At 43.2% G+C, this 72,089-nt stretch overlaps 4 protein-coding genes across 4 annotated transcripts; 3 read left to right on the top strand and 1 right to left on the bottom strand.

Annotated features, from left to right (window-relative positions):
* The first annotated feature begins 7,652 nt into the window (after positions 1-7,652).
* LOC311140186 (lumican-like) lies at positions 7,653-11,836 on the top strand. Its single transcript, XM_084175132.1, has 3 exons — positions 7,653-8,047; positions 9,036-9,916; positions 10,160-11,836. The coding sequence occupies exons 2-3, from the start codon at positions 9,043-9,045 to the stop codon at positions 10,312-10,314; spliced, it is 1,029 nt and encodes a 342-aa protein (XP_084031258.1). The 5' UTR covers positions 7,653-8,047; positions 9,036-9,042; the 3' UTR covers positions 10,315-11,836.
* Positions 11,837-22,320: 10,484 nt separating this feature from the next.
* LOC311140104 (keratocan-like) lies at positions 22,321-23,525 on the top strand (the record flags this gene model as incomplete). The annotated part of the gene is made up of 2 exons (XM_084175041.1): positions 22,321-23,188; positions 23,356-23,525. The coding sequence occupies 2 exons, from the start codon at positions 22,321-22,323 to the stop codon at positions 23,523-23,525; spliced, it is 1,038 nt and encodes a 345-aa protein (XP_084031167.1).
* A 7,142-nt stretch (positions 23,526-30,667) lies between these two features.
* LOC311139676 (epiphycan-like) lies at positions 30,668-46,651 on the top strand (the record flags this gene model as incomplete). Its single annotated transcript, XM_084174597.1, has 6 exons — positions 30,668-30,859; positions 41,027-41,189; positions 45,356-45,514; positions 45,629-45,831; positions 46,045-46,140; positions 46,481-46,651. The coding sequence occupies 6 exons, from the start codon at positions 30,668-30,670 to the stop codon at positions 46,649-46,651; spliced, it is 984 nt and encodes a 327-aa protein (XP_084030723.1).
* A 288-nt stretch (positions 46,652-46,939) lies between these two features.
* Positions 46,940-54,276, bottom strand: LOC311139625 (uncharacterized protein). Its single transcript, XM_084174536.1, has 4 exons — positions 54,133-54,276; positions 53,764-53,857; positions 53,539-53,626; positions 46,940-48,407 (listed from the first exon to the last, which is right to left on the bottom strand). The coding sequence occupies exons 1-4, from the start codon at positions 54,233-54,235 to the stop codon at positions 47,793-47,795; spliced, it is 900 nt and encodes a 299-aa protein (XP_084030662.1). The 5' UTR covers positions 54,236-54,276; the 3' UTR covers positions 46,940-47,792.
* Between the last annotated feature and the right edge of the window lie 17,813 nt (positions 54,277-72,089).

Raw genomic sequence — 72,089 nt, 5'->3', positions numbered from 1 at the left:
TGTGTGTGTGTGTGTGTGTGTGTGTGTGTGTGTGTGTGTGTGTGTGTGTGTGTGTGTGTGTGTGTGTGTGTGTGTGTGTGTGTGTGTGTGTGTGTGTGTGTGTGTGTGTGTGTGTGTGTGTGTGTGCGTGCGTGCGTATCTATACATACATGCACACACAGGTTGGCGGGTACATGCATGTGTGTATGTTATGGCTTGCGTCATGTGCATATGTGAGTGTGTGAGGGAGAGACAGACAGGAGAAGGTGCATGCATGCCAGTGTGAATGTCTCTATCCATGTGCCCATGTGCCAGAGTGAAACCGTGTGTATGTGAGACTACAGTATGTGAGTGAGACTACAGTATGTGTGTCAGTGAGACTACAGTATGTGTGTCAGTGAGACTACAGTAAGTGTGTCAGTGAGACTACAATATGTGTATCAATGAGACTACAGTATGTGAGTGAGACTACAGTATGTGTGTGAGTGAGACTACAGTATGTGAGTGAGACTACAGTATGTGTGTCAGTGAGACTACAGTAAGTGTGTGTATGTGAGACTACAGTAAGTGTGTGTATGTGAGACTACAGTAAGTGTGTGTATGTGAGACTACAGTAAGTGTGTGTATGTGAGACTACAGTATGTGTGTCAGTGAGACTACAGTAAGATTTTTGCAATGTAACGAAGATGGAAAAAAGCTGTCCTTGAAATATTCTTGATATGTCCGTTAATGCCCTCATTGTTTCTTTATTGTGGGCGGCAGGTAGCCTAGCGGTTAAGAGCGTTGGGTCAGTAACTGAAAGGTCACTGGTTCGAATCCTCGAGTCTGCAAAGTGGAAAATTTTGCCATTTTGCCCTTGAGCAAGGCAGTTAACCTATTGGTTAACATATTGGTTGAATGCATTGTTGTACATCTGACTAGGAATCCTCTTTCCTTATTGACAATATGAGCAACATTAACCTGATACCAGCACTCAATATTCATTAGCCTTGTATAAACATTATAGGTTTAAAATTGCATTTGTGCATGTACTGTAGCTCTTTTTAGAGTAGGGTTTAATCCAACCCTATCTTTGAGTCTATGGTATTATATATATATATATATATATATATATATATATATATATATATATATATATATATACTGTATATATATAGCATAGCTGTGTAAAAGATATACAGTATATTCATGCTTAATGCCCACCTGTACTGGGCCAATCCCCCCCCCAAAAAAATAAAACATCACTGCACATAGAGGGTGACATTTTTGTCAAGCAAAAGAGCACAGATCTGTGCAAAAAAATACAATAAAACAATCTCTGCATCATGATTATTTTAAGTTAAGTCAACTGCATGTGATGCAATTGCGAGTGGCAGTATTTGGAACACACACTGAATAATGTGTATTCCTGTCTATTTTAAATGTTACGGTATTTTTGCACAGAACTGTGCTCTTTTGCATGACAAACATGTTGCCTGGAATGAGCACAACATATATAGCCATCAAACAGGCAGTGTCAATACAGGGCTAAGATCGAATCATACTACGTCAGCTCGGACGCTCGACAGATGTGGCAGGGCTTGCAAACTATCACCGATTACAAAGGGAAACTCAGCCGTGAGATGCCCAGCTACGCGATCCTACCAGAAGAGCTAAATGTCTTCAATGCTCGCAAGTAACACTGAACCATGCATGAAAGCACCAGCTGTTCCGGAAGACTGTGTGATCTCGCTCTCCATAGCCGATGTGAGTAAGACCTTTAAACAGGTTAACATTCGCAAGACCGCGGGGCCAGATGGAATGCCAGGATGTGTACTCAGAGCATGTTCTGACAAGCTGGCAAGTGTCTTCACTGACATTTTCAAGTTTCAAGTTTTAATGTCAAGTGCACAAGTACAGTGAAATGCCTTTCTTGCAAGCTCTAAACCGAACAAAAATAACATAAGGTAGAACAAAAAATTAGAAATAACCTATCCTTAACCCGGTCTGTAATACCAACTTTTTTCAAGCAGACCACCATAGTCCCCGTGCTCAAGAACGCCAAGGTAACCTGCCTAAATTACTATCACCCGTAGTACTCACATCTATAGCCATGAAATGCTTTGAAAGGCTGGTCATGGCTCACATCAACACCATCATCCCAGACACCCTGGACCCACTCCAATTCGCATACAGCCCCAACAGATCCACAGATGACGCAATTTCTATTGCAATCCACACTGCCCTCACCCACCTGGACAAAAGGAATACCTATGTAAGAATGCTGTTTATTGACTACAGCTCAGCATTCAACACCATAGTCCCCTCCAAACTCATCAACAAGCTCAGGACCCTGGGGCTGAACACCTCCCTCTGCAACTGGATCCTGGACTTCAAATAGGCCTACTGGTAGCCAGTGATGTAGTGTTAAAAAAATCGGTGGGATTTAATTATGTTTTGCTGGGAAAACAGTTCTCATGGGCACACAAATCCATAATAATGAAGGCCTATGGCATTGCAAAATTGAATGCTTTCTAACCGAAAGCGTCAACTAAAGGCCTACTGTCATTAACATATACTTGTTGGATGGATTGGATGCACATTGGTGTCTAGCTGTAGGCTAGTTGTCTAGTGATATTGTCGACCATCATCAGATGATGAAAGAAAACAAATATTGATAGAAAATAATAAATGGTCTACTACTTCTGGCCACGGACAGCATGGAGAACACCAGTACCCGCATGAACCTGAAAAACAAAGCAATGAGCACTCTAAACAGCTGACTGACAAAAGCAAACCATGATAAATCAACAGATAAATCTAATGGATTGAAATAAAGGCAATTTTTTTAATCAAGGAAGCGTGGCAAACAAATGGTGAAAATGAGGAAGTACAAAGGAAAGTCTATGCATAAAGGACACTGCCACATAGAAATCGATGGTTTAAACCATGACAGAGAGGTAGGGGTGTTCATTTCAGTGGAAGATTTTCATATTTACCACTGAATTAATAATAATAATATAATAATATGCCATTTAGCAGACGCTTTTATTTAGAGAACCCCGCCAAAGTTCGACTTTTGTTGCATTTAGGGGAGCTAACATCTCATTCAGGGAAGCTGAGCCCCCCCGGCCCCTATAATTTGCATGTTACTGGTACTCCCTGTTTATAGCCATGTATTTTTACTAGTTGTTGTTATTCATTATTCACTGTATTTATTCCCTGTGTCACTATTTCTATTTTATCTCATTTATCTTTTTCTTTAACTCTGTTGGAAAAGGACCCGTCACTAAGCATTTCACTGTTAGTCTACACCTGTTGTTTACTAAGCTTGTGACAAATACAATTTGATTTTGATTTGAAATCCTAGAAATCAAATGCTCTGTGCGTGTGTCTATGTTAGTGGGTGGTGTATGTACATGTTAACCAGCTTAGCCTATCTTACATTAAGGGGATCTATTGGTTGCCCTTTTAAAGCTCGGTCAGCGCTGGTCAATGGTCCTGCTACACATGTAGTACCACATGCAGTGTGTGAGTGCCAGGATGAGGGGATGGGCTGATCTGGTCAGGGATGAGCCAGTCTGTTATAAGACCATTTAAACACAGGGTGAGAACAAAAGGTGAAGTGTGTGTGTGTGTGTGTGTGTGTGTGTGTGTGTGTGTGTGTGTGTGTGTGTGTGTGTGTGTGTGTGTGTGTGTGTGTGTGTGTGCGTGCGCCTGAATTTTCTCCCTGTAGGCTTAAGGGGTGTGTGTACAGTTTGGGATGGCTCAAGAGGCGTGTGTGTGTGTGTCTGTGTGTGTGTGTGTGTGTGTGTGTGTTTATGTGTGTCATCCATTGATCATTATTATCTTAGATTGGTCATCTTAGCTCAGAGTAAGGTTTAGCATGGGATCATTATTAAGATCATGACCTGGTTAACAAGCTGTTGCTTTCCCAGGAAAGGTACCAGTGTATTTCCGGTAGTGGACGTAACATTCTGTGTGCGTGTCTGTGTGTGTGTGTGAGTGTGTGTGTGTGTGTGTGTGTGTGTCTGTGTGTGTGTGTGTCTGTGTGTGTCTGTGTGTGTCTGTGTGTGTGTATGAGTGTGTGCGTGTGTGTGTGTGTGTGTCTGTGTGTGTCTGTGTGTGTGTGTGTGTGTGTGTGTGTGTGTGTGTGTGTGTGTGTGTGTGTGTGTGTGTGTGTGTGTGTGTGTGTGTGTCTGTGTGTGTGTGTGTCTGTGTGTGTCTGTGTGTGTCTGTGTGTGTGTATGAGTGTGTGCGTGTGTGTGTGTGTGTGTGTGTGTGTGTGTGTGTGTGTGTGTGTGTGTGTGTGTGTGTGTGTGTGTGTGTGTGTGTGTGTGTCTGTGTGTGTGTGTGTCTGTGTGTGTCTGTGTGTGTCTGTGTGTGTGTATGAGTGTGTGCGTGTGTGTGTGTGTGTGTGTGTGTGTGTGTGTGTGTGTGTGTGTGTGTGTGTGTGTGTGTGTGTGTGTGTGTGTCTGTGTGTGTGTGTGTCTGTGTGTGTCTGTGTGTGTCTGTGTGTGTGTATGAGTGTGTGCGTGTGTGCTACATTTACATATGGAACTGTTACGTCTGGAACGTCTGGAAAATTTGAGCATTCCAATAAACAGAACAGAATGGAGTTTGTTATTTCTGGATTGGCTGTATAAAGTTGTGATGCATTGTTTAACTGACCTGACATAATGTACTGTATACATGTTTACATGGTTAATTGAAACCATATGATGTATCTAATGGCTAGACATCAATAACCCTACAGAAATAGAGTGATTTAGCTCATTAGCTATATAAGCTGGCTTAATACCAAACGGTATCAATACCTATTTCATTGTGTTGGAGCAGAGTCTTGCAGTTCATCTAAATGTATAGATGTAATTAAGAAGTTGCTGAGAAAGCAAAAGGATATGCTTACATCAATAACACAGCCATTGTTTGACTTGTTTACATATATTGCAATAGTTCATTGGGAAGAACTGTGGGTTACTGGTTTGGGAAGAAAATGGGACTGGAAACAGAGGTTGTATTCTGTACCGAAACAGCTTTTGCCAATTGATGACATAACGTTCCAGTGCCATCCGTTAGGCACTTAGAACTTGGCCAGTATTAACACCAGAAAAAACGGAAAAACAATGTTACTGAAATATAAATGGGGAAAATAGTCCTTAGAGCCAATACCCATCATTTTCAAACCATTGGCTCAGTTCTGAGACGTGGAGAGGATGTGAGAGCATCAGGGTTGACGTCATCAAAGCGAACAGAGGAAGCAAGGTGACTGGGCAGAATATCTGTTTTCCGAGCTTTTGAGGGTTTAAATAGGGGTGGGAGTCTTTCCAAAGGAAAGCGTAGCAATAACAGAACTGAAACGTTAACACATCATCTTCAAGACATAAACACTCTGTACAGGGTGATGATGAGGTGGTAAACCAACCCAGAAGGACAGGACTGGACAACGGAAAGCACTAAGAATCATCCCACTGGGCACAAACGTCAATTCAACATTTCATTGAAATGACGTGGAAACAATGTTGATTCAACCAGTGGGATTGCACTGTTTTCTGGCAGATTCATAACAGTATATTTTCCAACTTTTGTCAATGTTTTGCCCTTCGAGGGATTATTGAAACAATAAATTGGCCTGTACAATGCCAGAATGCCCCCTTTGATTGTTGTCAGCCACATTTAACCACACATTTAACCACTGAGCAAAGTTGATCAGTATATCTAATGACTGTGTTTACTGACCGTTAACAGGTAATACATTCTTGACCCCAAAATAAACATGATGCATTACTTAGACCTGCAACAGGCATGCATGCAATGAATAATTAGCTCTTTCCATTTGTTTAATCCTAACCGTCCAGCTAACCGTGTAACTTTCCCTTGCGTCTAAGGTCAGCACACCCCAAGTCCAGTACAGTATCATGGCATCTAAAACCATGACCTAGGCCTTCAACTAGATGGATAGTGAGATGGAGGAGATATCGAGGGACAGTTGCTGTAGTTTGGGATGACCATGGGGGATATGAGGAATAAGATGATCTAAAGGAGGTTGGAGGTGAACACAGAAGCAAGCAAGGACATGGCTTTTTAAAACGGTTGGAAAGCAATACATATGGTCAAAGCTTACGAGGACTCTAGTCTTATCAGAAGTGCCTGGAAGCTACTGCAATTTGTCAAGTCAATAATCTAATTCGGTTAGGTGTGAGTTGAACAAATGTTCATTGTCAAAGGAATCATAGGTTTTTGTAGCCATAAGCTTCCCAGTAGGCCACAGTGGTTTTGTTTCCAAAAAAAACAGGGTGTGAGTAAGAAGAATGTTCATTGTCAAATGAATCATGGGTTTTTGTAGGCCACGGTGGTTCTCTTGGAAACACTCGAAAAAGTACACACATGCTCCTCCTCAAATCATCTCTGCAGTCCACTGTTGAAGTCAAAATTGGCTATATCTTAGAAATTAATGAAAACTAAAATGAGCTATTTGGTCTTAATTTAAGGTTAGGGTTAGGCATAAGGTTATCAGTGTGGTTAAGGTTAGGGTTAAGGTTAGGTTTAAAATCATATTGTAAGAAGATACTTTTTAGAAATGGGTGGGGTTTATAACTTTGTGGCTGTGGTAACTAGACAGACTGAAAGGCCAGACACACATGGGACTGTGACCAATTGAATCCAGACGACAGCCCTGCAGTAACGCAAGGATTGAACATAAACAAAGAAAGGTGACATTAGGAAACCGTTACAGTGTCAGTCTTCTTCAGCAACTCCAACAAAATCTTCTAGAAGAGCCATTGTCTAGAAACGTGTAGATGCAGTGCAGTCTGCAGACAGATCGTTGGATATTGAAGGAGATGAAGAGCATTTTGAAGTGTGTGAAGATAAATGGAGGGAGGAGGAAAAGGAGGGGGTCTGATGACACTTGAGTGATTTACAGTGGGGACCAGAAGAGGCTGGTGGGAGGAGCTATAGGAGGACGGGCTCATTGTAATGGCTGGAATGGAATGAATTGAACAGAGTCAAACATGTGGTTTCCATATGTTTGATGTGTTTGATATGGGTTCAATGAGCCCATCCTCCTCCATCTGCCTCACCTTACTTTCCTCCATTACGGTACCATGTGTTTACCATGAAGAGGCAGATTAGGCTAGGGTTTAGGGGCTAGGCACTCTCCACGGGGTCGGAAGAAAGCGGATGTTTGCAGTTTTCGGGGATACAGTATTTTCAACCTAACTTCCGTTTCCCCTGAAAAAACGGATGTGGGGACTCTGCTCAGGAGTCTTCTTACGCCTGCTACGTTAGGTTAGGGGCTAGGGGTCAGTTTGGGATTCAGCATAGGCTGTTTTATAATCCTTTTCTGGCCCACTCCAAGACCTCCTCACTTTTTCCGAGGCCCTATTTACGGTTTCATGCTGCAGTATGATAATCGGCAGCTGGCTCTGGCTGCAGACACATTTCTTTTTAATCATCATTTTTTCCACACACTTTCTTTACCATTCCAGGAACCTTTTGTTTTGACTTGTATCCACTTAACTTTTTACAAGCAAACAGTTTGTACTGGCTACTAATAGTGAGTCTAGTTTGCCATCCTAACCAATAGGTTGTTTATTTGTAGGGGAAAGGAGGAAAGGGAGGTGGTTGTTTGGTGGAGAGGGGGAGGAAAAACAACAGGTATATATGGTGCCATGTGTCCTTTGTGAGGCTTCACATCCTCATTCAGGCACAGGGCGGACTTCATATCCCATGCTGCACTGGTGCACCTGTGACTGGTTAGGCAGAGCCCATAATTCTCGGATTCCATGCCTTAAAAACCCATGTTGATGCTATCGTCGTTTTATACTACAGTGTGACTTCAATTTGGGCAGCTGCCTCCCGTCAATCCGGGACCACAGACATCTGAAGAAGCAGAAGCTTCCCCACGCCTTACTCTCGCTCTCTCTTTCTCTCACTCTCTTTATCACCCCCTCCCTCTCCCTTTCTCCCTCGTTCTCCTCCCTCTCTCCAGAGACATTTGGCTTTTGAGCAACCACAGTCTTCTTACCTGCTGACCTTCCATCCCACACGCAGAGGGAGAGAGAAAGAGAGAGAGAGAGAGAGAAAGGTAAGAGGAATGGAGTGTTTCTGCTCGATTGTCCCTAGGTATTTGGGCTTTCCCTGCTGGGATTATTAGCTATCCCAGTCCCAGCTAAACTCCGGGGGAGGATTGTGTGTGATACAGGGTTAACTAGTTGTCACTTGACCAGGGAAAGGAGCGGAGAGATTTTAGTACTTCAAAGTTATCTGATGCTTTTCATGTTGCGTTGGACAATGTGTTGTTCTTATATTGCACCATGGCATGACTGCATATAAAAGGAATGCACTGTATTGATGCACAGTATTGATGTGCACAGTATTGATGCACTGTATTGATGCACTGTATTGATGCACAGTATTGTTAGTGAAAGTCTTTTTAGTCAAAGGCATTAGTCTGTTTGCATTTGCAGTACGATATTATCATGTGATTACATGTCATACTTTAAATCAACACATTGAGCTAAATCATCTTAAAAGTGTCAATATGTTAGGATGATATTTATTGCCTTTATTTGTTGAAATTATAAAGCGTTTGTTCACTGAAAAACCTGCATTGTTGGTTCATAGACAGTTCTGAGTATTTATAGTAGGGATCTGCCTCTGGTTTAAAAGAGATTTGCAGTTCACTGGTATTACCAGATTGATGCTTTAGGGTAAATCATAAATAGTTTTGGTCAATGAAGCTTTTTCAATTGATTTTTTTTTTGTTCTCTCAAGAGACCCTAGTAGCCTGAGAGGAATGTTTCTAACTTGGAATCTGTAACAAGTCCATTCTTTACCAGTTGATGTCGTCTATCATGCAATCGAAATGTAATGTATTTAACTGTTCAAATAGAGAAAGGCTCCAAGTTTGTTCTCTGTAGATTTTTACATCAAAGTACCACTCAGGATAATAGTAGATAAGACTATTTATGTATGGAATGTTCAAGATGCGGTAGACAAACTTTTCCCGTTTCACTTGTTTTTCTTTCCATCTTTGTCTCCCTTTCTCCCTCTGTCTGTTTTCCTCTCCCCAGTAGAGCTATGTTTCCCCTCCGTATCCCTATCTTTGCCGTGCTGGTCAGCCTGACCGTGGGTCAGTACGATGACTACGACTACCAGCCAGCCTCCCAGTACGGCCCGTCCAGCGCCAACTGTGCCCAGGAGTGCGAGTGCCCCATCAACTTCCCCACCGCCATGTACTGTGACTCCCGCAAGCTTAAGTTCGTGCCCATTGTGCCCTCAGGCATCAAGTACCTGTACCTGCAGAACAACCTGATCGAGGAGATCAAAGCTGGGGTCTTCGACAACGTCACGGCTGACCTCCGTTGGCTGGTTCTGGACCATAACCAGATCACCAATGAGAAGGTGGCCAAGGGAACCATCGACAAGTTGACCGGACTTCATAAGTTCTTTTTCAGTTTCAACAAACTGACTGAAGCAGTGATCCCTCCCTCCAAGTCCTTGGACGAGCTGAAGATGATGAACAACCAGATGTCCAAGTTCCCCGTAGGGAGTCTGGCCGGCATGCAGAACCTGACCTCGGTCCACCTCCAGAACAACGAGCTGACCTCTAAATCTCTTAACGGGGTCTTCAAGGGCCTCAACTCACTGGTGTCCATAGACTTGACCAACAACAAGCTGAAGAAGCTGCCCTCAGGCATGCCCAGTTCGCTGGAGACCTTCTATGGTGATTATAATGAGATCAACAGCATCGCCGCCGGTGACCTCAAAGAGCTGCCCAAGCTGGCGTACCTGAGGTTGGCCTACAATCAGATGACAGATGCAGGGATTCCAGCGGGCGTGTTCAATGTGACGAGCCTGATCGAGCTGGATCTGTCCTACAACAAGCTGCAGTCCATCCCTGAGATCAACGAACAGCTGGAGCATCTCTATCTGCAGGTCAACAGGATCAACAGTGAGTGATTTTCTTTATAGTTCCTCTTTTTTTCCCCTTCCACTTTTCTCCTCTCTCTTTTTCTCCATTCTCTTTCTCTATTTCTTAATTGCAATTACAAATACATCTAAATCAGTCATATCCATCCTCAAGTCTATACTGCCTCCAGCAAGTGTCAGGTAATCGGTGTAGGAAGTGTGCACACAGTAGGAAATGTTGAATCATGTATGACTCAGTTCACCAAACCCCTTCCCCCCCTTCCAGAGTTCGACCTGGGGAATATTTGCAAGTTCTCTAGCCCGCTGAACTACTCCAGACTGAAGCACCTGCGTCTGGATGGGAACAACATCACACACGCCGACCTACCCCCTGACTCCTCCAACTGCCTGCGTCAGGCCTCTGACATCATCTTCGACTAAGGACCATCCCCTTATCCACGAGTCTCCCTCTGTGACCCTCCCCCGGCACTCAGAGTATATGCCCAATATGTTTCTTTATTCTAAGTGGAATGCTAGTGTGGATAATGAAACCGAGTGACAGTGTTTGCAACAACCCTAAATACGTCTCCTTCCCCCTACCGGCGAAATTGAGGTCACCCCTGCCAACTCATCGGTAGTCCTTTCTGTAAACACAGACTTAGATATAACAAACCAACAAAGGTTAGAAAACCCTGGAGAGACCTTTTATTTTGCAATGCATCATGGTCTTCTCATGACAACCATAGGATATTTTGGCCGTAGCAAATGGCTGGCCCTGTACCAATAGTTTTACCCAAATTGGCTGCAAATCAAACAAATCGGCCACAATATAATGTAATGGTGCCCCATAAAAAGCACTTGAACTGTACTTGTCTGTACTTTTTTCAAACAACTGATGCATTTTCTTGTGCAAAAGAGACAATATAGGAACTTAGTGATTCCTAAATGACGTGCTTTTGATGAAAAAGCAGCTCACACACATCCAACATTCCAAAGTAGTGGCACATGTTGTTTTGAGACAAGTACATTGAGGAATATGGGAATACATCTCACTTCCTCTATTTTATGTTTGTCTGTATGTTATGATGTTTTTTAAAGGCTTCTTGTATTTAGTCAGTACACTCCCAGAATCATATTGCTGTGCAAAAGACCTGCAGGTAAGGAATAGGAGTATCTAAGAGACCTGTGTTGTGTACTCTGGTGTAATGTCTACTGGGGAAATATTGAACAGTGGAACACTTTTGGAACCAAATTAAAACTCATATGTCACGTCATAAGCTATGGCATATTACCCATCTTTTTGTATGAATGTTTGGGGGAAAGTAAAACATTTAAATAAAATAATCCTTATCGACAAGATTAATAGGCTTGACACTGAATAGCTCTGTTGAAGTCATTTACTGTTATTATGCAGTTAAATAAGAGTCAATCGCCCATTCATTGCAGATCACTGTTGTTATGCCAACATTTATACAACATTTGCATTGCTTGCATGCATCTCATGGTAACTATGTCTGATAATAAAAGCTAGCATTTTAAGGTTACCTTGTTTGCCATGTTTGATGTGCTTTTGCCCGTATAGCTTTATCAGAATAACAAAAAAAAATTGTGATGCTAACTTTATCTTCCTCTAATGTTGTGGCAACGTTGGCAGAATGTCATGTGCTATTTGGGCAGAGTATATCACAGGAGGTTGGTGGCACCTTAATTGGGGAGGACGGGCTCGTGGTAATGGCTGGAGCGGAATTGGTGGAATGGTATCAAATACATCAATCACATGGTTCCAGGTGTTTGATGCCATTCCATTTGCGCCGTTCTGGCCATTATTATGAGCCATCCTCCCCTCAGCAGCCTCCACTGGAGTATATCCAGATTTATTTTCATCATGGCTTTTGACTCAGTAATCGCTGGTGAATTTACTGTGAGGACATAAAATACATTTGAATAAACTACATTTCCAATACTCACGTGTGGCAAATGCTTGTTTTAAACCTATAATAATACTCAGCAGATGATAAAAATAAATTACTACATTTACCATATACTGTTACAGCCAGTAAATATGTCTGCAGTATGACAACATACACAAACCCCACTTGAGATACATCGAGAGAGAGAGAGAGAGAGAGAGAGAGAGAGAGAGAGAGGAGAAAGAAAGAGGAGGAAGAATGGGATCTCTCTCTCTTTTACCTCCCAGGCCCTACACTGACACATCTATGTTGCGTCTTACTTCAAGCTTTCCTGAGTGGTTTGTGTTTTAGGGGTTTATGTGTTGTGTTTGGGCCTGCACCATGATGGTTGGCAACTCTCTTCCTGCAGGAAATGGGTCTTCTCCCAGTGTCATGCTGTGTCTCTGCACATTAATATCAAGTGGGACATTCTGATCTGTTGCATATTCTCCTTAGATGGGTGGGTGGATGTAGTGGTGCAGTGGTGCCACTAGAGATCCTGGTTCGAATCCAGGCTCTGTCGTAGCCGGCCGCGACCGGGAGACCCATGGGGCGGCGCAAAATTGGCCCAGCGTCATCCAGGGTAGGGGAGGGAATGGCCGGCAGGGATGTAGCTCAGTTGGTAGAGCATGGTGTTTGCAAAGCCAGGGTTGTGGGTTCAATTCCCACGGGGGGCCAGTATGAAAAATAAAAATGTATGCACTCACTAACTGTAAGTCACTCTGGATAAGAGCGTCTGCTAAATGACGTAAATGTAAATGTAGTGCTAGTGCAGGCGTGTAGAGATACATGTAGAGATCCTATGGTCCTGCAGGGGTTGCAGTGTTTGACTGGAAACCAGAGCTGAAATGCTCAATTGAGGAACCTGTAACTATCCACACAGTTAGTTTTGTATGATGTGTGTTAAACTGGTTTTTGGTGTTCCTTACCCAATGCTGAATGGTGATTTGACAGAAGGATGCCTGTAGCCTAATCAACAGTAAGTAATGCCAAACAGGTCAAGAAGCCACCTGGGTGATGCTTGGTGGCCATTTTGTGAAAGAACACTCAGTGCTTTGAGAGTAATTTGTGCAGTGTGCACCACCTCCAACACAGGATCACAACTAAAGTATGGCCCAGTGGTGATTTTCCAACAGAATTACATAAACACGTAAACCAGTGCCAACGTGTTACCAACAGGTGTAAGCACAATGGAGAACCATCATGGAGGAATATACAGATGTTTTTGCAGATGTAGACAACCTCTCTAAAGTGTCCAGGGTGGGTGGGACTGGGGGAGTCCATTTGGGATAGGAGGAGGAGATTTTCAGGGAAGAGCTGAAGGATGAGCAGAACCAGTGGACTAATGCGTTTCTCACATTGTACCAAGCTGCACCAGCTGTAAGCCCACACACTCCTCCTCATCTTTTTCACCAGACATGGCAAATTCCTGACGCAGATAGTCCACAAAAAATATCGTCCAGAGTGAGGAACGTTGGACTAATTTGGTGAAGTAATGCTTCCAGTTCAAATGCCGAGGCTGAGAAATCACGAAAGTGCCGGTGTTGCGGAAGGGAAACTTTAATTTAAAACATTTACTCCCTCACATGTGGAAATATGCATCTGTTGGTTTTCTTGTACAATTATACTTAAGACATTTCTGTTTTAATGTGTAGTTGGAGTGAACTGTTAGCATGCTGCCTATCTAAAGTCGTATTTGGGATGGGATCTGTGCTGGGATCAGTGGTGTCGGACCGACTCGATCATGCCTAATTAGAGCAGACACTTTCTACAGGCTCCAGGTCAGTTAATTAGCTTTAGCGAGTATCACTGAACGGGTTGCCAGACGTTCCGTTTTTCCGGCCTGTTACTCGTAATAAGATCCCGCGGTTAGAGTCAATCACACCTTGTAATTGCTCCTCTTTTACAGATAATATCTTTGAGAGGGCTATATTATATATGACATAGTGGTTTTCCTTCACTCTAGGCTGAGTGCTATTCTGGCGGTGCTTCTATATGTCTAGTCACTCTAGAATATTCCTGGATATTCTTTACCCTAAACAAGAGACCTACCTCAAAATACGCCAATATTTGAACCAATTTAAGCATGGGTGGCAGGATTTATAAAACCCCTATCATTACCTAGATGACATGCATCATATTTGTCTTTACAATATTGCTCACGTCTTACTGTGTTTTTGCACAACCATTCTTACTGATCCCAAATCCAGTACAATTTCCTCCTCGCCATTCCTCCATTGGAGAATAGCTAGGAGCTCGTGCTGCCATGTCTAGACAATAAAGCCCTTCATAAAGCCATGGCCCGCACTTCCTCTCCCCTGCCTTTGGAAATGTTTAATGAAAGTTTAAATCAGCTGCCTGGCCAGGACATTCGGCTCAAAGGCCGAGAGAGAGAGAGAGAACGGAATACAGAAACAGAGGGCCCGAAGGGATGGAGAGGGAGAGTAGCGAGAGGGGTAGAGGGCTGCAGTGTTACCCCTGTCAATGTTTTTTGTGTGTGTGTGCATGTTGCTCTGTGTGTGTCACTAAGTGCCTGTGAGTGTCAGTCCTCAGTGGCGTTACATTCTTGGTTGTCAAGGTACCTGAAGGATTCCCTAAGCTCCACTCAGTCCTGGACTGACACTATGATAAACATGCCCCCAGGCCTGTCTGCCTAAATGACCTATGGAGAGGTCATGTGCATTGCTATGGCGATGATGATGGGGTACAGGCTGACGTTCCAGCTAGGGCTGTGACGATACCAGTATCGCAATATTGTTTCCATGGCAAAAATGAAAACAAAAAGCAGAACAAACTCTTTGGTCCTTTAAAAACCTGCTGTATGTAAAATATTGTGTGATATAGCTTGGAAAATATATAAATGTGACTGGATGACAACATAATGATATTTGTTTCCAACATTAGGGCTGTTTTCCTAAAGTTAAATCCGCTTAATGTGTTGTTTCCTTGCCACCATACTAAGGAGTATCGCGATACTGGTATTATCCTGGCCCTAGTTCCAGCACAGAAGCCACCTATGAGTGAGGGCTCTGCTTTTTTAACCCCCGCACCCCCACAATAGCACAGTGATGACTTCAACTCTTTCACAAAAGAGAAGACGGAGAGGGGAGAAAAAACTGCTGGGCTGGTGAAAAGACAATCTCCTCAAACCTCTACCCCCACCCTTACCCCCACACACACACACCCACCCTCACCCCCACACACACCCCACTCTCTGCTCCACCAGTGGATGTCAAAGGTACAGCCTTGAGGGAATAATATTAAAAACAATACAGAATCTAATAGGGGTTTCTCTCTCTCCTCCTCGGTTGCAGAGAGCCACTGAGACTGTTACAGCACAGTGGACCAGAATCAGAGAAGAGTACTGGAGGACCAGACGACCACTACTACCCCTGAGCCAAGCATCACCTGGCCATACACTACCAACACACACCGTTTGATGAAGCAGGTATTGTTTTTCCTGGGGAGGGGTGAATTGCTAAATGGGGTGGATGGGTCATCCTTTCTTGTTATTTTGGGGGGAATTATTTACATCTGGGAAGATTGATAGAAGTATTCTGGTCTTTACCTTTGATCTTGTGCTGCGTGCCAGTTTCTGTTCCAAAAACAAACAATGTGTTCAAGAGATCTGGCAGTATTTTGTGCAGTTTGCTGCAGTCTTGCAGAGGTGTGTCATTCAATTAGAACTAAACAGGTTTTTGGCACAAGTGTACTCCTAAATTGTTTTGTTGTCTAAATGTCTTCCTTGAAAAGTAGATTTCACCTATGCTTATAAGTTTGTTAGTGGAAAGAAATAATGCAGTGACAGATTGATTATGATAGCAGTGTAAGAGTTTATAGAAAAGTTTGTGGTCATATGCACAACCTTAAAAACGTAGGTGCTGGGCTAAAGAATTAAACTAAAGAACAGAGGACCGCATAATGAATATGCTCCCAATTTACCACCTTTTACTGGCAACGTTTCGATCCAACACGGATCTGTGTCAGGTCATTAGAAGGTGGTAAATTGAGAACATATTCAGTGGCCTCTGTTCTTTTCAAGGGGAAGAGTTTCTTCCATAATCAGTCTCTTGTAAATATCCATAGATACTATTGGAAAATCTGCAGAGATAAAAACTGCATAATGTTTGATATTCCAATGCCAGACATAGTTCTGTTTTCCAGAGCCTTGTATTCTTATGTAAACACATGGCTTGTTTAACACAGCAGTGGCTTAGCTGGATGTCCTCTGCTCAATGCTAGAGGGAAGTCAATTGCATTTCAGCTCAGTCATCAAGTAGAACACAGTCCTTTAACTAATTAACATAGCTGGCTTTGACTGGAAACCCCTTCCAGGAAATTTATATTATCATATTCCTCCACATGTTTCCATTTAGATTGTCAAACAGGGAAGTGGCCAACATTTGTTTTCAATCCTATTTTGTTTCATTCTGTAACATAGTGAGAAGCCCTAAGTCAGAAGAATATGAAAACTTGGTTGTCGCTTTGCCGTTAAATCAGTAGTAGGGCTCCCGAGTGGCACAGCGGTCTAAGGCACTGCATCTCAGTGCTTGAGGCGTCACTACAGACCCCCTGGTTCGATTCCAGGGAGTTCCATAGGGCGGTGCACAATTTGCCCAGTGTCGTCCGGGTTTGGCTGGTGTAGGCCGTCATTGTAAATAAGAATTTGTTCTTAACTGACTTGCCTAGTAAAGTAATGTAATTATACTAATGAAAATCCTAATGGATGGATTCCCTTGTGGTGTATATCTGCAGTCTAATCTTTCATTTGATTAGAGAACTGTGATTTCCATCAAGACAAGGTAAAAACATGACTGAAATATTGCCAAGTAACTGTAGTGGGTCTGCAGTGCAGAACACTTCATTAATTGTTATTGTGTGTCGATTTCATGCACATTTCTCATGACCAGTTTTACTATGTAGTTACTGCTAATGTGTAAGTGTCTCTAAAGAGAAACAGATGGTTTTTTATTTGATTTAATCCTCATTTTACCAGTAAGTTGACTGAGAACACATTCTCATTTACAGCAACAACCTGGGGAATAGTTACAGGGGAGAGGAGGGGGGATGAATGAGCCAATTGGAAGCTGGGGTTGATGTGTGGGTGTGGAGCACTTATCTCTGGCAATGACCGCACCTTTTTCCATCTTTATTGATATACCAGTTCTGCTAGACTGCTACCACTATAGAGTGGTGGGCGTATGTCGAGGCTGTCTATTCACGAGTAAGGTGTTTTGTGATGCAGATGGAGGTGTAGCTCAGTTGGTAGAGCATGGCGCTTGCAACGCCAGGGTTGTGGGTTCGATTCCCACAGGGGACCAGTATGAAAATGTATGCACTCACTAACTGTAAGTCGCACTGGATAAGAGCATCTGCTAAATGACGTAAATGTGAACAAACTGTAGACCGTTATCTGATAGCATGTGAGATGGGATGCCGTATATGACTGATTGGATAGTCTTATTTATTTTGTGCAAATACAGATACTGATATATTTTGGTTATAAATGGACATGATGTCAACAATATGCATCACTGATTTGCAACTTCTAAGTTTTGACAACAGCTAAGTCTTTTTAGGATTTTTCTATTTTTGAGTGAAAGCAACATGTACGGTAGTGTCTGTTCCCATTGAGGTAACAGACCCTGTGAGGAGATGGGCGCCATGATTGACGCACAGTCACTGTTCATTCATTTAGCCAGTACCTTGCCCTTTACCCTTTGACCCTTGATGTGTAGTCAGTTTAAATGTGTTGGGGATTAAAGGTAGCTGAATTGTTTTAAGGGATTAGAGTCTTGTTTATACCTCTCGCAGCTCCAGTGTTTCCATTGTGTTGAGGAGTGACTGTAGTGTGCGTTAGCACCTTGCCAGACACGAGACAATCCCTAATGGTCTCTCGCGGCTCATCTTGGATCAAGGCTAGCTCTGGGACAAGCCAATCAGATGGGATTATCCCAAGGTATTAGGTGGGCCTATGGCAGCGTCAAAGGAAATGAGAATGAGCGAAACAAAATAACCTACCCACCCCAACTTAACTAGCTAGCCCAACCCCAATGCTAACTTGACAACACTTTGCCAACCCACTCTACACCTTTTAAATCCCCTTAATTTTACTCTAACCCCACCCCATTAAGTCTCATGTCTGGACAGACCAATGTGTACTTAATTGTAGTGGGTTTGATGTCTTTTAAGGTCAGAGTCTGATTGTGTCCGATTGTGCTAGAAGATTATTGGTGGGTCCGCATCAGAGAGGATATGAACAAATCAGAATCATTAGAAAAAGCCAATTTGTTCCCACAGTGTATCATTTGCTTGCAGTTCTCTGAATTCCAATTCAGAGAACTGCAAGGACTGAAAGACATTGCCAAAGCCATACGTTGTGAGTAGGGCAATCCAATTGTCGTGAGTTGGCCCAAAAGAGAGCCATCAGCATATCCCTTATCATGACAACTCAAGGAGTCACTGTGATCATATTTCTCCTGGGTTTTTATGGCTAAGTCACTATTATGAGGAACACATGGATTGCTATCACACCATTCTGCACAGAAAGATGGGGAGAAGACGTAGATCTGTTTCTTTCAAACAGAGTGGAGTCGTTCCATTCAGACATCACTGCCTGATTAGCACTAAGAACATTAGAGATCTCAGCAGGACATTTACCTGAAGGACATAAACAGAGAGATGGTGCCTAGTGCCAACCGTGGGAGAAGGGGGAGTGCACAGAAGGGTTAGGGTGGTTTCATAGTGAGCATAGGCCCGTATTAGCCTGATTTTGAAGTGGGCCAAGTTTCGAGGCCTCGGCTACCACACCGCCGCAGGCTTAACATGGAAAATGTCACTGCATGGATTATGACCTCTGATTACAGGCCTCTGATTGGCCGAGAGGAACTACAGTGTAACTGTCAATGAAGGGTTCCCACCAACTGAATGAAGGCACCGATGGTACAAATACAGGGGAGGTGAGCGGTGTTTCTCTGAGTTTGGGACTGCAGTTGCTACCACATTTATTGAGCAAGGCAGAAACAGGACACAAAGACAGACTTTGGAAAATCACTTGAACTCAAAGGTACGTGTGGTTCTAGTGGACGATTGAATTGGGTTTCCAGTTTGGGGGAAAGTAGGTATAGATGGGACTTTGCTTGCAAACTAATGGTATTTTTTAAAGGCAATGTGAGTTCAGTTTTGGGAGGTGACAGTTGGGGAACATTGGCTGGACCTTTATTTGGCAATTTTCTGCGTTCATTTGTACTATACTGTAGGTAATCTTGCACTGAAAAGCCACAGCTTGTGAATGGCTTTGATGCTTTGAAAGAGTGAGGCTCTGGAGACATTCCAGTTATGGTCTTTTAGTGGTTATACAGCACTTTGCTTAACATGTATATATCTATTTAACCAGTTGTCAGTTGGAATTTCACATTTGACAAATGTGATAAGTAGAAGTAACTTATATGCCTACTTTCCTGACCTTGGCCACACTAAATACTAGCAGCTCTAATTATGGTCAGGTGGAACTCAACAGTTGTGTCTCTAAGGTTAAGGGCATGGACACATGATGTTCCATAGTGGGGTGGGTTCAATGATCTTTGGCCCCATACAGTGAGATACGAGGTGCCAGGGGCCCTAGAACCAGGTGAGGTGGCTACGTCTTTGATGTGGGCCTAGCCATGGCAAAGCCAGGCCTGTTGAAAATGAGTTCCAGACCAATGTGTGGAGCACACACCAAGAATTTAAACCAGCACCAGATGACAGAGAGGAATCAAGTATTCTGGGACAGGATGGGTGGATGTGCTAAGGCAGAGTTTAGATGCCTCTGAGTTTTTGTCTGCCTCTGTCAATCTCTTTGTCACTTCGGCTTCCTGTCTCACTATCATCCCCAGTTCCTCTTTTCTCAATGTTTTGCCTCTTCTATGTGGGTTAATTCCACTTTCTCTTTCATGATTGCATGGAGAATTCAACTGCTTTTATACGCATCTGTGTACTGTATGCATAAATATGTGTATGGCATTCCATGGCTAGGTGTGTTGGCGGGAATTTTAATTAATTGCCAATGTCAGGTTTAACAGATTGTGCTTCATTCACAACACAGTCAGGTGGATTTGGTCTGCTCTGTGTTTTATTCCTAAAGGAACACCCAACCCCAGGCCAACCTCAACTGCCTCCTGCATGTGCCGATTTTACAGATTAGCTTCCAGTCAGGAATATTCGTGTAAGGCCATTAGTTGACCTGGCACTGCATCCTGTCCTTAAGAAATCTTATAATCTCCCATGGACCCAGTGGACAACTGGCCTGACCACATGATGTGCCAACGCTCATTAACTTCATGTAAACTCGAATGCTAATGACCTTCGCGTCAATGCAGGGGGATTGAGGTTAGCTATGGCTAGTTTGGGCTAGCCAATGGCTACTCGAAACACAGGGCTACATTGCTAGAGATCTGAAAGGAATGGCAATGTTTTCAATAAGGGACTAAATGAATGAGCCACCTGGAATCGTTGTTGTTTGCATGTGAATGAACTTAAGCCAGCTTGATGAACACTTCAGCACTTAATGTACCATGTCCAATGCAAATGCGGAAACATGACTTGCTTAAAAAAAACAGGATAGGTCACAATGTGGTGCTAATACCTAGTCCTCAATCCAGTCCATGTTGAGTTATCTGATCTCTCTGCGTAGTGTTCTGTTTTCTTGGAATATGCAGAGATCTCAACATCTGTGTACAGTGCCTTGCAAAAGTATTCACCCCCCTTGGCATTTTTCCTATTTTGTTGCATTACAACCTGTAATTTAAATGGATTTTTATTTGGATTTCATGTAATGGACATACACAAAATAGACCAAATTGGTGAAGTGAAATGAAAAAAATAACTTGTTTCAAAAAATTATACAAAATAAATAATGGAAAAGTGGTGTGTGCATATGAATTCGCCCCCTTTGCTATGAAGCCCCTAAATAAGATCTGGTGCAACCAATTACCTTCAGAAGTCACATATATAGTTAAATAAAGTCCACCTGTGTGCAATCTAAGTGTCACATGATCTGTCACATGATCTCAGTATATATACACCTGTTCTGAAAGGCCCCAGAGTCTGCAACACCACTAAGCCAGGGGCACCACCAAGCAAGCGGCACCATGAAGACCAAGGAGCTCTCCAAACAGGTCAGGGACAAAGTTGTGGAGAAGTACAGATCAGGGTTGGGTTATAAAAAAATATCCAAAACTTTAAACATCCCATGGAGCACCATTAAATCCATTATAAAAAAATTGAAAGAATATGGCACCACAACAAATCTGGCAAGAGAGGGCCGCCCACCAAAACTCACGGACCAGGCAAGGAGGGCATTAAATCAGAGAGGCAACAAAGAGACCAAAGATAACCCTGAAGGAGCTGCAAAGCTCCACAGCGGAGATTGGAGTATCTGTCCATTGGACCACTTTAAGCCGTACATTCCACAGAGCTGGGCTTTACGGAAGAGTGGCCAGAAAAAAAGCCATTGCTTAAAGAAGAAAATAAGCAAACACGTTTGTTGTTCGCCAAAAGCCATGTGGGAGACTCCCCAAACATATGGAAGATGCTACTCTGGTCAGATGAGACTAAAATTGAGCTTTTTACCGTCAAGGAAAACGCTATGTCTGGCGCAAACCCAACACCTCTCATCAACCAGAGAACACCATCCCCACAGTGAAGCATTGTGGTGGCAGTATCATGCTGTGGGGATGTTTTTCATCGGCAGGGACTAGGAAACTGGTCAGAATTGAAGGAATGATGGATGGCGCTAAATACAGGGAAATTCATGAGGGAAACCTGTTTCAGTCTTCCAGAGATTGGGACTGGGACGGAGGTTCACCTTCCAGCAGGACAATGACCCTAAGCTTACTGCTAAAGCAACACTCGAGTGGTTTAAGGGGAAACATTTAAATGTCTTGGAATGGCCTAGTCAAAGCCCAGACCTCAATCCAATTGAGAATCTGGGGTATGACTTAAAGATTGCTGTACACCAGCAGAACCCATCCAACTTGAAGGAGCTGGAGCAGTTTTGCCTTGAAGAATGGGCAAAAATCCCAGTGGCTAGATGTGCCAAGCTTATAGAGAAATACCCCAAGAGACTTGCAGCTGTAATTGCTGCAAAAAGTGGCTCTACAAAGTATTGATTTTGGGGGGGGGGTGAATAGTTATGCACGTTCAAGTTTTCAGTTTTTTTATTTATTGTTTGTTTCACAATAACAAATATTGTGGTAGGCATGTTGTGTAAATCAAATGATACAACCCCCCCAAAAATCCATTTTAATTCCAGGTTGTAAGGCAACAAAATAGGAAAAATGCCAAGGGGGGTGAAAACTTTTGCAAGCCACTGTATTTGGGTCGGTGTGTTTGTTCAACCATGTGCTTGATCTTGTCTTCAGTGTTTGTGTCTGTGCCTGTATTTGTGTCTGTGTTTTTGCATAAGAGTCAGTCTCATCTGATGTGTTTTCTCCCTCCTCTACCCCAGAGTGTTAAGATGGCGCTTCTCCTGGCCCTTTCCTCTCTCCTCCTTCTGGTCAGTCCCGCTCTGGCCCAGAGCCCGGACATGTCCTACGAAGACTACATGGCCCAGGTACAGGCCTGTCCCAAAGAGTGCCGCTGCCCGCCCAGCTTCCCCAACGCCGTCTACTGCGACAACAAGGCGCTGAAGCGCATCCCCACCATCCCCCCACACACCTGGTATCTGTACCTGCAGAACAACCTCATCGACGTGCTGTCAACAGACGCATTCCGCAACGCCACGCAGCTCCGCTGGATCAACCTAAACCGTAACCGCATCACCAGCGAGGGAATGGAAGAGGGTGCCCTGGCCTCCATGCCCCGCCTGGTTCACCTCTACATGGATGACAACCTGCTGAGCTCTGTCCCAGCCAACCTGCCCTCCAGCCTGGAGCAGCTGCGCCTCTCCCGCAACCGCATCTCCAAGATCCCCGCCGGGGTGTTCTCAGGTCTGGATCGGCTGACACTGCTGGAACTGCAGGGGAACAAGCTCCAGGATGACGCGGTGACCGAGGTGAGCCTGAAGGGCCTGAGCAACCTGGTCCAGATTAACCTGGCCAAGAACCAGCTGACCACCATGCCCCTGGGCCTCCCCATCACCCTCACCCAGCTCTTCCTGGACAACAACGCCATTGAGAAGATCCCCGCCGACTACTTCAAGGGTCTGCCCAAGGTGGCCTTCCTCAGGCTCAACCGCAACAAGCTGGGAAACGATGGGTTGCCCAAGAACGTGTTCAACATCTCCAGCATCCTGGACCTGCAGTTGTCCCATAACCAGTTAACTCAGGTTCCTATCATCCCCTCAGGCCTGGAACACCTCCACCTGGACCACAACCAGATCAAGAGTACGTTTTTGACACTGTTCTAGTTTCATTGATACATTGACTGACTGCCTGGATGGTTAACTGATGATTGGTTTAAAATCCAGATAATTGTATTATTATAATCAGTGTAAATTGTCTTTGATGAGTTGGAGTACTGTTTTGCTAAGATGGTGTATTTGCAATTGCAGATGTAAATGGATCTGATATCTGCCCTGTGTCAGCTGATGCTCTGGAGGACTATGCCACTGAGACCGCTCCTAAACTTCGCTACCTCCGTCTCGATGGCAATGAGATCAAGCCACCAATCCCCAGAGACCTTATGGTGTGCTTCCGTCTCCTCAGGTCCATTGTCATATAAAGAAGACACTTCCACCAGCCAATCGCATCTAGCTATAGTCTCCTGGATCCAAGGGCAGATGATTACTAACGAATGTAAGTGACTATGCTAATCTATATGGACTTTTGCATAATTATGTTGAAAACCACATATTAGACGCTAGGGTTGGGGTCAAATCAAACTCTGTTAATTTAAGAATTCATGCAATGAATTGGTCAATAGAAAATAATGGACCATTTTCAAATCTTGAATTGAGTCTCCTGAATTGGCAGAATGGGAATGGAATTGACCTCAACCTTGTTGGGTGAAGGTCACCTGACAATCTGTAGATAGTGTGATTGGACTGCATTACTGTCTTCTGACCACTAGTTGTGCCTTATGTTAGTCCTATAGTCACAAGTGCTTAATGAAACGGTGCAGTATGGATGAGTGTGCTGCTTCAATGCAGCACACATTGGTCTGAAAGTGGTAGAAAACCTTGAAATTGTGTTTTTCTGAAACTCTAAAAAATACAATAATTGACTATGACAATGTGATTGGGACAAGATAAGAGGAACATTGTTTAGAAACAGAATGTATTTAAGGCATGTTGCATCTTCTGACGACTCATTGTCCTCATTCTCTTTCTTTGAATGGAAGATAATCATTTGTGAATGCTTAGCCAAAATAATACTTTTGAAACATTTTCTACTGCTCCTTTCTGATAGAAAAACTCGAGTTGATATCAGACTTGAAACCAAATGAAAAGCATATTTATTTTTTTTGTTCTCTGGGAATATGAATATGTTTAGCTAACTTTAGACACATGCAATTCCACAAACATGCAATTGTTTGTTCTTTCACATTAAGGTAATTTATTTAATTGTCAATTTTTTGTTGAAAAATCTAAAATCATTCACTGAATTCTTGATCACTGTCTCAAATGTGAAATTCCATTTTGTACTCAATGGGTCAATCTTTTTATAGTACTGTCATCTAACATATTTTGGAAATGCCAACACAGTTTTGGAATGCTTACATTTTGTTCAGAATATGTTGTTGTGAATTCCTTATACAGTCTCAGATTTAAATAAAACACATTTCTGGAAAAACATGAAAAGAAAAAGAGCGACTTTTTAAAGGAAGAAATATGTTGCATTAATCACCTTTCCTTTTATGGACACATTCACAAACACATACACAGACACACACAGACACACACAGACACACACACAGAGACAGACACACACACACACACACACACACACACACACACAGACAGACAGACAGACAGACAGACAGACAGACAGACAGACAGACAGACAGACAGACAGACAGACAGACAGACAGACAGACAGACAGACAGACAGACAGACAGACAGACAGACAGACAGACAGACAGACAGACACACAGACAGACACACAGACAGACAGACATACACACACACACACACAGAGACACACACATAGACACACACACAGACACACACAGACAGACACACACAGACAGAGAGACTCAATCACACTCACAAAGAGACCTAGAAACCACACATTCTTTGAGTGCATATTTGCGGTAGTCTCTATGACTTACTGCTTAATAGTTGGAGAGCTAAGATCTCCCAGAATGCATTCCCATATGCACCACAGAAGCAGTGCCAGAGGAAGACCAGAGAAAACACTGAGTCAGCCGATAAATCTGTGAGTTTGAATACACTGCCCTGGCAATGATATCATGAAAGTGTCGTCACTTTAAGGTCTCTCTCAGGACACATTTCCACCATTCTACTATATCCAATGTTTGTTCGATGGAATCGACAGTACAGTCAGAATACTGTTCTTGCAGGAATACCACAACAGTGGCGCACACACACACTCAATAATGCAACAACGTGCAAGGATTGACAGGGATTGTTGTTGTGTGCCAGAAGCAAGCATTCCTCACGTCAGTTGTGATCGATCACTCTCGCTTCATATCGCTTTCTTCAGAACTTTCTCTCTTTCTGTATATCTATCTCTTTCCTTTTCATGGTTGGTGTTTTTAATTGATTGGAGCTTTATATTTTAGCTGGTAACAGTCTCAGATTAAAAGATTAATCAATTACCACCATCATAAACCAATCCCTTCTCAGAATCATGCTGGGGTTAGTAAAATCACAACTCCACCTGACCATAGATATACACTGAGTGTACAAAACATTAGGAACACCTGCTCTTTCCTTGACATAGACTGACCAGGTGAATCTAGGTGAAAGCTATGATCCCTTATTGATGAAACCTGTTAAATCAACTTGAATCAATGTAGATGAAGGGGAGGAGACAGGTTAAATAAGGATTTCTAAGCCTTGAGACAATTGAGACAAAGGATTGTGTATGTGTACCATTCAGAGGGTGAATGGGCAAGACAAAAGATTGAAGTGCCTTTGAACGGGGTATGGTAGTAGGTGCCAGGCGCACTGGTTTGAGCGTGTCAAGAACTGCAACGCTGCTGGAAATTTTTACACTCAACAGTTTCCTGTGTGCATCAAGAATGGTCCACCACCCAAAGGACATCCAGCCAACTTGACACAACTGTGGGAAGCATTGGAGTCAACATGGACCAGCATCCCTGTGGAACGCTTTCGACACCTTGTAGAGTCCATGACCCGACAAATTGAGGCTGTTCTGAGGGAAAAAATGGGTGCAACTCAATATTAGGAAGGTGTTCCTAATGCTTTGTACACTCAGTGTATGCCACCATTCCTGGTAGCAGGTGTAGCACAATTCCCAACGATTCCCAGCATTCCAGCATAGTTCAATTTCCCTCACTCAGCAAAAGCTCCAGTTACTAGGGGAGAAAGAAAGAGAGAGGTTGGGGGGTCGAGTGAAAATTCAGGCCAGAAAACCAGAAACGTAGGATAAAGCTGACATATGAAAGCTAGTAAGGTACTTCCTGTCTGTGTCTACTGCTCCAGCCTGGGTGGAAGTAGGAATAGCAGGTCCTAAGTCAGTTTGTATTTCCCTCCTATCGGTTTAACATTAGGAATTAGAATTGAGTGAGTTGATCCTGGATCTGCATTTAGTCCCAACCTCTGCCTGCATTGGGTCTTGACTGTGCTGCACCAAGACCTAACCACAGATAGAGGATTTGATTTTCCAGTCCAAGTCTTGAACAATAGGAATTAAAGATAAAACTGACTATTGATCTGTGGTTAGGAGGAAACGTAGCTGAGCGCTACCAGTGGATGGAGAGCTGAGGCCGTTCTCCAGGCAGGGACTTCCTCTCGGCAGCATGCTAACAGGGGCTCCTCACAGAGGCCCCATTGTGTCCTGGGGCCCCGTAGATCCCTCACCACACATGAAAGCCGCACATGCCAGAGTTTCACCTTAGCAAAAGGAAGACAAATATTTCAGAGTCAGACTGCAGGTCTGATTAAGCCACGCACAAAAATAAAGGCTACTCTTGTTAGGGATAAAGATATTACATCCATTGGGGTGCCTCTCTCTCTCTGTGTGTCTATCTGGTGTCTGTTGTTATAGCAGGTTCTCTATGTGAGTGAGTGTGGGTGTGTGAAAAGTGTTCATGGTGCGGGGTGGGTGCACAGCCTAAATCCGAGTGACCAAAAGCAGTCCGCTCCCCTCCGATCGTTCTCAGTGCCTACCTTCACACACACAAGGTAGGGCACACTGCTCTGGTCTGCCAGAGCACACACACCTACACATACACACCTGTACACACCTACACATACACACCTGTACACACCTACACATACACACCTATACACACCCACCCTCCCTCTTCCCGGCACCCTGAGCGACCTCTCACCATTGGCCAGGTCCCCTAGCCCTCAGCATCTCCATCACGGCTGAAGGGACCATTCGGGAAAACAGGAGACAGAGGTAAGCCTTCTGGGTGCTATCTACACTATGGGCTATGGGTTTTAGTACGCAGGATTTGCAAGGTACACTAGCAAAATTAACCCCTCCAAAAACTGCTGTTCACAGGAGTTTGTGCAGTGCATGTTTGCTAATTGCTACCTGGGTGTATTGCTGATAGAGGTTTTGATATTTGATATTTGAATTGCTTTGGGATTTTTACATCTATTCTTTGTTTGGATGACCAGTGTCTGATCATATAAAGTTATGATATTTATTTATTTATTGAGTGTTTCCCTATTGCTTGCTTAGTGCACAACTGGCTTGGCAATTTGACCTTAACATTTGATCCGATGTCAAATTTCATACTGAACAGAGCAGTGGTTGACTTACCCTTTTTAGGGATGAAGTTAAGCACGCTCTTGATTGGATCCTTTAATTGGATTGTTAGAGCGTTGTATCAAGTGTTTTGATTCCTTCTAATAACCATTGTGGTGACAGGGATATTGGCACCCTGGATTGGAATCAGCAGGTTGAAGAGATTGGAAATATTGTATTTGGCAATTGGTCGATTCATATTTTGCATAGTTCATCCAGTAACACCGTGACAATTTTGCCTCAATTTCAATTTACAATAATTGATTATACTTTTAGCTCTTCAGTTTTGCACAAATTAGTCTCATTGCTAATTTTGTATGGGAAGTCTGTCAAAAATAAATCAGCTTTGCTTCCAGCTATTGGGAAGAAGAAAAAAAACAGTAAAATCAGTGAATATCAGGAATGCCCAACACAGAGCCAAGCAAAACACACAGGCAGTCTGTAGGCTACACACACACTCATACACACACACACAAACACACTGTGTGCTGTGATGGCGTGTCTAAAAGCACGCCTCTGTCTTTAATATAGTCCCTCTTTCACCATTGCGATGCGTTGTCAGGCTTTCTTGACATTATGAAAACGGACAGATCCCAGACCTTTCTCTATGCACCAATAAAGAGTAGAAAGTGTGTTATTGTAAATAGCAGACTGATAAAACCACATTTAGATGACTCTCTACCCCATATCAACAAAGAATGGATTTATGACTAAAATAAGCATCTTTTTTTTTTATCAGCGCTCATCCCAAAAATAGAGACTCAATGTTCTTTCAGAAAAATAGGTATGTGTGTGTCTCTGAGAGGGTGGTGTTTGTGTGAGTCAGTGTTTAAGTGTGTGTGTGTGTGTGTGTGTGCGCATTGAATGAAGGTTTTCCTTGCAGTCGTAACTCACTGCCATCCTGTCCACAAACCTCGGTGGAATTTCGAGCGTGAGTGCTGAGACAGGCCGGGACGTGGACTCATAAAGAACCTCTGTGAAGGCAGAGGGGGCAAGTCAGTTCTCTCTCTCTTTCTCTCTCTCTCTCTCTCTCTCTCTCTCTGTCTGTCTCTCACAGCGCTATTTTCCCTCGCTCTCTCCAGCTAACCCTGAGGGCCAGGGTCTCGTCCACGTCTCTCTCACTCCTCTCGCTGCTCCTCTCTTCTCTTCCCTCGCTCTCCGTTTCCCTGCCGGCCCAGAGGACTCTCTCTCTCTCCTTTGCTCTCTCTCCTCTTGTTTTCCAGGGCCTTTTTTGACTGGCCTGTTTCAGTTCAGCCCAAAGTCAGACCCTGTGTTACTGTAGAGACTGCACTCACAAGTTGCTGTCTGGTACTTCTACAGTACACATGACAGAATGTATCTGTTAATGATCTAGTGAAGATCAGTTAGACTGGCCTTTTCTGTTACTGGGCTCAGTATAAACATCTCAGCCAACAGTCCATCTGGGATTGGCTTTTTTTTCTTTCATAGTGTCCAGAGATAGTCCTTTTTAGCCTACAGCATGAGGAATTAAGTAGGAAGGTTAGCGTCAAAGCTCTCGTCCAAGGAGGTGGTGAGAAAGAGAAAGAGAGAGAGAAAGAAGTCTGACTGAGTTTTCTGCACCACAACCCGGAAAAGCACACATGATACATTTTCGCCAATTCAACTGAGCCAAAACGTCTTATCATTTTCTAGTAGGGAATTTAAAAACTAGAGTGATTAGGCAGTAAGAAACAATGCTCCAAAAATGAACAGGGGGAAACTACCCATATTTCCCAGCACCTTGTAAACCATTTTCTGATAGATTCAGCAAAAAACATGTTCCCACGAGACCAGTGAATATAATCCCAGGTACAGTAGCATTTACCAGATCAACTCTGACCCTTCACCTTTGACACACCACAGGCAGCCAATGATTAAAACCAAGATGAGGTTTCAGGGGAATTTGCTGTCATCACATTTCATTTATTTAGGCTGTCTGCACCTTGGTAATGGACGTTCCCTGACCTCAAAAATGTGTGTTCTACCAACCAAATGTCCAAGCCGGACCCACAGCACACCCATGCAGTGGATAACGGAGTGATGCTGAGAGTCTTTCAAATCTGTCATACAAAAACCAATGACTGCAAAGTTAAACAAACCATATGCACAAGGACTACTTTTAACTATTTCCTCACAAAATAAATACATTTACTTGAAGAACAGTGCAGATGCGAAGTTTGGTAACAATGACTGTTTGTGCTGTTGGTGCCTCCATTCTGTTACCAAACTTTGCATCTGCACTGTTCTTCAAGTAAATGTGTTTTCGTTTTTAAAAATGTGGAAATTGTTAAAAGTCGTCCTTGTGCAATGAGTTGTATGGTTTGTTAAACTTTGCAATTATTGTTTTTTGTTTGGCATACATTTTAAGGTGAAAAATCTGAGTCTCAGCATCACTCTGTTACAATGAAATTGCCCCGCAGGTACTGTAACATGGCCAAACAAATCATTTTCCTTTGGATATGATTGGTACCATGGCTATTAGAGCTGTATCCAACACAGAGATGTGACTGTCCAGTGTGTGCTGGTGCTCTATGAAATTCAAAGGCCTGCATATACAGGATATGCATTGTATGAATGCCATGTGACATTTAGCAAAGACATGGCGAAAACATTTGTAACTTGAACTTCCTGTGTTGTCTCTGAAGATTGAGGATGGATGACACAGCCTTTGTCATAAAAATGCTCGCTTCTTTCTTATGGTTGGATCATAAGATTATGCTAATGATTGAATCTCAGTCTCAGTAAAAAAAATACATTTTCCTTTTTCCTCAGTAAAATAAAATATACTGAAGGTTTAAACAATATGTCTTCTTTGTGTACTATGAACGCTTCATCAAATTGTTTCTTTATCAGTGTTCAGCTTCACTATATGAGGGTTGGTTCTTCATGGTCTCACTCTCTTTGTTCAGTGCTTGGTTGACATGTCTCTCTCCTCCTGTGTTTCCAGGTGGACTATGAGGATGTTAGCGAGGCTCATATTGGGACTCTTCGTCCTCAAAGCGGTGGTGGCCAGCCCCAGATTTGCCCGGCAGGTGGAATTAGACACGTACGACAGTGCCAACTACGATGTGGATCTAGAAAACTTGAATTTGGAAAACCAGGATGTCTATGATTATGAAGATGGACTGACTATTGACGAACCTAAGGTAAGAGACTGGTGGAAAATTGGAGGGATGGGTGACTGAGATACTGAGATTTGACCTCAGACCCTGTTTGAACATTCTAAGAATGTATCCCTCTATCCACATGTCCTTGAACCAATCACTAATCGGTGTGATAGGTGAAAGCAACTAGCACATTACATAGTGTTGAAGTCGGAAGTTTACATACACTTAGGTTGGAGTCATTAAAACTTGTTTTTCAACCACTCCACAAATTTCTTTTTAACAAACTATAGTTTTGGCAAGTCAGTTAGGACATCTACTTTGTGCATGAAACAAGTAATTTTTCCAACAATTGTTTACAGACAGATTATTTCACTTATAATTCACTGTATCACAATTCCAGTGGGTCAGAAGTTTACATACACTAAGTTGACTGTGCCTTTAAACAGCTTGGAAAATTCCAGAAAATGATGTCATGGCTTTAGAAGCTTCTGATAGGCTAATTGATATTATTTGAGTCAATTGGAGGTGTACCTGTGGCTGTATTTCAAGGCCTGCCTTCAAACTCAGTTCCTCTTTGCTTGACATCATGGGAAAATCAAAAGAAATCAGCCAAGACCTCAAAAGAAATTGTAGACCTCCACAAGTCTGGTTCATCCTTGGGAGCTATTTCCAAATGCCTGAAGGTACCACGTTCATCTGTACAAACAATAGTACGCAAGTATGGCAGGTAGCTTAGTGGTTAAGAGCGTTGTGCCAGTAACCGAAAGTTTGCTGGTTCTAATCCCCGAGCCGACTAGGTGAAAAATCTGTCGATGTGCCCTTGAGCAAGGCACTTAACCCTAATTGCTCCTGTAAGTCATTCTGGATAAGAGCGTCTGCTAAATGACTAAAATGTCAAAGTATAAACATCATGGGACCACGCAGCCGTCATACCGCTCAGGGAGGAGATGTGTTCTGTCTCCTAGAGATGAATGTACTTTGGTGCGACCTTGTGAAGATGCTGGAGGAAACACATCCACAATAAAATTAGTCCTATATCGACCTAACCTGAAAGGCCGCTCAGCAAGGAAGAAGCCACTGCTCCAAAACCACCATAAAAAAGCCAGACTACGGTTTGCAACTGCACATGGGGACAAAGATCGTACTTTTTGGAGAAATGTCCTCTGGTCTGATGAAACAAAATAGAACTGTTTGGCCATAATGACCATCGTTATGTTTGGAGGAAAAAGGGGGTGGCTTGCAAGCCGAACAATACCATCCCAACCGTGAAGCACGGGGGTGGCAGCATCATGCTGTGGGGGTTCTTTGCTGCAGGAGGGACTGGTGCACTTCACAAAATAGATGGCATCATGAGGAAGGAAAAGTATGTGGATATATTGAAGCAACATCTCAAGACATCAGTCAGGAAGTTAAAGCTTGGTCGCAAATGGGTCTTCCAAATGGACAATGACCCCAAGCATACTTCCAAAGTTGTGGCAAAATGGCTTAAGGACAACAAAGTCAAGGTATTGGTGTGGCCATCACAAAGCCCTGACCTCAATCCTATAGAACATTTGTGGGCAGAACTGAAAAAGCGTGTGCGAACAAGGAGGCCTACAAACCTGACTCAGTTACACCAGCTCTGTCAGGAGGAATGGGCCAAAATTCACCCAACTTATTGTGGGAAGCTTGTGTAAAGCTACCCGAAACGTTTGACCCAAGTTAAACAATTTAAAGGCAATGCTACCAAATACTAATTGAGCGTTTGTAAACTTCTGACCAACTGGGAATGTGATGAAACACATAAAAGCTGAAATAAACCATTCTCTCTACTATTATTATGACATTTCACATTCTTAAAATAGAGTGGTGATCCTAACTGACCTAAGTCAGGGAATTTTTACTAGGATTAAATGTCAGGAATTGTGAAAAACTGAGTTTAAATGTATTTGGCTAAGGTGTATGTAAACTTCTGACTTCAACTGTACTATAGCTGTCAGTGACTCAGTCATAACAGGTCAGTGACAGGAGGGAGGAACAGGGAAGAAGAGGGGAAGGAACCTCACATCATAGACTTACTATGTTTTGAAGATTAATGTATTACTTATAAAATGTTGTATACCCTATGTATCACATTACTGTTTTGCCATATCCTGACTCAGATGTCAAAGTTAGTGGATAAAGCATTGACATTCTATCTTGTGAAAGATTGTGTGTTAATTCGTTGATGGGGGCTTATTATGGCTTATACCCTACAGTCTCCTGAGCCTCGATGATGGAATCTGCATTACTGAAACATTGGAAGAGTTCGAGACCCAAGGACTTGGGACTATACGTTTTTATCTGAAAAATGTATTGTTTTGAGATCATTTGTATTTTCAAGTCCCAGATCTCAGAACTGTTTTGTGATGTCTTCCTCTTTCATGACTCAATAAGTACATCACCTTACATACAATTATTTTTGATTGACAACCCAGCATAGTGTGATTGGATTGCATATAGAACTTTATAGCACCAAATTAAAAGCTGTTTGCGCAGATAGAACGTTCAGATGTATTTATTTATTGTAAATATACTTTTTTTCTTTTTATCTGACATATCTCACATGTAAAGGACCACTTAAAGAGCAGCTATGTGATTTATTAATTTTTTTACCAAAATGTCAGATAGAACCTCACAAATTTCCTGCTCATTAGTTTGAAGGCTCATGGCTGACTGTAGTTTTCAACGCTTGTCACTTTGGCCCAATTCCATGTATCCCATTTCTCCCCCTTCTCTCCAAACTGCATTCGTTCACTCCCCCTCAAGGACTGATTGGCACTGATGGATTGTACTGTATGCATGGGCTGCAACTAGCGAGTCTTGGAAATGTTTGAGAGGCATCTAATTAATTATTCTATGAAGAGCAATGGTTGAAGGGAGAAGTTGAGTTTTGAGTTGGGAGGGATTGGAGGTTCCATGCTTCTCAGCTCTGATTATTAGATTACATCTAGGCCTGTTACAGCTGTGTAGCATTCGGAGTCAAATACTGCAGTTGCTGTGTCTGTAGACATGACTTGATGGGCTCAGTGAACATTTTTCCTCAATTACAGTACCTTCAGACAGAGAATAATGCATATAATGACATTTTATTCATCTATGTGGAAAAGCAACTTTATCATTTGTCAGACTCAAGGACTCAATCGCACTCTGAAAGCAGGTGTATCTTTCCCCCTTTTGGGATTACTACTTGGTTGGTTCTGGGTTTATCAAGTTCGTCGTGATGCCTTTTGCATGGTCATAACCCTTCATCCACAATAGGGGGCAGGCCCTAGGGCCAAAATATATAATTCATCATTTTATCTATTTGTCTGAAAGACATTACCACCTGGATATGTATGCCTTTGTGTCCGTTAGACCAGGTATTTATCAACGTTACAAAACGAGACATCTGATTTACTGTCACTGCTGGTTTAAACTGGCTGTTTTTCAGAATATTTCAAATTGCCTGTGGGGAGAAGAAAAGAATGCATGAAAATATTGTGCTTGTGTGTTGGGGCTGGGGGAAGGGAGGGGCTGTTAGATTGAAATGTATGCATTGAGCAATACAGCTGCAGGATTTGAGCCTCTCAACTCACTTGCATGTACTGTATGCATAAAGGACAGGGGAAGGGATACGATTAGGATAAGATTGTAACTACATTAGACATGGAACTAGTATGGAAAGTATGGGTCAAAGTGAATTAGTGGCATTGCTCTTTGTGAGAGGTGTTAGTAGCTTCTAGCTAATTCCTGTAGATGCTGATGGCCAATGTGGCAAAGGATATTTAAGTCTTTGTTGTTAAGTTCAATTCTAACCCACATTTGGCCCATGTCTGACATCGGCATGCTAAAATGGCCCAAACTGCTCTGGTCCTCCTGTGCTAGCCAGAACCCAATGGGTTTCTAGTGGGCCAGAGGTTTCTGTCGGATATTAAACAATCTGAACAATAAAAAGCACTCAAATGACTGAAAAATGGCAGAAAGAGGAGAGCAGAGAGAGCGCTGCCCATGACAGAAGTAGCCTTCAACTCGGCCCAAGTTGGATGTGATGCAACTAGTCTGCATTGCAGGTTTGGACAGGGAACACTAAAACAGACCATTTCAGCCAATGTTCCCGTTTATTTTCTTTCGTAACAAAGACACGATGCCAAAACGATGTCAGGCTGGCATGAGGCTAAACAGCGGGATCAGATTTTCGACTTTTTCCCTTTGAGCCAAACCATTTAAACTGAACCCGATGTGGTATGACACCATCCAAGTCAGTCCCACAATCCAATGCACATTTGGCTATTATGACATGAGGGATCTGTGCACAAAACAATATTGTAGTCTTGCATTAGTGTGTTGTCATAACTTTTTTTTCTCTAATGAGAGTGATTTGATTTGATGAGTTTTGCAGATTACGTCATCTCAGAGAATGTTCTAATGGCTCAGTTTGATGGAGGAAGGTGATGTTATTGCATAGCGTGCGTATGTGTGTGTATGTGGGCGTGTGTGTGCTGCTTCGGATAATCACGTCTGTTAAATTACCACATTTGTATTTCAAACAATTACAGCTAATTCAATCTCATTCACATTGGCCCAATTAAAACTCTTCTTCTCAATATAAACAGGACAGATTGAGTATAGTCCATATGATCCAAAAGCCTTGGAATGATTCAGGAGAAAGAGAACCTGATCCAGGAGAAAACAAACCCTTGACAATAGTGTAGATAGAAGACAGGAACAACTCCAGCAGTTCCCTTCACGCCTTCTCTGCAGTGGTGTGTGTGCTGGGGAAAATATATTCTAGATCGCTCTCATATGATTAACATTTTCAGTGAGATTATAGAATATTTGTTAGTGTGTGGCAGCGCTTACCCTTGATACAGTAGGCTACTGAAGGGTGAGAGGACAGATTTAGGAATTAGGAGGGGGTATGTAGAGGGGGAAAGGGGATCATGCAGACTGGAAGGAATCCTCCCTCACCAAGTCAGGGAAGACTCAGAGCAATGATCTCTGCTTTGTCTTTCCAGCTCTCTATTGCCTCTCTTTATTCTGCAGCTCTAACCCTAACCCTAAGAAGCTTCACACTTTTCTGCTGTAAACTGTAATCCAAGGCCAGAGTTTCTGGTCTGGTGCATTTAAAGCTCTTTGCAGACACTCCTAGAACAGGTGCTGACTTGGTTTAGAGCACTGTAGCGTATCTGTCTGTTGTGAATGGGTCACAGGTCACATTGCACCAGCAACATGCAAATGGCAGCTTTTAATGCTCTCTTTGGTCTGTTTAATGGTATCTTCAGAATAGCAGCTTTAGAGACGGTCATAAGGGGCCACTCCTAGAAAACAAGTGAAGTTATGTAGTAAAAATCAATAGCTTTATTCTGTTTTAAGTCTTCACATTCTACCTGACTGCCATTAGCCTCTAGTGGTGTCTTTAACAATGTTTATACCAGACCTGGGTCAAATACAGACACGTATGGAAAATACTTTCAAATACTTGACCTGCACATAATTTAGTTTGCCCGTTACAATAGAACCAATAGAATAGTCCCAAAAGTTCACATTTCAAGTTAAATCAAGCTAATCTCAATTTATACTTTTAAATATTTTACACAAGTCTGATCTATACTGCAATTCCACGAAAGTAATACAAATTACAATAATTGGATATGCATTTAATTGATTATGTCATAATACATGACAACTCTGCCATTATTTAGTATATTTCTCAAATTAAAGTCTGTGCTGTTGTTTTGAAAACAAACATAGGTGTGTACCTCTGATCTCTCAGGTGACCTATGACCTTGTGATTGGCAGTTGCTGCATGTGGACAGGGATTAGTGTATTCACCAACTTGTGGGTCACGCATGCTGCACCACAAGTCCCTATTAGCCCATTTAGCTAAAGCCTAGACGTGAGCCCTGGGAGCTAAGCAAGTGTTTAAGTCTTTCATCACATGCCACTAGGTCACCAAACTATATAGCAGAAAGCCTTTCAATGGACAACATATTGTCAACATGCAATCTGTTAAATGTTTTGATCTTACCTAGATACTGTATCTCTTACCATTAGAATGCATCAACTTGACGTCTTACCAAGGTAAATTATCTTAGTGCACTGGCAGATCATTTTTCTTACTTTAACCTAAAAAATGCTTGAAACAAGTTTGAATTATCTTGCATTTCCTGGGCAAGCATAATCAACTCAAAACAAGTAAATGCATTTTCTGGGTAAGTGAGAGAAACTCAAAACAAGTTATGTTTACTTCCTTATCTCAATACAACACAAAATCTAGGTAATATTTGTTTTTAAATGCAGTGTGGCTGCAATGTATCTTGTGTTATCATGAAGCCATCATTGAGCGAAGTTGGCCTTTGTAGAGAGAGGTGGTGTGCCCTGAAAAAGACATGCTGAACATTACACAAAGGCAGATGGACAGTATTTTTACAGATGTACATGTGTATACATTCCCATATGCCTTCCATTGAACCGATATTTGTTTAACATTCTTGTTTATATGTAAAGAAGCACTTTCCAAAATATCACTTCACCCCTATGTTTATGACGTAGAGAGTACCAATACACATCTTCTAAAGTTATTCATTCCATTTACCTGTTTTGGGTTCCATTGTTTATTTTCTTTTTCCTAAATTAGCCTGATATTGTCTGACCACTAGAAGACATTTAGCCTCTTGCTGCACATTGTTTTTAACTTATTGTTTTTATCTGTGCAAATAAACTACATCCAAATGGGTGAGCATGTGTGGTATACACACTGACAATGGCCTAACATATAAACCATTCTGTGAGTCTAGGACTTTGTGGCAAAATGGGATTCCTTGGTTGGTTTCGTGACGTATTTTAGGGTGTCACAGCTTGGTTTGGAAGAGTCATGGTATTATGCATAGATCTCTCTAGAGTTGTGAAGTTTCTAAAGAGATGCATTCGCAAGATAGACCAGAAAATGGTGAGAGTGCAGTGCTACACAGAAAGATCTGTATGCTTCGAATCAGCTCCTCGATTTCACATCATGGAACTTCAAAACTCTCTCTCTCTGCACATTTTGTATTCCCACATTGTTTCCCAGAGTTTTTCTTTTTTTTGGGTAGCCAAGCTTTCGCCTCTCGTTTCCCCCGAGTTTGTATGTTTGCTTTTGGGGAGAAGGAGGAGGAGGGGGATCAGCAGCAAGCAAGCTAACTCTGTGCAAGACTACTCAAAGACCTACCTTGTTGTTTCCTAAAGTCACTGCCAAACTCTCAAGACGTGCATTTTCAATTTACATTTACATTTTAGTCATTTAGCAGACGCTCTTATCCAGAGCGACTTACAGTTAGTGAGTGCATACATAATTTTTTTTATTTTTCATACCCCCCGTGGGAATCGAACCCACAACCCTGGCGTTGCAAACATCCCTGCCGACCATTCCCTCCCCTACCCTGGACGACGCTGGGCCAATTGTGCGCCGCCCATTCATACCCGTTCTTCGTGGCTACGTTTACAAATGTCCCCTTTTTACTGCACATGCCTTTTCTTGCATCTAAACGTGTATCTAATTTTAGCAATTTCAAAATACAGAAACAAACTTGTGTTGAGTTGCCTTTAGATATATTACCTTTAGGTAAGTCTTAGGCTACCTCAGGTTAGGAATCTGTCGGACTTGGTGTGAAAGTCGATGGACAGCTGAACATTGGTTAAGAGAAGTGTAGTGAAATATGAATTTTTGTAGCTACCATGTGTCTCTTGGTTCCACAAGGACCATTCCCTCTTTTGGAAGATAGAATCAGCCTATGGGTGTGTGTGAGAGAGTCAGGTATTGCCTTTGGCACATTGTGGGGTTTCAGCGCCCCTGTGTGGCTAATAATATAACTGCATGTCATTGCTCTCATGGTTGAAGGCAGGTACCCCTTGAAGTGACTCAATCACATTCTTAAAATTAGAGTAGATATATTTCTTTATTGTCTGATTTTCAGATATTTGTTTTACGTGCAAGAAAATGCAAATATGATAAGGTGAGAGACATGGCATCTGCATCAAACATACAAATGAATGAAAAACAAAACATAAATGACAGTTGAAGGACTCTTACCCCTCCCTCCCTTCCACATGACATAACACAGGGACATGTAGCTATGTTGGAAGTTTTGCATTATGTTCATCTGTTTAGAGCTGAGATGTATGGCTTAAAGCACAGTAGATGGATGCTGTTGTAGTTGATACCATAACTGGTATTATTAAAACAATTAGTGTATCGTGCTTTGCTGTGAGGCACTATCAGTACAAACAGTAGGGGCCCTCTTATTGCCAAAGACCACTTCTGCAAAGTGTGCCTTTGTTTGCCCTTAGGATTTCAAAATGTCCTCTTGACATTGTATATTTCGGCCGTCTGTTTGGTCAATTTCAGTCAAAATGCTTTGACCATCTGACATTTTACATTTACATTTTAGTCATTTAGCAGACGCTCTTATCCAGAGTGACTTACAATTAGTGAGTGCATACATTTTACACACTGACACACGCACACTCGTCATTGTGTTCTGAGGAGTGTGAGAACATGGAGAGGTGAAAGGTCAACAGGATAAGATGTGACTGAGGTTAGGAGATTTTCTTTACATGTTACTGTTTCTTTGCTTTGGCCATCACTCCACATGAAACACACAAACTGCTCGTAAATGGCATACTTTCTCTTTACAATTTGTCATAGTCGATCTCAACTGGGTGAGGTTTAACAGGTTTCCAACATTTTCACGCGGTAGCCATTCTAACTTCTCCGTTTGCAACGGGTAATTCCATTTTTCTGTTTGTATGTACTGTCTGAATGTGACCCCTATGAGTATATCCTGTCACTTGACCCGGGAAGTGATTGTCACAGAGCGTCCTACCAAGACACCGCTGCCATAGGTAAGCCTGCTGTGCAGGTTATGCAGTCCCCAAGTTGACGACCCGCAACAAAGCTACGGCTGAGTTCTTGTACCAAGGCTTATTTATTTGGTTTTTTGTGTATGCAAGAATAGAATGTTAGGCAGAGGGTAAAAACAGAATAACAGAATAATAATAATAAGTTTCATTTTGTTCTATGTCGATATAGCCTTGGCCATGAATGCTGCTTTTGCTCTAGCAGTCTTGGTTTTGGATCCTAAACTGTTTTACTGATGGCAAGAGTTGGAATTCTTAAAACAGTGGGTGGTCACAGTCAGTTAAAGGGGAAGTTTTGGTATTTTACAAATTGTTGAATGGTTCATCACACTGAAAGGGTCTGTTTAAACAAGACAACCCATGGATTATGGCTTCCCCTGGTCCATAGACTACTTTCAGGGTGAGGAACCATCTTACATTAAATGATAAAATACTGAACTTCCCCTTTAATGAAAAAGATGTTGCATTTTTAGAGCATGTTCCTATTGAATAGTGAATAAAAGTTGGTTTGTAGAATGGTCTTGTTTACTTGGTTGGAAGGTGGAGTTTCCTCACTAAAAACACTTTCTGTTGTGCTTTACCCAGATTGCACTTGTATTCTTCTCTCATCTCAGTTTGTGGTTCGAAATTGTACCCAGACATTTGTATCCACATTTTCCAATTCCTGGCTGGGATTTTTTGGGGGGAGGGCCACCCTTGAGGGTCTTCCTCGAATCAATATTCATGTCCTCTGTTTTTTTCAACGTTCACCTGTAGATATTAACAAATACAATGAGTCCTCCACTACTTGGCCATTACCAGTGTCATTATCATTTAGGAGGTTTATAATGACTTAGTCATCTGCAAACTTAATGATGTGTCTCCTTTCCTGGTTGCTTCTTCAGTCATCTGTATGTAAATGGTAGAGGTGAAACAGCATAGCCCTGAGGTGCCCCTGTGGAGCGATACCTGTGGATAACTGATAATATCACTGTCTCTGGATCTTCTCTGCCCTCTGAATGGGAGATGTCAGGATGTCTAAAAGTCCTCATGTCCCTGCTCCTTTTCCTGGGCATTCTTTAGCTACTTGTGTTGTATCCAAATATTGCAGTCTTGTTTTGTCGCTGTTAAGCTTTATTGCCTATTGAGCATGGTCATACATAAGGTTGTCCTCTGGTATTGAACTCAAAATCAGTGCTTCACACTCTGTATGGCTAGACCAAAAGACGGTCCATGAGGCCTCCGGTTATTCAGCAAGTGACTCTCTGGTGCTCTCTGGTGGCACACCTCATGCATTAGCATTGACTCCCTCTGTCACGGTCTTTCCCACAGATAGAGATTGGCACACTGGCCCCACCAGACTATAACTACCCTGGCCCTGGGGGCCCTGCATCACTGGAGGAGGAAGAGGAGGAGGAGTTGCCCCTAAGACCCCAGCTCATCCCCCAAGGCTCAGGGGGGTCTGGGTTACTCATGGGCCCCGACGCACAGGGAGGTCTGTATACACACACACACACACACACACACACACACACACACACACACACACACACACACACACACAGCACACACTCATAATACACACATACAGCACGCACACACATTGCACACACCCACCCAGCATTCACACACATACACAAACCCACAGCACATACACTCTGTCACCTCACACTATGAGCCCATACACACAGGGAGATTAAGGTATGTGTCCAGTACTGCCAGTGATACACACAACCTTCCCCCTTAACGCCTACCAATGCAAATCAACCCCTTTTTACAATCATCCTTCGTCATTTCCAAATGCATGAGTTCCATTTAACTTGTCTGATATTGGTTAAATGTGTAGTACTCAACCATAAATCTCATTCACTTTTTGTAATGTCACCTAATCATCATTGTAAACATGACTCACTAGCCCTAAAACTGAATCATGGTCCACTCTGCTCTAACTTGTCTCTTCTAACACCTAATCTTGTCTCTAACAAGAGGAGGAGCTGCGCCTGAGTCCCATTGACATCCTTCATATCTCCGGGGACTTTGGGGGTTCCACGGGTTCTGGAGGTTCCAGTGGCTCTGGGGGTTCCAGAGGTTCTGGGGGTTCCGGAGACCTTTTGGCTTCCGGTTCTGGGGACCTTTTGGGTTCCGGAGGCTCAGGGGCTTCTGGGGAAATTGGTTCTGAGGGTTCCGGGGACCTTGGTTCTGGGGGTTCTGAGGACCTTGGTTCTGGAGGCTCTGGGGGTTCTGGGGACCTTGGTTCTGGAGGCTCTGGGGGTTCCAGAGACCTTGGTTCTGGAGGCTCTGGGGGTTCTGGGGACCTTGGTTCTGGAGGCTCTGGGGGTTCCGTGGACCTTGGTTCTGGAGGTTCTGGGGACCTTGGTTCTGGAGGCTCTGCGGGTTCCGGGGACCTTGGTTCTGGAGGCTCTGGGGGTTCCGTGGATCTTGGTTCTGGAGGCTCTGGAGGTTCCGTGGATCTTGGTTCCGGGACCCTCCTAGGCTCAGGTGGTTCCGGGGACATATTGGGTTCCGGTTCTGGGGGTTCCGGAGGTTCTGGCTCCAGGGGTTCCGGGGATTCAGGAATAATAATTATATCTGGAGGTCAGTACCTATACTTCTACAGACTAGACTGTAGAAGTATACAGATAGTTGGTTGGGCCTATACTGGCCTTGTGAACCTAGTACAGTTCCAAGCACTGATTGATATGCTCAGACTATATGGGATTTCTTGTCATTTCTAAATTTGCATTTTCATTTAACTGCTTTGTGCTGGTTAAATGTGGATTGATAATGCTTTCTTGTGATTTGCTACTTGTCGTCATTGTAAACCCTGTGTCATTGCTTTGTCACTTACAGTACCATTGTCATTGTAAACGTCACTCAATGTCCTACCATTGTCATTGTAAACGTCACTCATTGTCGTACCAATGTCAATGTAAACGTCATCCGTTGTTCTACCATTGTCATGGCATTACTTACCATAAGTTCCTAATCATTGTCAACCTAACCCACTGTCAAACCATATATGAGTGTGATTGATTGGCTGATTTAAATGATTGCTTGATTGACAGTCCATCCCATCCCATGAGAAGCACTAACCTGTCTCCTAACCCCTCCCCTTGGCTCTAACAAGAGGAGGAGCTGCCCCTCATTCCCGACATTATCCCCCAGGAGGTATTGGGTGCTTCTGGGGAGTCCGGGGCCTCAGGGACTGGGGGCTCCGACTCTGGTGGGTCAGAGGTCATATTAATCCCTGACCCTGAAGAAGGTCAGTACCACCAAATAAAGAAACTCTAAGAAAACAGATCTCTATAGTACCAACCCATTGTACCATATGTGTAAGGAAAACAGGGATAAAGGTCCCAAAAACTTTGAGCAGAAAGCATGCTCTGCTGCCATGTCTGTATTTGGACAAGGGAAGTTGACCAAATAATGTGGTCAAGAGATTCTTTTCAAAGGCTTTGTGGTATGAATAATCTCCAATTCCAGCTAAGAATACTGTTCCCAGGTACCTATTTATATTAAACATATATCAACATAACATAATTTGATTAACTCTCAAAATCCATTCACAAGGTTCCATTTAACTATTACTTAATTTAATCAGTTAAATGTGTCATAAACAACAACAACAACATAACTCCCTTGCTATTTGTGACTTCTCACCGTTGCAAACAGCACTTGTTGTCGTGTCACTGTCCATGCTGTTTCCAACCTGTCTCTTTAATACCTCATCTCTATCTCTAACAAGAGGAGGAACTGCTCCTGACTACCCCGAAAACCCCTCAGGAGTCTGGAGGTACAGTAGGCTCAGGGGGTTCTGGGTTGCCAGAGGTTGACTTGGACATTAAAGGTCAGTATCCAGCACAAACGCTAACTATTCAATCAAAACCTGTAACCAGGCTTCTGGGGTTATAGGGTCTATTCTACTTCACTATACAGTATATGGGGTCTATCACATTCCCATATTGAAACATATTTTCTCATATCTACATACGAGTTCTTTCTTTAATTTCACCCCAGAAACCCTGGTTTTGATTGAATAGGGTTGTTGAATCTTACATTTATCTGCATCATATTAAAACTGATCACAAACTGTGTTTAAGCCATATGTACACTACCATTCAAAAGTTTGGGGTCACTTAGAAAAAGTCCTTGTTTCCGAAAGAAAAGCAATTTTTTTGTCCATTAAAATAACATCTAATTGATCAGAAATACAGTGTAGACATTGTTAATGTTGTAAATGGCTATTGTAGCTGGAAACGGCTGATTTTTAATAGAATATCTACATAGGCGTACAGAGGCCCATTATCAGCAACCATCAGTCCTTTGTTCCAATGGAACATTGTGTTTGCTAATCCAAGTTTATCATTTTAAAAGGCTAATTGATCATTAGAAAACCCTTTTGCAATTATGTTAGCACAACTGAAAACTGTTGTGCTGATTAAAGAAGCAATAAAACTGGCCTTCTTGAGACTAGTTGAGTATCTGGAGCATCAGCAATTGTGGTCCTCAATGAAGCTGCCAGTTGAGGACCTGTGAGGTGTCTGTTTCTCAAACTAGACACTATAATGTATTTGTCCTCTTGCTCAGTTGTGCACCGGGGCCTCCCACTCCTCTTTCTATTCTGGTTAGAGCCAGTTTGCGCTGTTCTGTGAAGGGAGTAGTACATAGCGTTGTACGAGATCTTCAGTTTCTTGGCAATTTCTCGCATGGAATAGCCTTCATTTCTCAGAACAAGAATAGACTGACGAGTTTCAGAAGAAAGTTATTTGTTTTTGGCCATTTTCATCCTGTAATCGAACCCACAATTGCTAATGCGCCAGATACTCAACCAGTCTCAAGAAGGCCAGTTTTATTGCTTCTTTAATCAGCACAACAGTTTTCAGCTGTGCTAACATAATTGCAAAAGGGTTTAGCCTTTTACAATGATAAACTTGGATTAGCAAACACAACGTGCCATTGGTTGCTGATAATGGGCCTCTGTACGCCTATGTAGATATTCCATTAAAAATCAGCCGTTTCCAGCTACAATAGCCATTTACAACATTAACAATGTCTACACTGTATTTTAATGGACAAAAAAATTGCTTTTCCTTCAAAAAAAAAAGACATTTCTAAATGACCCCAAACTTTTAAACGGTAGTGTATCTGTAACGTCCGTTACACGACTTATGTCTTGTCGTAACCTGTCACAAACACTATCATGTGTCTGTCTGTAACATATGTGTATACTTTCAAGTAGCTCTTCAATGTGTCTGTAACATCTGTTATCAACTTCACCTAATGTTTGTGTTGTTGTAACCTGTCCCAAACACCATTAAAACAATATGTCTAACATTGTTGATGCACTACACCTCAACCATTGCACCTCAGCAACAACCCTCATGCCACGTCTCACAATGTGCACACCTGTGTCACATCAAGAGCTGTGTCCAATCCAGACTTGACCTTTCTTGATGCAAATGGTAAAACAAACATCATATCAACATTGAGTACACTTCTCTACCATTATCCAAACCCATTGTTACTGTATCTAAGGCTGGTGGCCTAAACTTCATCATACAACATTTCAGACCTATCAACTGTTCTTTCAAGTGTATCGCCTACCTCCATCTTACTTCCTTGTCCTGTCTGTCTGTCTTCCTGTCCCTCCGTCTGTACCAGGTATGCCTACCTGCCTGCTGTGCACCTGTCTGGGTGGTTCTGTCTACTGTGATGATGTGAAGCTGACGAGCGTGCCGCCTCTCCCCAAAGAGACCACTCACTTCTACGCCCGCTACAACCACATCACCAAGATCAACAAGGGCGACTTTGCTCAGATGAGTAGGTGTAACATTTTAAAGGCACAGCCCATGAGATTTCCTGCTGTTCAATGGTTGTTTCAATCAATGAAACCATGTGGAACAGTCGGAGTACTTTACCTTCCCTCTCTTGCAGACAAGCTGAAGAGGATAGACTTGACCGCCAACGAGATTGCGTCCATCGCTGATGATGCGTTCTCCGGCCTGCCCGTGCTGGAGGAGCTGGTGCTCCGTGAGAACAGAGTGGCACAGCTGCCTGCCCTTCCGCCCATGATGACCCTCGTCGACGCCAGCCACAACAACATTGGCGCCACGGGCATCCACAAAGAAGCTTTCAAGGTATGTAGGTCTGACAGCGACCACAAACAATTTATTTGCTTATTCCCAGCATTATCACACTTGATTCCACTATTGGGCTAATCCCCAAGACCTTGATGAGTTGAATCAGGTGTGTTAATGCTGGGATAAAACAAAAACGGGGATGTATTGAGAAAGACTGTCTGGCATAAATGACTCTGTAAATGTAAACGATGCTTCTTATGTTTTGTTTAGGACATGACTGGTCTGCTGTACCTGTACCTAACAGACAACCACATCGACCACATCCCTGTGCCCCTACCGGATAGCCTGCGCTCTCTGCACCTACAGGTACCAGCACTTCTGCCTCTTTACTGCCCTCTTGTGGATGATGCGTGAACTATAGGATTACCTCCATACTGTACACTGGTGGTGACTAGAGGGATTTTCTACTCAGCTCAACTGCCCACCATATCCACTCTTTCTGCAAACTGTTTCGAAACATTCTGACCAATTCTCTGCCATCAGTTTGTTATTTGGGCAAATTATTGTATATTTAAAATGCACTTTTCTCCAGCACTCTGTCAGACCTGTGCAGAATCTTAAACAAGCATTAGCTCGTCATTCATCGTTTTAATGAATGTGTTGTTTCGGGTGTTTTCTTACCGACTTCCAATGCCTTGTTTTACAGCGCAACAACATTCAGATGATACACGAGGACACGTTCTGCAACCTGAAAGACTTCAACTACATCAGGAACGCACTGGAGGACATTCGCCTGGACGGCAACCCCATCAACCTCAGCAGGACCCCACAGGCCTATGTGTGTCTGCCCCGCGTTCCCATCGGAGCCCACATCTAACCACACACTGATACATACATGTGAATACACTAACACACGCATACTTACACAGCTCAACTCATTGTCTATCAGAGATATGTACATACCACACACTTACCTAAGGAGATAGATCCTAAAAGTTGTCCCGTCTATCAGTTCAATGGCAATCTGCACATACAGTAAATACCGGTACACACACTCTACCTACCTTACCTAATTTAAACCTGATCGGTTGTTGATTGCATACAGAACACATACCAAGTGAGAGAAATGGTGTGTATCTCTCATTCCTACACATACACACACAAATACACACCAGAGAACTTTATTTGTCAAAAGCCAAACTGTTCTGCAACTTGATGCAAAGAGACAATTAAAATTTGACATTTTATTGATCCAACAATCAAACATTGTTTCGTGTCTGTTCACGACTGGCAATGACAACCAGTAATATTGTTTAAATATGTTTTTGTAAAGGAAAAATTATATTACAGAAATCTAACACTATTTTTAAAAAAAAACAATTATACTAGCATAAACTAATTGAAGCTGAAGCTTACTGGAATGGTCAATTGAATATCATTGCAATAAAAGAAGCAATTAAACAAGCATTTGTTGTAAAGTCTGTACTGTAATATAAAAATATATTCTGAAGTAACTTTTTTTACATGAACTGCAATATTTGGTATATTACATTTCAAAGTTGTTGTTTTGACCACAATAGCCTATATCAATAAAGATCAATACTAGTGTCTGACTGGGGAGGGGGTGGTCTGTTGGGTGTGGATGGGGTTAATAATAATAATAATAATAATAATAATAGCCTGCTATTGTGTGCTATGTATGGAAATACCACAATTGAATAAAGTTGTTTTGATGACCTCAATGGCTTAACTTTTTAATTGAGAATTGACAGGTGAGGTGTGTAACTGCAAACTTATTTTGAAATGAACTGATTGAGTACAACTGTTTAGGCAGTTAATGTTCAAATGCTTCTAGCCCAGCTAACAATAGGCATACAGGTATCTCTGAACAGCAATACAAAAAGGATTTGTCAATGAAAACGTTGTACCTTCATAGAAAATAAAACCAATACAGATGATATCCAATTACTTCCCAATTGAATAGCCTAGTCTAGTGTAAACAAACATGTAATTGTTCTTCACATACGTTCAACCAACTTTTCAAACATCTTGAGGAATCTCTCGGTTCTTTCCAATGACCCAACGACCCTCTGTCCTCCTGTTTTACTGCTCTGTCCTTCTGCACCATTCTCCTCCGCTGCTCTACCCTCCGCCAGTAGAGCTCTGTCTCTGTCCACAGCGAGCCTATCCCTGGCCACCTGCGCTTTCTCCTTCTCTATCAGTCCCCTCTCTCTCTCCACCGCCGCCTTCTCCCTCTCCAGTTGGGCGCGCTCCCGGTCCAGGTTGGCCATCTCTCTTTCCAGCCCTGCTTGCTCTCTCTCCAGCGCCATCCGCTCTCTCCCCATCACCTCTCGCTCGCCCTCCAATGCCGCCCGTTCGGTCTCCAGCGTCGCCCTCTCGGTGTCCATCTCGTCCAGGTCGCAGTGCATCCCCATCACCCCTATCCCCCCCATCATGGCTCTCTTCCTGGGCCGGGCGTCAGGGAGAAAATCACTGTCGCTGGTGCCTGGGGGGAGTGGGCCGATGATGGGGGCTGAGCCTGCCAGACGCCCCTCCATTGCATCACTCATCAGATCGTACCAACGCCAACTGTGGGGGAACACCTGCACCCCTGGGGGAGGGTACTTCAGCTCCTGTCCCCAAAACAAGGATAAACAGTATTAGTAGGTAGTCAGATAATGAAGGATTTGATGATTAGTTGAGTAGATGTTAGGCTTGGACAAAGTAGTAGGCACTAGATGTCTCTTGGGCAGGGTTATTTATAACTATATAAGGATGCCTATTATAGGGTCAATTTCATGAGGTTTCAATCATGAGGTACACGAAAGTATGTGTATACCCCTTCAAATTACTGGATTCTGCCATTTCAGCCACACCCACTGCTGACGTGTATAAAATCGAGCACAGCCATGCAATCTCCATAGACAAACATTTGCAGTAGAATGGCCTTACTGAAGAGCTCAGTGACTTTCAAAGTGGCACCGTCATAGGATGCCACCTTTCCAACTAGTCAGTTCGTCAAATTTCTGCCCTGGTCAACTGTAAGTGCTGTTATTGTGAAGTGGAAACGTCTAGGAGCAAAAACGGCTCAGCCGCGAAGTGGTAGGCCACACAATCAATCAATCAATCAATCAATTTTATTTTATATAGCCCTTCTTACATCAGCTAATATCTCGAAGTGCTGTACAGAAACCCAGCCTAAAACCCCAAACAGCTAGTAATGCAGGTGTAGAAGCACGGTGGCTAGGAAAAACTCCCTAGAAAGGCAAAACCTAGGAAGAAACCTAGAGAGGAACCAGGCTATGAGGGGTGGCCAGTCCTCTTCTGGCTGTGCCGGGTGGAGATTATAACAGAACCATGCCAAGATGTTCAAAAATGTTCATAAGTGACAAGCATGGTCAAATAATAATCAGGAATAAATCTCAGTTGGCTTTTCATAGCCGATCATTAGAGTTTAAAACAGCAGGTCTGGGACAGGTAGGGGTTCCATAACCGCAGGCAGAACAGTTTAAACTGGAATAGCAGCAAGGCCAGGCGGACTGGGGATAGCAAGGAGTCACCACGGCCGGTAGTCCCGACGTATGGTCCTAGGGCTCAGGTCTCTCAGTTGGCTTTTCATAGCCGATCATTTAGAGTTGAAAACAGCAGGTCTGGGACAGGTAGGGGTTTCGTAGCCGCAGGCAGAACAGTTGAAACTGGAATAGCAGCAAGGCCAGGCGGACTGGGGGCAGCAGGGTGTCATCATGCCCGGTAGTCCTGACGTATGGTCCTAGGGCTCAGGTTCTCAGAGAGAAAGAGAGAACGAGAGAATTAGAGAGAGCATACTTAAATTCACACAGGACACTGGATAAGACAGGAGAAGTACTCCAGGTATAACCAACTAACCCCAGCCCCCCGACACATAAACTACTGCAGCATAAATACTGGAGGCTGAGACAGGAGCGGTCCGGAGACACTGTGGCCCCATCCGAAGAAACCCCCGGACAGGGCCAAACAGGAAGGATATAACCCCACCCACTCCGCCAAAGCACAGCCCCCGCACCACTAGAGGGATATCCCCAACCACCAACTTACAATCCTGAGACAAGGCCGAGTATAGCCCACAGAGGTCTCCACCACAGCACAAACCAAGGGGGGGGGGGGGCGCCAACCCAGACAGGAAGATCACGTCAGTAACTCAACCCACTCAAGTGACGCACCCCTCCCAGGGACGGCATGAAAGAGCACCAGCAGGCCAGTGACTCAGCCCCTGCACAAGCTCACAGAACGGGACCGCCGAGTGCTGAAGCGCGTAAAAATCGTCTGTCCTCGGTTGCAACACTCACTACGAGTTCCAAAATGCCCCTGGAAGCAACGTCAGCACAATAACTGTTTGTAGGGAGTTTCATGAAATGGGTTTCCATGGCCGAGCAGCCGCACACAATCCTAAAATCACCATGCGCAATGCCAAGCGTCGGCTGGAGTGGTGTAAAGCTCGCAGCCGGAAATAACTTTTGGATATCAGAGCGGCGGTAACTCACCAGCATTACGACCAGGAATACGACTTCCCGAATTGGATCCTTTGTTCGTACCCCCCAGGGCAATTGAACTCATGCCAGAGGCTGCTCCAAGACGCCACCAGCAGAAAATAGGTATTCAGAGTGTACTTCTAGTCCGACTCAGGAGGTGTGCACACCATCCACCGCTTCTGAGTATATTACTCACTAAATGTTCAGTCTCTGGACAATAAAGTAGACGAGCTCAGGGCAAGGATCTCCTTCCAAAGAGAGATCAGGGACTGTAACATACTCTGTTTCACGGAATCATGGCTCTCTCGGGCTATACTTTCCCCGTCCATACAACCCAGCTGGGTTCTCAGTACATCGCGCAGACAGGAATAAAGAACTCTCTGGGAAGAAAGAAGGCGGAGGTGTTCGTTTCTTGATTAACTACTCATGGTGTGATTGCGATAACATACAGAAACTCAAGTCCTTTTGTTCACCCAACATAGAATACCTCAATCAAATGCTGACCGTATTACCTCCCAAGAGAATTATCTTCGGTTATAGTCACAGCTGTGTATATTCCCCCTCAAGCAGATACCACGACGGCCCTCAAGGAACTACATTGGACTTTATGCAAACTGGAAGCCACATATCCTGAGGCCGCATTTATTGTAGCTGGGAATTTTAACAAAGCAAATTTGAGGAAAATGCTCCCGAAGTTCTATCAACACATTGACTGTACTAATCGCTCTGGAAAAACACTGGACCACTGCTACGCCCCCTTTCGAGATGCCTACAAGGCCCTCCCCCGCCCTCCCTTCGGCAAATCAGATCACGACTCCATTTTGCTCCTCCCTTCCTATAGGCAGAAACAGGAAGTACCCGTGCTAAGGTCTATTCAACGCTGGTCTGACCAATCGGAATCCATGCTTCAAGATTGTTTTGATCACACGGATTGGGATATGTTCTGGGTAGCCTCTGAGAATAACATTGACGTATACACGGACACGTTGACTGAGTTCATCAGGAAGTGTATAGGGGATGTTGTTCCCACTGTGACTTAAAACCTACCCAAACCAGAAACCGTGGATATATGGCAGCATTTGCGAAAAACTGAAAGCTCGAACAACCGCATTTAACCATGGCAAGGTGACTGGGAATATGGTTTAATACGAACAGTGTAGTTATTCCCTCCGTAAGCCAATCAAACAGGCAAAACGTCAGTACAGAGACAAAGTGGAGTCGCAATTCAACGGTTCAGACACGATACGTATGTGGCAGGGTCTACAGACAATCACGGATTACAAAGGGAAAACCAGCCACCTCATGGACACCGACGTTTTGTCCCGGACAAGCTTAACACCTTCACCCACTTTGAGGATAACACAGTGCCACCGACGTGGCCCGCTCCCAAGGACTGTGGGCTCTCGTTCTCTGTGGCTGACGCGAGTAAGACATTTAAGCATGTTAACCCTTGCAAGGATGCCAGCCTAGATAGCATCCCTAGCCGCGTCCTCTGAGCATGCGCAGACCAGCTGGCTGGAGTGCTTACGGACATATTCAATCTCTCCCTATCCCAGTCTGCTGTCCCCACTTGCTTCAAGATGTCCACCATTGTTCCAGTACCCAAGAAAGCAAAGATAGCACTCACTTCTGTGCTTTGAGAGGCTAGTTAAGGATCATGTCACCTTTACCTTACCTGACACCCTAGACCCACTTCAATTTGCTTACTGCCCCAATAGATCCACAGACGATGCAATCACCATCACACTGCCCTATCCCATCTGGACAAGAGGAATACCTACGACAGAATGCTGTTAATTGACTATAGCTCAGCATTTAACACCATAGTACCCTCCAAGCTCATTAAGCTTGGGGCCCTGGGTCTGAACCCCACCCTGTGCAACTTCCTAACGGGCCGCCCCCAGGTGGTGAAGGTAGGAAACAACACCTCCACTTCGCTGATCTTCAACACAGGGGCCCCACAAGGGTGCGTGCTCAGCCCCCTCCTGTACTCCCTGTTCACCCATGACTGCGTGGCCACGCACGCCTCCAACTCAATCATCAAGTTTGCAAACTAGACAACAGTAGTAGGCCTGATTACCAACAATGATGAGACAGCCTACAGGGAGGAGGTGAGGGCCCTGGAGGAGTGGTGCCAGGAAAATTACCTCTCCCTCAACGTCAACAAAAATGAAGGAGCTGATCGTGGACTTCAGCAAACAGCACAGCCCTATCCACATTGACGGACCGCAGTGGAGAAGGTAGAAAGCTTCAAGTTCCTCGGCGTACACATCAATGACAATCTGAAATGAGCCACCCACACAGACAGTGTGGTGAAGGCAGCGCAACAGCTTGGCCCCTAAGACCCTCACAAACTTTTACAGATGCACAATTGAGAGCATCCTGTCGGGCTGTATCACCGCCAGGTACGGCAATTGCACCGTCTGCAACCGCAGGGCTCTCCAGAGGGTGGTGCGGAATGCCGAACGCATCACCGGGGGCACACTGCCTGCCCTCCAGGAAACCTACAGCACCCGATGTCACAGGAAGTCCAAAAAGATAACCAAGCACATTAACCACCCAAGCCATGGCCTGTACACCCCGCTATCATCCAGAAGGCGAGGTCAGTACAGGTGCATCAAAGCTTGGACTGATAGACTGAAAAACGGCTTCTATCTCAAGGCCATCAGACTTAAATAGCCATCATTAGCCGGCTACCACACGGCTACTCAACCCTGCACCTTAGAGGCTGCTGCCCTATATACATAAAATCACTGGCCACTTTAATAATGGAACACTAGTCACTTTAATAATGTTTACATACTGCTTTACTCATCTCATATGTATATACTGTATTCTATTCTACTGTATTTTAGTCAATGCCACTCCGACATTGCTCGTCCTAATATTTATATATTTAATTCCATTCTTTTAGATTTGTGTGTTTTGTTGTGAATTGTTAGATACTACTGCACTGTTGGAGCTAGGAACACAAGCATTTCACTACACCCGCAATAACATCTGCTAAATATGTGTATGTGACCAATAAAATTTGATTTGACATCAGTGCCCGACCTCCTCGTGGCTGAACGGAAGCAAGTCCCCGCACCAATGTTCCAACATCTAGTGGAAAGCCTTCCCAGAAGAGTGGAGGCTGTTATAGCAGTAAAGGGGGAACCAACTCCATATTAATGCCAGTGATTTTGGAATGAGATGTTTGACAACTATGTGTCCACATACTTTGGGATATTTAGTGTATGTTGGCTGCAATTTCTACCTTGTATCTCTTCTTGAGATTTTCCCATTTTTTCATTGCCTGACTGGCAGTCATCTTCCCCTGCAAGCCCATGTGTTTGAGGATGGCCCTGCAACAGAAAGGTACACAATGATAATTTAGATTTCAAAACATACACATTGACTCGTCTCAATGACAGGTAAAACGAAAACACGTATTTAACAAAACGTGTACAGGGAGGATCTCGGTTAAGTAGCCTGATCTCACCTCCAGGCCAATCGAGAGGCATTTCTCCTCCCCGTAAACATGTAGCGATTTGATACGCGCAATTTCACAAAGTCCATTGTTTCATATTCAGACACTGAAATAAAGAAAAATTTGAGAAAATCACTACATGCATAATATAATTCAAATTAAATAACATTCACATTTCTAGCTAACTGACTAATAGGACAAATGTGGATCGCTCCGTCTGATCTCTACGCATGCATCTGCTAGAACAAGTATTCGAGACAAGGCGCCATGATGTCCCCTTTGTAGGTAGCCAGCTTGCTTACTAGCTAGCTAACTAGCTCAGAGTTCCTTACTTCATTTGTAGTCCGAAATAAACATATAAAGGATAGTTTGATTACTTACATTTGTATGTGTATTCTGAATTCACTTTCTTTTTACTTTTCTTTTTTGCATTATTGGAGTATAGCGGTAGCGTGTGTTCGATGTTTTCCATGGTAGCATCCATTTTAGCTAGCACTGCGAAGGGACCACAATGGAGTGCACTTCGTCTCTTCCGCCCTTCGTCTCTTCTTCTTTGTGTTGGTTTCCGGCCGCAGACTAGTCGCTAGGCGTATTGCTTCCACCCACAGTTCAGACTGTGCACACGCACTACATACTACAATTTCTCACCTAACGTTCGCAAGTGCCATTGCCTACATCATAACATTTTATTACTAAAGCTGTAAGATGTGCAGCGGCTCATGTACAGCTTTGACGAATTTTGTGTTATACACAGTTCACAGAAATCACTGTAGGAGGCTTGAAGTTATCATTTTCCAGAATCATTTGCCACCCAAGTATTGTATTCCAATTAAAATATAATAGAAAAAACGTTGTTCTGTAATTCTACTAATTAGATTACTCGTCCGTAGGCTATAGGCCAATCAAAGTAACCTAACTATGATTTCTTTAGTTCCCAGGTTAGGGTTTTTCACATTGTCTGTTGCCATTGTTATTATACTGTAACGGGGAAATCAGATTTTCAACATTTTAATGGCATTTTTTATATACACAACCAGTCAAAAGTTTGGACACACCTACTCATTCAAGGGTTTTCTTTATTTTTACAATTTTTTACATCGTAGAATAATAAGGCCCCATGTAGCTCAGTTGGTAGAGTATGGCGCTTGCAACGCCAGGGTTGTGGGTTCGTTTCCCACGGGGGAGCCAGTATGAAAATGTATGCTCTCACCAACTGTAAGTCGCTCTGGATAAAAGTGTCTGCTGAATGACTAAAAAGTAATAGTGAAGACTCAACATTATGAAATACACATTTGGATCAGGTAGTAACCAAAAAAGTATTAAACAAATATATTTGAGATTCTTCAAATAGCCACCCTTTGCCTTGATGACAGCTTTGCACACTCTTGGCATTCTCTCAACCAGCTTCATGAGATAGTCACCAGGAATGCATTTCAATGAACAGGGGTGCCTTCTTAAAAGTTTATTTGTGGAATTTCTTTTTTTCTTAATGCGTTTGAGCCAATCAGTTGTGTTGTGACAAGGTAGGGGGGTATACAGAAGATAGCCCTATTTGGTAAAAGACCAAGTCCATATTATGGCAAGAACAGCTCAAATAAGCAAAGAGAAACAACAGTCCATCATTACTTTAAGACATGAAGGTCAGTCAAAATGGAACATTTCAAGAACTTTGAAAGTTTCTTCAAGTGCAGTCGCAAAAACCATCAAGCGCTATGATGAAACTGGCTCTCATGAGGACCGCCACAGGAATGGAAGACCCAGAGTTACCTCTGTTGCAGAGGATAAGTTCATTAGAGTTACCAGCCTCAGAAATTGCAGCCCAAATAAATGCTTCACAGAGTTCAAGTAACAGACACATCTAAACATTAACTGTTCAGAGGAGACTGTGTGGATCAGGCCTTCATGGTCGAATTGCTGCAAAGAAACCACTACTAAAGGACACCAATAATAATAAGAGACTTGCTTGGGCCAAGAAACATGAGCAATGGATATTAGACCGGTGGAAATGTGTCCTTTGGTCTGGAGTCCAAATTTGAGATTTTTGGTCCCAACCGCCATGGCTTTGTGAGACGCGGTGTGGGTGAACGGATGATCTCCGCATGTGTATTTCCCACCGTAAAGCATGGAGGAGGAGGTGTGCTGGTGACACTGTCTGTAATTTATTTAGAATTCAAGGCACACTTAACCAGCATGGCTACCACAGCATTCTGCAGCGATACGTCATCCCATCTGGTTTGCGCTTAGTGGGACTATCATTTGTTTTTCAACAGGACAATGACCCAACACACCTCCAGGCTGTGTAAGGGCTATTTGACCAAGAAGGAGAGTGATGGTGCTGCATCAGATGACCTGGCCTCCACAATCACCCGACCTCAACCCAATTGAGATGGTTTGGGATGAGTCGGACCGCAGAGTGAAGGAAAAGCTTCCAACAAGTGCCCAGCATATGTGGGAACTCCTTCAAGACTGTTGGAAAAGCATTCCAGGTGAAGCTGGTTGAGAGAATGCCAAGAGTGTGCAAAGCTGTCATCAAGGCAAAGGGTGGCTATTTGAAGAATCTCAAATATAAAATATATTTTGATTTATTTAACACTTTTCTGGCTACTACATCATTTCAAATGTGTTATTTCATAGTTTTGATGTCTTCACTATTATTCTACAATGTAGAAAATAGTAAAAATAAAGAAAACCCCTGGAATGAGTAGGTGTGTCCAAAGTTTTGACTGGTACTGTATATATACAGTGGGGAGAACAAGTATTTGATACACTGCCAATTTTACAGGTTTTCCTACTTACAAAGCATGTAGAGGTCTGTAATTTTTATCATAGGTACACTTCAACTGTGAGAGACGGAATCTAAAACAAAAATCCAGAAAATCACATTGTATGATTTTTAAGTAATTAATTTGCATTTTATTGCATGACATAAGTATTTGATCACCTACCAACCAGTAAGAATTCCGGCTCTCACAGACCTGTTAGTTTTTCTTTAAGAAGCCCTCCTGTTCTCCACTCATTACCTGTATTAACTGCACATGTTTGAACTCGTTACCTGTATAAAAGACACTTGTCCACACACTCAATCAAACAGACTCCAACCTCTCCACAATGGCCAAGACCAGAGAGCTGTGTAAGGACATCAGGGATAAAATTGTAGACCTGCACAAGGCTGGGATGGGCTACAGGACAATAGGCAAGCAGCTTGGTGAGAAGGCAACAACTGTTGCCGCAATTATTAGAAAATGGAAGAAGTTCAAGATGACGGTCAATCACACTCGGTCTGGGGCTCCATGGAAGATCTCACCTCGTGGGGCATCAATGATCATGAGGAAGGTGAGGGATCAGCCCAGAACTACACGGCAGGACCTGGTCAATGACCTGAAGAGAGCTGGGACCACAGTCTCAAAGAAAACCATTAGTAACACACTACGCCGTCATGGATTAAAATCCTGCAGCGCACGCAAGGTCCCCCTGCTCAAGCCAGCGCATGTCCAGGCCCGTCTGAAGTTTGCCAATGACCATCTGGATGATCCAGAGGAGGAATGGGAGAAGGTCATGTGGTCTGATGAGACAAAAATAGAGTTTTTTGGTCTAAACTCCACTCGCCGTGTTTGGAGGAAGAAGAAGGATGAGTACAACCCCAAGACCACGATCCCAACTGAGAAGCATGGTGGTGGAAACATCATTCTTTGGGGATGCTTTTCTGAAAAGGGGACAGGACGACTGCACCGTATTGAGGGGAGGATGGATGGGGCCATGTATCGCGAGATCTTGGCCAACAACCTCCTTCCCTCAGTAAGAGCATTGAAGATGGGTCGTGGCTGGGTCTTCCAGCATGACAACGACCCAAATCACACAGCCAGGGCAACTAAGGAGTGGCTCCGTAAGAAGCATCTCAAGGTCCTGGAGTGGCCTAGCCAGTCTCCAGACCTGAACCCAATAGCAAATCTTTGGAGGGAGCTGAAAGTCCGTATTGCCCAGCGACAGCCCTAAAACCTGAAGGATCTGGAGAAGGTCTGTATTGAGGAGTGGGCCAAAATCCCTGCTGCAGTGTGTGCAAACCTGGTCAAGACCTACAGGAAACGTATGATCTCTGTAATTGCAAACAAAGTTTTCTGTACCAAATATTAAGTTCTGCTTTTCTGATGTATCAAATACTTATGTCATGCAATAAAATGCAAATTCATTACTTAAAAATCATACAATGTGATTTTCTGGATTTTTGTTTTAGATTCCATCTCTCACAGTTGAAGTGTACCTATGATAGAAATGACAGACCTCTACATGCTTTGTAAGTAGGAAAACCTGCAAAATAGGCAGTGTATCAAATACTTGTTCTCCCCACTGTATATACAGTGGGGGAAAAAAGTATTTAGTCAGCCACCAATTGTGCAAGTTCTCCCACTTAAAAAGATGAGAGAGGCCTGTAATTTTCATCATAGGTACACATCAACTATGACAGACAAATTGAGAATTTTTTTCTCCAGAAAATCACATTGTAGGATTTTTAATGAATTTATTTGCAAATTATGGTGGAAAATAAGTATTTGGTCAATAACAAAAGTTTCTCAATACTTTGTTATATACCCTTTGTTGGCAATGACACAGGTCAAACGTTTTCTGTAAGTCTTCACAAGGTTTTCACACACTGTTGCTGGTATTTTGGCCCATTCCTCCATGCAGATCTCCTCTAGAGCAGTGATGTTTTGGGGCTGTCGCTGGGCAACACGGACTTTCAACTCCCTCCAAAGATTTTCTATGTGGTTGAGATCTGGAGACTGGCTAGGCCACTCCAGGACCTTGAAATGCTTCTTACGAAGCCACTCCTTCGTTGCCTGGGCGGTGTGTTTGGGATCATTGTCATGCTGAAAGACCCAGCCACGTTTCATCTTCAATGCCCTTGCTGATGGAAGGAGGTTTTCACTCAAAATCTCACGATACATGGCCCCATTCATTCTTTCCTTTACACGGATCAGTCGTCCTGGTCCCTTTGCAGAAAAACAGCCCCAAAGCATGATGTTTCCACCCCCATGCTTCACAGTAGGTATGGTGTTCTTTGGATGCAACTCAGCATTCTTTGTCCTCCAAACACGACAAGTTTAGTTTTTACCAAAAAGTTCTATTTTGGTTTCATCTGACCATATGACATTCTCCCAATCCTCTTCTGGATCATCCAAATGCAGTCTAGCAAACTTCAGATGGGCCTGGACATGTACTGGCTTAAGCAGGGGGACACGTCTGGCACTGCAGGATTTGAGTCCCTGGCGGCGTAGTGTGTTACTGATGGTAGGCTTTGTTACTTTGGTCCCAGCTCTCTGCAGGTCATTCACTAGGTCCCCCCGTGTGGTTCTGGGATTTTTGCTCACCGTTCTTGTGATCATTTTGACCCCACGGGGTGAGATCTTGCGTGGAGCCCCAGATCGAGGGAGATTATCAATGGTCTTGTATGTCTTCCATTTCCTAATAATTGCTCCCACAGTTGATTTCTTCAAACCAAGCTGCTTACCTATTGCAGATTCAGTCTTCCCAGCCTGGTGCAGGTCTACAATTGTGTTTCTGGTGTCCTTTGACAGCTCTTTGGTCTTGGCCATAGTGGAGTTTGGAGTGTGACTGTTTGAGGTTGTGGACAGGTGTCTTTTATACTGATAACAAGTTCAAACAGGTGCCATTAATACAGGTAACGAGTGGAGGACAGAGGAGCCTCTTAAAGAAGAAGTTACAGGTCTGTGAGAGCCAGAAATCTTGCTTGTTTGTAGGTGACCAAATACTTATTTTCCACCATAATTTGCAAATAAATTCATTAAAAATCCTACAATGTGATTTTCTGGAAAAAAAATTCTCAATTTGTCTGTCATAGTTGACGTGTACCTATGATGAAAATTACAGGCCTCTCTCATCTTTTTAAGTGGGAGAACTTGCACAATTGGTGGCTGACTAAATACTTTTTTTCCCCACTGTATATATATGCAACTAATTGTCCACCAACAGGTTTATGTGCCAATGCACCACACAACCAATAAACAAAGCTTACTGACTTCGGGCACTCCAATATCATGGTTTGCGTTTTCAACACCACGATAAATAGACTATGTCAATCTGGACAAACAGAAAAAACATCCCTCCCTACTTTGTAGGCCTACCCAGTGTCTAAGGCTTGGCTGTTTTGTAACAGATGTATCTTTCCATTCATCAAATGGCCGCCGCACACTTTGGATTGATTGACTGATTAGATTTTTCAGTAAAAAAAAATTATACATATACACACAGTACAAATATTTTAAAAAGTGACCGGGATTGCACTATGAATTCGGGGACTTATTTATATTGTGGTCCCTAGTTTTTACATAAATACATACACTGAGTGTACAAAACATTAGGAACACCTTCCTAATATTGAGTTGCACCCCGTTTTGCCCTCAGAAGAGCCTCAATTTGTCCTGGCATGGACTCTACAATGTGCCGAAAGCAGTCGACAGAGATGCTGGCCCATGTTGTCTCCAATGCATCCCACAGTTGTGTCAAGTTGGCTGGATGTCCTTTGGGTGGTGGACCATTCTTGATACACATGGAAACTGAACCCAGCAGCGATGCAGTTCTTGACACTCTCAAACTGGTGCGCTAGGCACCTACTACCATACCCTTTTCAAAGGCACTTAAATATTTTGTCTTGCCCATTCACCCTCTGAATGGCACACATACACAATACATGTCTCAAGGGTTAAAAATCATTCTTTAACCTGTCTCCTCCCCTTCATCTACACTCATTGAAGTGGATTTAACAAGTGACATCAATAAGGGATCATAGCTTTCACCTGGTCAGTCTATGTCATGGAAAGAGCAGGTGTTCCTAATGTTTTGTACACTGAGTGTATACAATTACATAGCTACAGACACATTAAAGAGATACAGACAATAAAATGCTCGACCTCCAGATGAGTATGGGGGGGGGGGGGGGGGGGGGGGGTTAAGTACAATTCTTCTTGTTTTGGGTTGTCTGTAGCTTATTCTTTAGATGTTCGGGGTTGCTGGTGACCCAGGATGTGCTGGCGTAATCAAAGTGACAATGACTGGACTAGCGCTCTTGCCAGTCTTTAGGACAGTGGTCGCCAACCGGTCCATCACCAAACATTTCTGTAGAAAACCCAACGTTAAAATACGTGTTAGAGGTAGGTGCACTTGATTCAGAAGCCCTCTGCACCGGGTAAGAAAAGTGTTCCCATTTTGAAACATTTCATTTGACATTTCATTTTGAAATCCTTTAACGACCCCGACCACAGCTAAGTTTGATACTAGCCTACATAAGATGTAATAACTTGACCACAGAGAGACTGTCAAAGAATACAGCAAAGAGCTTCTGTTTTTGTGAGATAGTTCATGTTTAAGTTGTTATTCAGCACTGTCAACACTGTTTTTATTCAACACTATTACAAAACATAAAACGCGATATTCCGTACTTCCACTTGCACTGCAGCTGTAACGAATGAGTAGCCAAGTGTATTGATAGCCCTGCATTTGTATCATTACTAGCAGCTCGTCGTGTATACTTTAATATCGAGGAATATTTCACATTGTATGGTCATAGGAACAACATGAATTTGTGCATGACTGAGGCTGATGCCGTGCGACTCGAGTTTCGCCATCAGGTGGAAGACTGTGGTCTGGTCAGTCACCCGCGGAAAGGAAGGAGAGAGCAGGGACCGTTTGAGGCTGCTCTCTCCCTCCGCTGTGCCTAATGCCGTGTTCATAACAACTGGGAACTCAAAAATCTCGGACTTCCGACTTCAGTGCGTTCAAAACAACTGGAAACTCTGAAAAAAAAATTGACCCGACTGGGAAAAATCGTTTTGAACGGTCATCCAACTCGGAATTTAACTCGGAAACTCTGGTATCTTTCTAGAGCTCCGACTTTCCGACCTGAAGATCACTGATGTCCTGATTTGACCTCGTTTTTTTTTCAGTTCCCAGTTGTCTTGAAAGCACCATGACCATCAAACGCAGGTACCATCAGTTCAGTAAAATAAAAAAGCAAATTATTTCAAGTGCTACACCAACTGAGATATTTTGTATTTTTTTTTATTCAAACAACCACACACCTGATGTGCCAACGACCAACAAAAAGTGTTACGCCTCGAACACACTGACTGTGTTTGGGGTTTTGGTACACCAAAAGTACATTCATTTCCAATGGAACGCTGCGTTTACCTTACAGCATTGCGTTGCAGAGGCAGTTGTAGTACGTTCAGTGTGGTGCAGACGTTGGATTTATCGAATGTATGCGTCAAACTGTATGTGTAAACCGGTTGACAGAAATGGTAGCAGAAGGTGAATGTTCAACTTTTGTTGCACACATATCTAGATGATGCTGCATACTATCTTACGCAATGACCCAGTTGGTGTGTTCAAAGCGTTAGGCCTACTGCCCAAACATATTATATTTTTATTAGGTTAATATTACATTGTTTAAGTCATGTTTTAAAAAAAATTCTGAGTGGTAGATCTCTGCTTGCTTTTTGACTACGAAAGTCATCTTAACTCAGAAAAGGTTGGTGACCACTGCTTTAGGGTGTCTATAGCTAGGTTTCCATTCAATTGACAGATTTTCATGGAAATATTCAAAATCTGCATAAAAGCAATATGCGCATTTTCACATCAGAGTTGTGTTTCTAGATAAAAGTCTGTGTCTAAATACATAAAAATTACAAGTTAAATGGGTTTCCATCACATTTTCAACTCTAGGCCAACTGATGGTTTTGTCACAAGAATGTTGCTTAGGTATAGCGAATGTGCCCACTCTGATATTGGCATGTGCACTCTAGTCAACAGCTTGCAGATACAGTGCGGGTATAGCCTACTACATGATGAGATTTTTATGGACAAAAGTGTGAGAATGTTTTTATTTGTCAAATGACAGCCAAGCTTCGATCATTGGTGGTGTCCTTGGCGTGACCCTGGACAACACCCTGTCGTTCTCTGCTAACATCAAAGCGGTGACCCGATCCTGCAGATTCATGCTCTACAACAGAAAGCGGTACAGGTCCTAATCCAGTCACTTGTCATCTCCCGTCTGGATAACTGCAACTCGCTGTTGGCTGGGCTCACTGCCTGTGTCATTAAACCCCTACAATTTATCCAGAACGCTGCAGCCCGTCTGGTGTTCAACCTTCCCAAGTTCTCTCATGTCACCCCGCTCCTCCGCACACTCCACTGGCTTCCAATTGAAGCTCGCATCTACTACAAAACCATGGTGCTTGCCTACGGAGCTGCGAGGGGAACGGCACCTCCTTACCTTTAGGCTCTGATCAGACCCTACACCCAAACGAGGGCACTACGTTCATCCACCTCTGGCCTGCTAGCCCCCCGACCCTACGGAAGCGCAGTTCCCGCTCAGCCTAGTCAAAGCTATTCGCTTCTCTGGCACCCCAATGGTGGAACAAGCTCCCCCACGATGCCAGGACAGCGGAGTCACTGACCACCTTCCGGAGACACTTGAAACCCAACCTCTTTAAGGAATACCTGGAATAGTATAACAGTAATCCTTGGTTGTGTTTATGTCACATATGAAATGGTAATACATTTTAAAAAGTTAAATGATAAATATTTAGGCTATATCGAAGCGTTAGGTTCTAGGTGCTCGAGGAATAACCGCTTAGATTGGAGAGGAGGCAGAGCGTGCTTTAAGCTTTCCTGAATAACTGGGCCTGCCAGAGTATATGTGACCAGTGGCGGCTGGCCGATAGAGGGCGCTAGGGCGCCGCCCCCTTAAATAAAATTAGTTAAAAAAATAAAATAAAAAATAAATAAAAATAATAATAATAATAATAAAAACATCAGTATGTCAATATTTGTGTGTTTGAAATATGGAATGCACACAGTAATATGTGTAAGATATGATAGAAAATCATATTCGCAACCTTTCCTCTGCCTGTCAAACGCCTCGTCAGCTCTGGGCGATACAGAAAGTGCCCCGAGGAGGCGGGTCTACGTAGCAGTTAAGCCAATTGCTAATTTAAGATATGAATGTATGACATAAAATGTAGCCAATCAGCGATCTTAAATCGAATCCAAGGAGGGCGATTATTTTATCGCCCCAAGCTCGCCCCTGATAAAATAAGGACCGGGCTCCAGTGGCGCCATTTTTACTAGACGACAATGGCGAGCGCAAACGTTACTCCTCCAAGACCCAACCCTAACTCGGTGAAATCTCTCCTCCAAGATCCGTTTGAGAGGAGAACTTTGTCAGAGAAAGTTCGGGTGAAAGAGCTGGGCCCAGATCAACCTGACCTCTCAATCAGACAGCAGGCTAGCGAGAAAGGGAAGCAGTATATGCGCGGCTTCTCCCGTAGCTGGTACACCAGGAAGGCTTGGCTAGCTGGGTGCACTGATGCTAATGCTTTATTTTGCTTTCCGTGCTTGCTTTTTAAAACGACGGGGTCAGATTCAGCATGGACAGGTACCGGAGTGAGGGATATGAAGCACCTGTCAGAGAAGGTAAAGAAACATGAGAACACCAGGGCACACATGGACAACTCTGTAAAGCTAGCTGTATTAGGAAGGGTGAACATTGCTACGCAGCTGGATGACGGCCACAGGATTGCGGTGAGGAAACACAATGAGGAGGTGGATAAAAACAGGCACATTCTATCCAAAATTATCGATTGTGTGAAGTTCTGTGGGGCTTTTGAGTTGGCCTTGCGTGGGCACGAGGAGACTGACTCCTCGGACAACCCCGGCATTTTCCGGGGCTTAGTGGATTTTGTTGCCTCCCTCGACAGTGTGCTGGAGGAGCACCTGAAGACAGCTACCGTTTTTAAGGGCACGTCAAAGACGATACAGAACGAGCTGTTGGACTGTATGCTGTCAGTGCTTAAGGATTACATCCTGGAGGAAGTAAAGAGTGCTGATTTTATCGCCATTCAAGCTGACGAGACGACTGACGTTTCCACCCACTGCCAGTTGGTGCTTGTGATACGCTACATCGATGCTAAAAGTAACGTCCAAGAGCGTTTTTTCGAGTTCATTTTGATCGAGAACGCAACCGCCGACACCATCGCTACAGCGCTGCTGGAGAGGCTCAGCACCATACTCTCACATGGACAAAAGGCCAAACTTATTGCCCAGGCTTACGACGGAGCAAGTGTGATGAGGGGAGCCACCGGCGGAGTGCAGCGTAAAATAGTGGATGTGTACGAAAATGCGCACTACGTCCACTGCTATGCACATCAGCTGAACCTCATCATGCAGCAGGCTACTTCACGCATCCCCAGGATCGGCACTTTCTTTTCCGACCTTGCAGGATTTTCTGCTTTCTTCTCCAGGTCTCCCAAGCGAACCACCGTGCTTGACGAAGTGGTTGCGCATAGACTCCCCAGAGCCTCTACAACACGGTGGAACTTCCACAGTCGCGCTGTAAACACTGTGTACGAGTACAGGGATGACCTCCTAACGTGTTTCCAGACCATCAGAGACTCTGGGAACTTTGATGCCCCGACTGTCAGAGAGGCGGGGGGCTTTGTGAGGATGCTCAAAGACGAGGCTTTCTGTTTTTTCCTGGCACTGTTCCACAAGATCATGCCAAATGTGGACATGCTTTTCAGCCAGCTGCAGAAGAGGAACATCGACCCTGTCTTCATTAAAGCACTTGTCCAGAGGTTCACAGACAGCATGCTAACAATCAGGTAAATAACTATATTTACTATTGGCTGATAAAGATGTTGTTAGAAAGATGAATAGTTCACTTACAACAGTTTAAAAGCCTAAATGTGTCTGGTCATCAAAGTGAGTGATTATCATAGAGCCGTCACAATTATATTTGTTTTAGTATTTTAAAAGGAAAGAGAAGACACAATCAGACGTTGATAATAATGCAGGAAAGTACTACACAGTTTGTAATAATTATTCAGGTGTCCACCAGGTCAATTTCTAGAAGAGGCCTAGTTGTTATTGAAGATTCACTTTATTGCTAAGTGCACAGCAGAACAAAATGATGTTGCATCCCTCTCACAAATGTAATAGAAAAAGGCTTTAAAACGTAATAACATCAGTTAATTATGTACATCACAGGTTAAAAGCAGTTACTAGACATAGTTTGTGTGTATATACACACTATCTGTCTGTCTGTCTGTCTGTCTATATATATATATATATATATATATATATATATATATATATATATATATATATATATATATATATATATATATATATATATATAAAAGTCACTGGTTGTGTGTTGAGGGGGAATTACAGTGAGTTAAGAAGTCTGATTGCAAGTTATCAAATTAAACTTTATTTTTTGGACCCAGGGCCTCAATTCCCTCTTTGTGTGGGGACAGCGCATCTGACGAGCAGCAACAGCCCATCAAGCGACGGAGGATGCTGGGACCAGGAGAACAACAGAGGTTGGCTATAGAGGTAAGTTGTGATGTAATTGTCAGTGTTTCCCCCTAGAACTTTTTTCAGGCCTGGTAGTATGTAGCCAAAACCCTGAACAATCAGCACCTTGGTAATCATATACTTGAGTTGGACATAGGCATGTGTCAGTCAGGATCACTTGCATCAAAATAGCTTAATTGCAAATTAAAGCTGATGATGTATCTTTTACAGGTATGTGATACCATCCTGAGTCATGCCAAAGAGAGGTTCTCCTTCACCCAGCACCTCATCAGCGCAACACTATTGCACGGAGAGTTGTTCCCACAACACAGTGTGAAGTTCCCCGATACAGCGCTTGAAACAACCGTGGAGGCGTACCCCATGTTGAACAAGGCCAAGCTCAAAACCGAACTGTCCCTCATCTATGAGAACAGTGAGTTCAAGGCTTGTAGTGGTGCAGTGCCCCTGTACCAGTTCTTCATGGAGAACAACCTTCAGAGCACTTTCACAGAGACTGCCAGCCTCCTCAAGATCATCATCACCACACCCATGACAACTGCTGAGTCAGAAAGGTGCTTCTCTACACTGAAAAGGATCAAGACCTTCCTGAGAAACAGCATGACACAGGATCGCCTGAACGCTCTGGCCATGCTCTCCATGGAGAAGAAACTTGTCAGGGACATTCCTGACTTTAATCAAAGGGTCATTGAGAGGTTTGCCACTCAGAAGGACAGACGGGCAAAATTCCTGTACAAATAAGATGACAGACACACACACACAGAGCAGCTCTGGCCGCATGTTTCTTTGTATATAGTTGACCTTAGCATAAAAAATCCAGTTATATATGGTACTCTAGAAAGTCTTAATAGTGTCTTTGCTAATATTACTGTATATATGTTGTTTTGTATCAATTAATTGTTGCAGTTCTGGAGCACATTAACAATTAGTCACATTTAGTATGATCATAAAATACTGTATGCTATTCTTCCAGTCAAAGGTTTGAGTTCATCCACTTGATATCCATTTCTATATTATACATCCTTTTATACAGTGTAAGATTTCCTATAAACTTTATAATAATTTCATGTTATTGTCCACTTTCCACTCTGTTCTGACAGCATGCCTGTTGCGTTGCCTGTTTACTACCAATGGTGAAAAGTTCACTTTAAATGCAAATGAAAGGCTTGGGTTTGTGTAATATGTTTTTGTGTAAGAATGCCTCAACTTTTTAATATTGGCATTAAATAATTACTGAATGTTTCACTGAGCACTGCTGTCCTGCAGTTTGTGTTAAAATATATCGCGATGGTTACAGGAAAAAAAAAGTATGGCACAGCCCCACCGAGAATATTTTTCACCAGCCGCCACTGTATGTGACCATATTATTATAGGATGATTTGGGAGAATGATGATCTGCAACAGACTGCCCATCTCAATATAGTCCTGTGTAGCTCAGTTGGTAGAGAATGGTGTTTGCTGCGCCAGGGTTGTGGGTTTGATTCCCAGTATGAAAAAAACTATTAAAATGTATGCACTCACTAATGTAAATCGCTCTGGATAAGAGTGCCTGCTAAATGACTAAAATGAAAATGCATATCAGAAGTAAAAAAAATAAAATACAGCCAGACTGGCCTGCTACGTTGCCTTTCTACACATTATAAACTGTCGATAGTAGACCCATAACTGATCCAAATGGAATGAAACATTCAAATCACAGGGCTTTTGAGACGTTATTGAAATGACATCACTGCAGCCTAGAGTAGAATGTTGTACTCACTTGAAAACAATAATGCAATTATTCATTGCATTGTGGTGTTGTAGGATAGTCTAGGTAGGATAATTATATTGTCCTAAACAAGATCAATAGGGGAGCTTTTTGAGATGCGTGTCTCATGTCTTCATTGTTCTTTCATGCGCAATGATGCACCTGGCCTCTCGGCTGCCTAACAGTTATTCCTATTTGTTCTTGTGGATTCCTATCGAAAATGTATGCAGCTTTTAATGTGTGGTATGATTGCTAGTTATCCTATTGCAGATTTGGACAAACAATCCATCTACCACTATTGCCACTATGAATGGTGGGTCGAGGGCAGGATAGACAGACTGGTAGACTATTGACCTTTGGTATAGTATAGTCGATCCCCGGGACCACCCATACGTAAAAATGTATGCACACATGACTGTAAGTCGCTTTGGATAAAAGCGTCTGCTAAATGGCATATTATTATTATTATTAAGAAATAAGGCCCGAAGGGGTGTGGTATATGGCCAATATACCATGGCTAAGGGCTGTTCATATGCACGACTGTTCTTATGCATGACTATGCTGAGTGCCTGGAAACAGCACTTATCCTTGGTATATGGGCTCCTTAACAGCTTCTACCCGCAAGCTATAAGACTGCTGAACAATTAATCAAATGGCCAACCGGACTATTTACATTGACCCCCTTTGTTTTTAAACTGCTGCTACTTGCTGTTTATTATCTACAGTTGAAGTCAGAAATTTACATATACTTAGGTTGGAGTCATTAAAACTCGTTTTTCAACCACTCTTGTTTACAAATTATAGTTTTGGCAAGTTGGTTAGGACATCTACTTTGTGCATGACACAAGTAATTCTTACAACAATTGTTTACAGACAGATTATTTCACTTATAATTCACTGTATCACAATTCCAGTGGGTCAGAAGTTTACATTCACTAAGTTGAATGTGCCTTTAAACAGCTTGGAAAATTCCAGAAAATGATGTCATGGCTTTAGAAGCTTCTGATAGGCTAATTGACATCATTTGAGTCAATTGGAGGAGTCAATTGTTTTCAAGTGAGTACTGTTAAGGAGCCCATATACCAAGACCTGGCCGCGTGGTGCCAGGACAACAACCTCTCCCTCAACGTGACCAAGACAAAGGAGATGATTGTGGACTACAGGAAAAAAAAGAGGACTGAGCACGCCCCCATTCTCATCGACGGGGCTGTAGTGGAACAGGTTGAGAGCTTCAAGTTCCTTGGTGTCCACATCACCAACGAACTATCATGGTCCAAACACACCAAGACAGTCGTGAAGAGGGCACGACAAAGCCTATTCCCCCTCAGGAGACTGAAAAGATTTGGCATGGGTCCTCAGATCCTCAAAAAATTATACAGCTGCACCATCGAGAGCATCCTGACTGGTTGCATCACCGCCTGGTATGGCAACTGCTTGGCCTCCGACCGCAAGGCACTACAGAGGGTAGTGCGTACGGCCCAGTACATCACTGGGGCCAAGCTTCCTGCCATCCAGGACCTCTATACCAGGCGGTGTCAGAGGAAGGCCCTCAAAATTGTCAAAGACTCCAGCCACCCTAGTCATAGACTGTTCTCTCTGCTACCGCACGACAAGCGGTACCGGAGTGCCAAGTCTAGGTCCAAAAGACTTCTCAACAGCTTCTACCCCCAAGCCATAAGACTCCTGAACAGCTAATCATGGCTACCCCGACTATTTGCACTGCCCCCCCACCCCATCCTTTTTACGCTGCTGCTACTCTGTTAATTATTTATGCATAGTCACTTTAACTCTACCCACATGTACATATTACCTCAACTACCTCAACTAGCCGGTGCCCCCGCACATTGACTCTGCAACGGTACCCCCCTGTATATATAGCCTCCCTACTGTCACTTTATTTTACTTCTGCTCTTTTTTTTCTCAACACTTTTTTTGTTGTTGTTTTATTTTTACTTTTTTTGTTAAAAATAAATGCACTGTTGGTTAAGGGCTGTAAGTAAGCATTTCACTGTAATGTCTGCACCTGTTGTATTCGGCGCATGTGACCAATACAATTTGATTTGATTTGATTTGATTTGACCTGTGGATGTATTTCAAGGCCTACCTTCAAACTCAGTGCCTCTTTGCTTGACATCATGGGAAAATCAAAAGAAATCAGCCAAAACGAGTCCTATATCGACATAACCTGAAAGGCCGCTTAGCAAGGAAGAAGCCACTGCTCCAAAACCGCCATGAAAAAGCCAGACTACGTTTTGCAACTGCACATGGGGACAAAGATCGTACTTTTTGGAGAAATGCTCTCTGGTCTGATGAAACAAAAATAGAACTGATTGGCCATAACCATCGTTATGTTTGGAGAAAAAATGGGTTGCTTGCAAGCTGAAGAACACATTTACATTTACATTATTTAGCAGACGCTCTTATCCAGAGCGACTTACAGTTAGTGAATACATTTTTTATTTTTTATACTGGCCCCCTGTGGGAATCGAACCCACAACCCTGGCGTTGCAAACGCCATGCTCTATCAACTGAGCTACATCCCTGCCGGCCATTCCCTCCCCTACCCTGGACGACGCTGGGCCAATTGTGCGCCGCCCATGAGTCTCCCGGTCGCGGCCGGCTGCGACAGAGCCTGGATTCGAACCAGGATCTCTAGTGGCACAGTTAGCACTGCGATGCAGTGCCTTAGACCACTGCGCCACTCAGGAGTACACCATCCCAAACGTGAAGCACGGGGGTGGCAGCATCATGCTGTGGGGGTGCTTTGCTGCAGGAGGGACTGGTGCGCTTCACAAAATAGATGGCATCATAAGGAAGGAAAATGATGTGGATATATTGAAGCAACATCTCAAGACATCAGTCAGGAAGTTAAAGCTTGGTCGCAAATGGGTCTTCCAAATGGACAATGACCCCAAGCATACTTCCAAAATTGTGGCAAAATGGTTAAGGACAACAAAGTCAAGGTATTGGAGTGGCCATCACAAAGCCCTGACCTCAATCCTATAGAAGATTTGTGGGCAGAACTGAAAAAGCGTGTGCGAGCAAGGAGGCCTACAAACCTGACTCAGTTACACCAGCTCTGTCAGGAGGAACGGGCCAACATTCACCCAACTTATTGTGGGAAGCTTGTGGAAGGCTACCCGAAACGTTTGACCCAAGATAAACAATTGAAAGGCAATGCTACCAAATACTAATTGAGTGTATGTAAACTTCTGACCCACTGGGAATGTGATTAAATAAATAAAAGCTGAAATAAATTATTCTCTCTACTATTATTCTGACATTTCACATTCTTAAAATAAAGTGATCCTAACTGACCTAAGAGAGGGAATTTTTACTAGGATTAAATGTCAGGAATTGTGAAAAACTGAGTTTAAATGTATTTGGCTAAGGTGTATGTAAACTTTCGACTGTATGAATAGTCACTTTACCCCCAACAAACTACCTGGACTAACCTGTACCCCTGCACATTGACTCGGTACCGGTACCCACTGTACATAGCCTCGTTATTGTTATGTAATTTTATTGTGTTGCTTTTTATTTTTTAATTTAGTGTATTTAGTAAATATTTTGTTAACTCTATTTCTTGAACTGCATTGTTGGTTAACGGCTTGTAAGCATTTCACGATAAGGTCTACACCTGTTGTATTCGGCGTATGTGACAAATAACATTTGATTTGATATACCACAAAGGTGCCTTATTGCTATTATAAACTGGTTACCAACATAATTAGAGGGGTAAAAATAAATGTTTTGTCATACCCCTGGTATATGGTCTGATATACCACTGCTTTCAGCCAATCAGCATTCAGGGCTCTAGCCACCCAGTTTAAAATTAAGCAATAAGGGGGTGTGGTACAGTATATGGCCAATGTCTAAGGGCTGTTCTTATGCACGACGCAACGCGGAGTGCCTGGATACAGCCCTTAGCCGTGGTATATTGGCCATATATCACAAACCCCCGAGGTGCCTTATTGCTATTATAAACTGGTTACCAACATAATTAAAAAGTAATGTTTTGTCATACCTGTGGTATATGGTCTGATATGCGTTCAGGGCAAGAACCACCCAGTTTATAATCAAAGTTAGTGCAAGGAAAACGGTAGTGCATAAGGGAAGTACCAACACACCATGATAATAGGGGAGGCGCATGTAAGCAGATGGGGACATTTGTTTAGGATGGAAGAATTATATAGTAAAA

Source organism: Coregonus lavaretus, assembly GCF_964263955.1.
Source record: "Coregonus lavaretus genome assembly, chromosome: 13".
In the NCBI taxonomy this organism is placed as follows: Eukaryota; Metazoa; Chordata; class Actinopteri; order Salmoniformes; family Salmonidae; genus Coregonus; species Coregonus lavaretus.
This window is presented reverse-complemented; position numbering and strand designations above follow the sequence as displayed.

Excerpts from the sequence above, each read along its gene's own strand:
- LOC311139625 (XM_084174536.1), bottom strand. The coding sequence starts at position 54,235 with ATGGATGCTACCATGGAAAACATCGAACACACGCTACCGCTATACTCC. Across the intron at positions 53,858-54,132 it reads TTCAGAATACACATACAAAT|TGTCTGAATATGAAACAATG; the intron begins GTAAGTAATCAA and ends TCTTTATTTCAG. Across the intron at positions 53,627-53,763 it reads GCCTCTCGATTGGCCTGGAG|GGCCATCCTCAAACACATGG; the intron begins GTGAGATCAGGC and ends TTTCTGTTGCAG.
- LOC311140186 (XM_084175132.1), top strand. The coding sequence starts at position 9,043 with ATGTTTCCCCTCCGTATCCCTATCTTTGCCGTGCTGGTCAGCCTGACC. Across the intron at positions 9,917-10,159 it reads GCAGGTCAACAGGATCAACA|AGTTCGACCTGGGGAATATT; the intron begins GTGAGTGATTTT and ends CCCCCCTTCCAG.